Raw genomic sequence first — 72,089 nt, 5'->3', positions numbered from 1 at the left:
TGGGAACAAATATCAAAAGATATATCTGGGAGACGCTAAATGTATTCCCAGTTTTAGAATGGTTCATATGTATGTTTACGTTCTGCAAATACTTTTAAGTGTAAAATGAAGAGTGTAAAGTTTGTGCTGGGTGCCGGTCTATCTGTATCTAAACATTGAAATATATCTGTTTGAAAAACATAACAGAAAATCTATATTTTGCAGACAGGGGGACATAAGGGACTGTAAAGATCAACTGTAATTGCACGGAAGACCCAGAATGGCAGCTTTTCTATGAAAATCTATGATGATACAAACGAACCTCGCACTGAAGCTCACTGATTATTGACAAGCAGGTAAAATGCTATGACGTTAACACTCATTGTAATCAATATTTACCTTAAAAAGCCATCAGTAATGGAATGACGTTTGAAGAATATGATGCTGGTGTTGTTAAGGTTGGTAGAAGCTTGGCTCTGGTCTAAACTGAGATACTATGGAAGACAATAATGTCTTAAAATGCTACTACTTACTTATACTTGTGCAAAAACAGCAACAAGAAAAATCAACAACCAAAAATGGCAACTTTACAGGGGACGGACAAAAATCTCTTTTTAAGTCTCTTTACTGATTACTTATTCTGTAAATCTTCTTTGTGACAAATCCAGTTGTAAAAATTGCTATACAAATAAATTTTATTTGATTTTATTTTAAGTCAGATTGGAATATTTCTATGGGCCCATTCATCATCAAATTTGGATTTTGTCTATGCATTCATATGCGTTGGTATATATTTGGTATAGATGTACATTTAAATTGTATTATAAACACTGCTACTCTGGAACAGTAATGTTTATCCTTTTAAAATCATATTTGTACACATAATATCACCTGCAAAACTTAACCAACTACTAACCCAACCAATTATTTTGTAGTAAGTAAATAAAAAGTAAAGTGAAAGGTAAACATCTAGGCAAAATATTCATATGGATCTGAAGTAGATGTTTATGTCAGTGAAATGAAAAGCAGTATATTACAGTCAGTGTATTTAACCACTGCTGTCCATTTTCATCACAATGTAAATAAAGATACTTTTCTAAGTGGAGTGAAAAAAGAAACCTCGCTCGGATTTATTCCCATGAGAAAGTGTGTGTGTTTGTGTGTGTGTGTGTGTGTTATAATTACATGTAGCCCAGTGGCATGGTCCTGTGTCAGGCCGGCAGAGCCACAGTGGTGAGCTCTTGCCCTAAAGTGCTCCTCATTTAGAACGATCGACAAAATCAATAAGGTGAAATATGTTCCTGCTCTCTCTCTCTGTGTCCCTCTCTCCCCAGAGCTCTCTCTGCAGCTGGGCTCGATCAGTCTGCAGTGTGGCTGTACACACACACACACACACACACACACACATACACATACACACACATACATATACACGTGTTGGTTTTGATTACATGTCAGAACATAGGTTCATACATATGTCCCATCTATACAGATTTTTCTTTACATTAGATGGATAAAAGACTTCTCCTTTTTTTTATTGGTCCATTCATCATGACACAATTTTGAACAATGTAAAGAACAACTGCCAGATTCCAATTATGGCAAAAAATTGTAAAAAAAAAAATGTTGTATTGTAATTGTAATGAAAGCTCTAGTGAAAGTTCTACCAGGACTGTAATGCAGTGTCACCTTTTTTTACCGCCACCCTCCACCTGTGTTAAAAGACCTCTAATAACACACTTTTGTTGCTGCTTTCAGAAGTAACGTCACGTCTCTCCCTCTCTTCTTCCCACCGCCACCAGTTTGGTCTCAACGGCTGCCCGGGGGTTGGCTCCATCCCCTGCCTGTAAGTTCTGCAGGATCTGTGAGAGCCTCGATGTCGCATGACCTGGGCTAAAGACAATTAACAGTTCAACTTGCTTACATTGATCCTATCCCATTATCCCATAAGATTAAATTTACGATTTACTGCCCTCATGTCCCTCAGTGTTTTGGTAAAAAATTATATTATGTTCCTTAAATATGATGTTAAAAAAAATGTATGTCCGAATACGAATTCACATGAACGTGCATTTTCGCAATATGCCCACAACAACAGAAACTCAAGACTAAAGCAGCAGGTAAACACAAGCTCACAGATCTGCTGACTGAATCTTCCTCTACAGCAGCATTACAGCGCAAGCGGCCCGCTCCCCTGACCTGAGCTAAAGCGATGCTCCTTCATTTCTCTAATGCTGAGTCACTCAGGGACTTTCTGCAGCGTCCCGGTTTACATTTTCCTTCCCTTTTTCACATATTACACATCTGCTCAAACGTTACAGTTTGGAGGGAGAAAAGTGGCAGCGTGAAGTCAAGCGGGTCAAATCGTTATGCTTAATGACGAGGGGCCCTAAGGAGCTGAATTGATTATGAGGAGAAGAAGGTCCAGACCAAAACTGCTGACTGACTAACCGCAGTGCTGCAGGGAGTGAGAGAGAGAGAGAGAGAGAGAGAGAGAGAGAGAGAGAGCTGCCATTACTTTGGCTGACACAGTTTCCACACACTTCTGCTTCACAGGCCTCTTAAAATAAAAGCTGTGCTCAAGGACCCAACCTTGAGGCCTTTTTTTGGTGACAGCAGGGACATGGAGTTAATTCTCAGCAACCTGACAGCACTCTGTCCTCTCCTCCACAGAGACTGTAAATTTCACAAAATGAATATCACAAAATGCCTCTGAAATACATCCCTGCTTCCATAGAACTCAATCTAAATAGGGTGGCGGTTCGGCAGACTATATAAATGGCAAGGTGGTTCAAGAATTATACAGAAACCTATATCATATAGTATATATGCTATAATATAGTAGTAGAAACATTTTTGTGCTGTTTAGAATCATTACAAATGTAAAGATTTTATGCAGACATATCTAGAAAAGATTTTCCACCAATCTGAAGAACCAGCAAAAGAACCATTTAAGCATTCAAATAGTTATGAGTTATGGTTCTATATTTACATTTTCTATATGTGTATAACTTGCTAAATGTTGTGGTGGTTGTAGAACTTCTAGAACTGTACAAAGAAAGTTTACACTGGATGCCCAGATGGTGTTCAAAACAACTTGCTTTTAGGGAAACCACCAAACTGTGCTGGACACCAGCCCCCCAGAACCAGCTTTGAAGAACCTTGCTTTGTATCTGTACCCCTTTGTTGAGCCATTATGTACCCCTTATTCTACCCTTCTACATGCTTATCCATATCACAGTGTGTGTATATCTCTCATACATCTATTGAAAGTCTTCCACACTTTCTTAGTTCCTTTAGTGTCCTACATTCTTAACATGTTCAGTCAGAACATGATGAGGTTCTTGCCTGTGTAATCCGGCGAATAATAAAAATAGGGTAGCAACTGTAGAAGTAATATGTATTAGTGGCTGTCCCAGGAGATCGCCAATTCTGACTCTGATTCGGACATTTTTAGCAGGTTTCTGTCAGTGGAATGAAACAGAACACAATTCGAGTGCTCTTATAAGCTGTAGTGAAATACTGAACAAACCTGAGGGATCTCTTCTAGACTGTGTACTAAGGAATGCCTACTTTACTACACTGACCCAAATCAGCACAGCTGTGAGATAGTGTGCACCCCTTTTAGAGAAAACACTCTTCCCTTTACGATAATGTTCACCTTGAGTGAGTAGGATGGCTCTCTTCTGCCGACCTCTCTCTCTCTCTCCCTCGCTTTCTCTCTCTCCCTCTCTGGCTTGCCCACACTCCAGCACCCATCCATACACATGACCTAAAAACAATAAATGACTCTTAGCCCTCGCTCTAAAGTATAAAGTATTTAAAAATAGAGCCCTGGGGGCTGCTTTGTCCGTGGCTGGAGGCGTTATTATAGCCGGCCTGTCACGAGGCATCCCCTCAGGTCATTATTGGCGGGCAGAAGCGGCAGGCCCTTGGCAGCCTAACAGAGGCGAGAGCGCTCCATTATCTGGGACGGGGAGCGAGGGAGCGGGAGAAGGGGAGGAGAGGCCTGGACGCTGATCTGAGGAATGCGAGATGGGGCCAATGGCAGCCAGAGCTGCGGGGAAAAGGGGTTTTTGGGGTGGGGGAGGCGGTTTTTGGGCCTGTTTTTGGCCAAAGCCTGGACACCCACCCGTTTGGAAGCAGCTTTTTCACTGTTTCGGACGCTGCTGGTTTTGGAGCGCTGGCAAAAGAGAGCTTAACCCGATCAAGGACATAATTGCATGTTTTTTTTTCATCTGTTTTTTCCCTCTTCTTTCCCTATTTGATGCATATATTCTCTTTAGTTAAATGAAGGCCCGCATGCAATCGTACCGTTGAAGTGGAACTGGGCAGAGCTACAGTCCGTGCAGATGAGCAAACATAGCAAGGTGCAAAGAGAGAAAGAGAAAGAGAGAGAGAAAAGGGAGGCCCTTTGTTTTGCAGAGCTAGCGACTAGCGGCTAAAAGCACAAAGCCTGGCTATTTCATCTTTGATATTTCACATATCCTCTCTCTTGTCTGGGACTTTACACCGTGCCAAGCTCACACACCAAGACCCTCTTTCTTTCAAACCTGGTGTGATTTGATGTGAAACTCAAAAGTGACATGTCACCAGGAGTGAGATAGGTGTCTAAATGTGTGTCCTGAGTGTTGACAGAAGGTGGAGTGGGGGGCACTCAGAGAGCCGATACAGCAGCCTAATAAGTGAGCTGAGGAGATCGGGATGAAAGCTCTTTCTGTCTGAGTCCTGGATAACATTTAATTATCTCTCCACCTCTTCACACCACTGACCAAATAAACACCTTGTCAGGTGCGGCCAAACCCAAATACTCTCCAAATACTCCAATATACACTCTGAAATATGTTTCCTGTCCCTTACCTGGCTAGCTTTCATTGCACTGCCTCTTTTCTGGTTGACATTTCTTCATAATTCAGTGTGGCCATAAGATATTAATGTGAGTTTGAAATCAAGAGAGAAAACAAATGCAATGAAGTGAAGTAATGAATGGCATTTAAAAAATACAACCCTTATCTTTTATAATTATATTTCAGTAACTAAGTAAAAGGCAAAGGTCTTTGTGTAGAGTGTTGCCAATAGAGATACCAATTTTTGGTGCCAAAATTTCAACTCTTTTGACTTTTACACAATAAAAGTAAAACCACAAGCAAATATACATCCATTTGGTGTTCCATAACTGTGCAGTTATAAGTATCTAAAATATTCTCCCTTTGCAGATATTTAAAAAATGAGTTTTTTGTACAACCTTTGGTGGTGTTTTTAAACTACATAATTGTTCTTCACACTTTCACATAAAATTATTCATTACAAAAGTGTTTTAGGAAACCAAAAGTGTTAATGTAATGTACTGCTTAAAGAGCCCATATCCTATTTGAATTTATTTTAATTTAATAAATTAACAAATTATTTTAAATGTATTGTATTGAAATGTATTGTGTTTTGTATTTTTGTGTTGTATATTGTTGGTTATGGTCCACTTACACAATGCAGGTTTATGTTTTAAAAACTATCAATAAAAAATATATAAAACTCCTAACACTACATTGGCCCATCTATGTAATATGAGTAAACTTGTTAGTCTCTCTGGATAAGAGCATCAGCTAAATGCCATAAATGTAAATGCAAATGTGTAGGGCAGGTGTGCCCCAGTACTGACCTTGAAAATCACTGGTCTACACTGTCAGAAAACGTTCCTCGAGGTACGAAAAACACAAATGTACCCTCACAGTTACAGCATGGTCCATAACCTCTTTCCACAAGTGGCTGCCATTTCTGCAGTTGTATCTGTTGATTGTATCAATCAAGGGTGAACATTCATAATTTTGTATTTTATTCTGTGGTAATATCTCTTTTTCAACAAGAATGTGAATGTGAAAGAACATAAATAAGAATAGATTCCATATTCATTCATACTATATATTTTATTGTGTCTCTTGTAAGTTCTTACCAATCCAAACTGTGCTCTGGAGGTGGGAAAAAACACAGTGCATCCAACAAGAAGAAAAATCTTGTCTTTTGTCTTTTTTCATCTATAAACACTGTAGCAAACAGAAAACAGTGATTTAACACATTGTTCAGTTTTACTACATGTAGCATGACTTCTCTAGCAAGCAGTAAAAAATAGATTATTACTATAATAGATAATTGTATAAACTACAAAAGATAAACTATATTGACTTTCCCAGGACAAAGGCACTATCTCTTCTTAATCTATCCGTGAAAAATTAATGATGGTACTATTCTAGTTACAAGAAAAAAAATACCACTGCCTTTTGTGTAAAAGGCCTTTCCTTTCATTCTGTTGACAGGGGTCCTTTAAGCTGATCAGTTAAGAATTTTAATGGAGGGAAAACAGAGAGATCTGATTAGAGGTATAAGGAGCTCCCTTTACTGCAACCTTTAGTCTGTTACTGCACACATATAGGAACAAGCCATGTTGTTCTATGTTAATAAACATCCTACTGTCTGTTATATATATATATATATATATATATATGTTATATATATGTTATATATTTTTTTACAGCGTTGCTTCCAACTGTAATCTGTACGCACTCTGATACTACAGAGTGTTACATTGAAAGGAACTGTTGAAATGGCTTTTAGCACATCTCTTTTTCCCATTTGGTCCTTCCAGGTGTTTTCAGGCTCTTACATCACTGAGGACGTCTCATCAAGCACTTGGTGGCAATTGAAAGACACAGATGTCGTAGATTGTTAGCATCTCTCACGCAGGAGATGCAAAGCTGTGTAACAGATAGCACGGATCAATGCACATGCTGTCCTTTGTGGAGAGAAGCGCTTGTCCCCTCGCCGTAGTCTTTTGTGCCGCAGTTTGATGATTGTTTTAAAGAGTCGCAATTGCATTCCTTTCATGCATCAGTCCCTGTTAATTTAGTTGAACATTTTGAAACGTCTCATTCACGTAGCTTTGACCAGTCACAGCATGGAGGAGGCTGCAGGAATGGCAGGCATCCAGCATGATTAAAGCACCAGCAAAAGACATGAGGTGTTTCTCTTTGTCTTCTCTTTTTTTCCCATTCTCCATGTCAGTGTGGTACAATTTTAAACCGATAGATGGAAACGGCACACTTGACACGTTTGTGAGCTCGGAGCGTGCTGAGAGAGAAAAAACAGGACTTTCTCTGGCCATGTCGAGCGTGTGTAGACTTGTCAATCAAACAAGACAGCTGTTTACAGGCTGACTGAGGGAGATGAAAAAGAGAGAGCCTCAGAACTCCTGCCCAAAGTGACACAGTGAGAGAGAGAGAGAGAGAGAGAGAGACCATACCCCAACCTTACTGACTCCACCACTACTCTCCATACACCACCCTACTGATCTACAACACAATGCTCCAATCCCCAGCCCTACTGAGCTCCACCACTTTTCTATATAATCCAAAGCCTACTGATTCCACCACTATTACTATACCACTACTACTGACCTCCCACTACTACTGACCCCACCCTACTGACCTCCACCACTACTCTTTAATCGCCAACTTTACTGATCTTAGTCACTACTCATATCAACCCTACTGACTCCACCACTGCTCTAATCCCTAACCATACTGAATCCACCACTACTCTCTATACCCCACCCTACTGAATCCACCACTGCTCTCCACACCCACTGACATCCAGCACTGCTCTCTAATCATCAACCCTACTGATCTCTACAACTACTATCTAATCCCCAACCCCACTTATCTCTACAACTACTTTCCATACATCAACCTTACTGATCTCCACCCCTTCTCTCTAATCGCTACCCTTACTGGCCTCCAACACAACTCTCCAATCCCCAGCTCTACTGACGCCACCACTTTTCAATATCACAAGCCTCCTGATTCCACCACTACTGTAAATACCCCACCCTACTGACATCCACCACTACTCTAATCCCCAACCCTACCGACATCCACCACTACTCTAATCCCCAACCCTACTGACATCCACCACTACTCTAATCCCCAACCCCACTGACATCCACCACTACTCTAATCCCCAACCCTACTGACATCCACCACTACTCTAATCCCCAACCCTACCGACATCCACCACTACTCTAATCCCCAACCCTACTGACATCCACCACTACTCTAATCCCCAACCCTACCGACATCCACCACTACTCTAATCCCCAACCCAACCAACATCCACCACTACTCTAATCCCCAAACACACTGACATCCACCACTACTCTCCACACCCCACCCTACTGACACCCATCAATACTCTCAATATCCCACCCTACTGACATCCACCACTACTCTCCATACCCCACCCTACTGACATCCAGCACTGCTCTCTAATCATCAACCCTACTGATCTCTACAACTACTATCTAATCCCCAACCCCACTTATCTCTACAACTACTTTCCATACATCAACCTTACTGATCTCCACCCCTTCTCTCTAATCGCTAACCTTACTGGCCTCCAACACAACTCTCCAATCCCCAGCTCTACTGACTCCACCACTTTTCAATATCACAAGCCTCCTGATTCCACCACTACTGTAAATACCCCACCCTACTGACATCCACCACTACTCTAATCCCCAACCCTACTGACATGCACCACTACTCTAATCCCCAACCCCACTGACATCCACCACTACTCTAATCCCCAACCCCACTGACATCCACCACTACTCTAATCCCCAACCCTACTGACATCCACCACTACTCTAATCCCCAACCCTGCCGACATCCACCACTACTCTGATTCCCAACCCTACTGACATCCACCACTACTCTAAACCCCAACCCTACTGACATCCACTACTACTCTAATCCCCAACCCTACCGACATCCACCACTACTCTAAACCCCAACCTTACCGACATCCACCACTACTCTAATCCCCAACCCTACTGACATCCACCACTACTCTCCATGTGTATTATTATTTATACTACTATTATTATTGTTGTTGTTGTTGTTGTTGTCATTAATATTGGTTTAATACTTTGCAAAGTCAATGTCAAAGTCAACCAACAAAGCTATCTTAAACTGAACTGAGAGAGAGAGAGTGGGAGCGAGAGAGGGAGTGAGAGAAAGAGAGAGAGAGAGAGAGAGAGAGAGAGCATTATTACATTAAATCAACTCACTTTCTCCTTTGATTTTCTAATGCTTGTATTGGCCTCATGTTCAAAAACACCAGCAACTATCTCACACACAAAAGCACACATAAATACACAAAACACACACACCTGTTTGGCTTTGATATCAAATAGTAGGTCTGCTTTTATCCAACACAAACACACACACACACACACACACACACAGACACACACATATCAGTGCAAATATATGGCAAGTCATTTCTGATGAACAGTCCTTTACTTTAACCCTGCTTGTTTCATCCTGCTTGGCTTATTTCTGTAATAACTTATTTCTCACTTTTTTCAAATAAGCACAAATGACTGAAAATGCAGATTATGAAGTTTTAATCTGACAGTTATTGTTCTGTGCAAAGTCTTGCTTTGGGGAAAAACAAGCCTGCTGGGAAACAATGAACAATAAATGTATGTATAAATGTAGTTAACTATGTAATTATATAACTATAATGCAACAGCACTTTCAATTGTACTATTCATGCTTATGTAGCATCATTTCTGAAGGACACCTTTTAGATTTTTAGGGTCCTTCGGTTTTATCTGCCATGCTATGTTTACTTGTCACACCCTCACTATGTTGGTGCTGAATATGTGTAGAAAAATCTGTGTTGGGAAAATGGAGAATCCTCACCTACTGCATGTTCAGATATTGCCCGTTACCTGTGGCGCTGCGAGCGAGAGCTCATACAGCGAGCACCAAATAAGATAAGCGTAATGCTTATATATTTATCACCAATAATCACACTTCTCTTCGTGTGCCAATACTTCCAGGCAGAAATAATGAGATGCCTTGCCGAGGCAGGTTTTGAATAGAAAGCCTCCACATGAATGCTAGCATCCAGGGACTTTCGTGCTGGAGGTGAGGAAAACACCATTAGACACGTGTAAAGCACCATTAACAATTTACCAGATTAAAATGGCTTTTCAATTGATTTGTAAACAGTTATAAGTCTCAGTTTCGGGTGCCCACTGCTTCTGGCTCTGCAACTGCAAATTATAATGTCTAACATACTCGATGCACCCAAAGTGGATGCATGATGGAGGGCCTGAGTATACTGGAGCACTGGGCCTGTTTTGTACTGAAGGCGTAATGTAGCATATAAACAGGCTTGGTCATGTAACCTTTCAAATCTGATACCTCCTCTAATAACTAACATGGCATTATTGACCCAAAATCTCATAGATATGTCAAGCAGTTTATTTGCCAGTCCTACTCACCCAATTTTAAAACAGGTGCAAGTCCGAAGTAACACTCAGAAAGGTCACAGAAAGGTCGAATTAGACTGATAGAAAACATATAATATCATCTGTCAAACATAGTGAAGGCACTATTTTGGCATGGGCATGTAGGGCTGCCAATGGAACTGTGGTTACTGGTGTTTATTGATGACGTGACTGCTGAAAGAAGTAGCAGGAGGAATTTTGAAATACACAGAACTTTACTTTCTGCTCATATTTAGTCAAATGATACAAAGCTGAAGGACGGCGCATAGCAGTACAGATAGATACTTACTCAAACCACACCAGGAAATTCTATTCACCTACTGAAGACAAAACATAAGACCAACAAACAAGCAGAAATTGAAGGTGGCTGCAGTATAGGCCCAGCAAAGCATCCTAAGAGTAGGATCAGCATTTGGTGATGTCCATGTATTTCAGACTGCAAAAGATTAGCATTTAAGCATTAAAAATAATCATATTTCTTACAAAGAGTTCATCCAATTACTTTTGAGCCTGTGAAAATTCCTAAATGGTGCAATGTGTGTTAAAATGTACACTTTAAACACACCAGTTATTGCTTCATTTCAGATCCATAGAGGTTGTGTACAAAAAAAGTCACTGTCCAACTATTTATGAAAGACAAGGCAGTAAAAAAAATATTTTCTACATGGTTTATAGTCACTGGATCTCACTCACTGATTAGCTTCGGTTTACTTACAGTAGCTGGTTAACAGCAAGGGGTGCAGTGTAGTTGTGGACTTTGGGAACTCTTTATTATGAGCAGATGTCAGCGCTTCTTTTCAGGACAGAGCTTTGTGTCAGTTATGCTTGTATGCTGCTCTGAATATGGTACTGAAACTGATTATTAGCTATTCGTCACATTTTCATCAGTGCTGATATCAGTGCTGAGTTTAAAGTTTTGATTTGATTGCAACAAATTATAATGACATTGATGTATGAGTTTATAACACAGTGCGTCAACACACTGTAACGTTATCTTTGCTGAAGAAGAAAAAACCTTATTATTATTCATTTAGATGGAAGTCAGTGTAAAATTATTTATATATATATATATATATATATATATATATATATATATATATATATATATATTCTATTGGTCCATTCATCATGAATTTTTAAAAAAATGTGAAAAACAGCTGGCAGATTCTACATATGGCAACAAGCAAACAGCAAAAATGGAGAAATAAGATTTTGCACAGACATTAAATACAAATCCAGTGGTCACAACACCTTGTATACAATGCAGTTCGTTAGGATCCCAAAGCCTTTATGTGAAACATTCTTATAGGCATACAGAGGCATGACCTGCATAAAAAATCACATCATTGAAATGGAACTTCATTTAGGTCACGTTGGTTCATAGCGTATTTCAGTTAATTAAAGGCCATAAGTGTCATTGTTGTATGTAGTGAATTATTTCAACTTGAACACATGATTGGAACACAGGATATGATAATTTGCTACCAGGAGATTTGAGGCAATATGAAAGCTAATCCTTAATATGAAACAAGTAATACATTCAACATCTCATTTCATAACATCTATTCCCATAACCAAACGTTTCAGGACACACACGGTTATTAAAAGGGTTATTCTAATGCAGTTTACGTTTCAGTGAGAGTGCCTTTCCCGCATTTACAACTAGCATGAATGTCAGGGAGATGGTTCCACGGCCTCATGACACAGAAAGGGTTTTTTTTTCTAATCTGAAGGTTTTTATGGGGAGATGTATATCACTTGCCAGTTGATGATTAAAGATATGATTACCGCTGCATGGCCCCGGAGCGTGGCACATTTATTAGCGTACCAACAGATGGGGGCATACATTTTTCCTCGCAAATCCATCCGAAATGGCTCCTTGGGCAGCCGTATAAAAATGATGCACTACTCCATGCAGCGTGTTATAGGTGCGTGGAAGCAGAAAGGACAGGTACACACAATACAGGAGGAATAACAATACATATTTACTGCCTTTACCATGGGGAGTGATCTATACTGCACTCTAGTGTAGCACACCTGAGCAGCACCAGTAGCAGCATCATCTAAGGACAATAAAGAAAGACAGAAAGAAAGAAAGAAAAATGTATGACAAAATGAATGAAACAGATGAAAAGAAAAAGAACAAGTTTACAAGGTAAGACAGAGAAGTAGAATGAAAGAAGGACTGAATTAAAGAATGAATGCATAAAACAGGTGGGATAAACAAAGTAAAAAAGAGAAAGAATTAAAGAAAGAATTTGAAGTAAAGAATGAAAGAGAATGAATGTACTAAGGATGGGAGAAAGTATGGAAGAAAAATAAAGAAAAAAAAGAAAATGAATAAATGATTAAAATTGATAAATAAAATAGGCAAAAGCAAAGAACAAAGAAAAAAGTAAGAAATAAAAGAATGAAAGAATGAAAGAAAAAATGAATTAATATCCTAATGAAATAAAAGAAAGAAAGAAAGAAAGTAATAGTGAAAATAAGAAAGAAAGAAAGAAAGAAAGAAAGTAAAAGAAATAAAGTAAAAGTGAAAGTAAGAAAGAAAGAAATACTAAAAATATGAAAGAAAGTAAGTAAGAAAGAAAGAAAGAATGAAAGTAAAAGAAATAAAGTAAAAGTGAAAGTAAGAAAGAAATACTAAAAATATGAAAGAAAGTAAGTAAATAAGAAAAAGAAAAAAGAAGGAAAGAAAGAAAGAAAGAAAGAAAGTGAAAGAAATAAAGTAAAAGTAAAAGTAAGTAAGAAGGAAAGAAAGAAAGAAAGTAAGAAATAAAGTAAAAGTGAAAGTAAGAAAGAAAGAAATACTAAAAATACTAAAGAAAGTAAGTAAGAAAGAAAGAAGGAAAGAAAGAAAAACTAAAAATAAGAAAGAAAGAAAGAAAGAAAGAAAGAAAAAGAAAAGAAGTATGAATGGAAAAAGAAAGATAAAAAAGAAAGAAAAGAAAAGAAAAGAGAGTTGAAAGAGATGAAAGAAAGAAGGTATGAAAGAAAGAAACAGTGATCAGAAGAGTGACGTTACACAGCTGTAATGGTTTTCTGTCATTCACAACAGTTTACACTGTCAACAGTGGACCATACTAATGATACAAGAGGTCACACCAGTAAGAAACTGGGAGTCATCCATGTGCAAGGAGGGAGAGAGAGAGAGAGAGAGAGAGAGAGAAAGAGAGAGAGAGAGAGAGAGAGAGAGAGAGAGAGAGAGAGAGAGAAACTTGTCACTCATTACATACATTCTTCAGTCAGACAAACAAGTGCAAACCAATATTCATTATCATATTGATTGAAATAGTTCATTACATATGTCATTTTAAGGTTTAGTGCCAGTACGCTGAGAAAGGGAGTGTGGGAGAGGGAGAGAGAGAGGAAGAGAGAGAGAGAGAGGGTAGGAATTATCCAACAAAAGGAGCTCGCTGCACCGTGGGGACGTTTCCCTGTTCCAGTTCATTGATTAAGTTGATGAAGTTTAAATGAAGCAGACGCAGGATAAAAGTGAGGGCATTGACCAGCGGGCGTCGCAGGGAGAAAAAAAACACGGCTGATACACGCGGAAAAGCAAGATTTGCTAAATGCTCTAATCTTCAATCAAATCTAACATCAATACAGACAAAGTTTGGTAATGAGAGATTCAATGAAGCATGCAGGAGAGAGAATTAATCCCCTCTCGCCTAAACTGGGTTCAACTTTGAAGCCTGCTCCTCGGGACAGACAGTTATCTAAATGCTAAATAAGAAACGGATTGTACTTTTCACAGCATGCTAATCATTTGTTCATTTCATCTCCATCTATTTGTTCTCCGATGGCTTTGGCTTGTTGATCCTGTGATTAGAGCCGCCTCGGCGAGGCAGTGGATTCAATGAGGCTCATGCACGAGCGGCAACCTCGAAATTGAAGTCACTGGCTCTCAATGTGGTCCTGCAGGGCGAGGCTGTGGGCCCACTTTACTTTGGAACACTGTGGAACGCGATCTGCAGTCAGTTTACACCAGTACACAGTTTACACACCCACAGTGTGGTAAAGCTGAACTAGTGTTCTGCAGTGCTCAGAGCAGGCTTTAAAAGGACTGAGTGTCTCTGATGAAATTTGGTGGGTAGGGTGTTTGGTGGGTAAGTACACTCACTCTCTATGGTCTTTAATCATCTACAAGCTCTGTTCACCATGACTGGAAGTTTTAACTAACTCAACCTGGAGGCCTTGAGTTGAGTCCAGTACAAACGGCAATAATAAAGGACACTAACAAGCCTATATTATCATGCCAGTAAACAACACTGGAGAATCTATGCTGATCTGGCATTTCAGTGCTAGGGCATCACATACACAGTCTTATTATTCAAGGTTTGGGCACTCTTTGTAAAGTTAAGTGGTTTTTTTTTAGAAACATATACTTATGATTTTATAAGTTTATGTTTCTTTGCTTAATTCAACATTCCAAAAACCCAAACCACCAATTGCTAAGTCGCAATATACAAAAGAAATGTCACATATCATATATGAGAAAATACGTTTTTCATTCTTGCATTTATAGCTTGAAACGTTGGTGCTATGCTTAAGCATCACCTAGACTATATTGACACCTTTACACACACACACACACACATATATATATAAATATGTTTTTTTAGAAACATATTACAGCTTGCTAAAAGTAGGAGATCTTATTTTCACTTTTATCAACACAATGTGTCAAACTTTTATGACATAAATATGTTGGAAACAACTTACATGCTTCTGACAATGCACTGGATTATGTTTTTTTAATATATAGCTTCTGACACATATCAAAAATATATTCTGTCCATAAAAATGAGCTATTATAGCATGTAGCTTTAATAGTTTTTCAACAAAGGATGAGGCCTCATGAGCATCAGGCCCACAGCCTTTTTTTACAGTCCCGACAGTTCAGTTTTACTGACTGTCGGAGGTAACAGTAGATTTATTGTACACATACAAATATTTGTATAAAGTGTTAGAAATATGTGTTATAATTGGTACTAAATTATCACATACAGTCACATATATTCACCAGATACACCATATGTCCACATGTTTGTGGACACCCCGTCTGACGAATGCATTCAGCTGCTTTTAGTTGCATCCATGACACAGCTGCTGACACAGCTTGTCTGGTCCTTGTAGAGAGAATGCTGCCAATAGAATAGGACTCTCTGGAACAGATTAACATGAACCCATTGGCACCTTGCCTAATGCCAGGCATGGACTAGAGGGGTATAAAGCTCCCCAGCATTGAGCTGTGGAGCAGTGGAACTGTGTGCTCTGGAATGATGGTGGTGCTCCATCCAATACTTTTGGATTTTGGGATAAGTTGGGGATGAGGTGGGGTGCTGAGATCCAACATTCAGTGAGAACGTCTCACTAACACTCTCACTGAATGCAATGGACAGTTACTCCAACAGTATCTATCTATCTATCTATCTATCTATCAATATATATATATATATATATATATATATATATATATATATATATATATATATATATATATATATATATATATATATGTATTCTACACTCTAACTAGAATATATTCTGATATATTTCAAATACGTAACATACAATATATCCTGCAATATATTTTTAACCTATTTACAAACATTCAACCTTAGATAAAACACATTTCTTGTCATGTATCACTGTTTACATTAATTGTGTAAGACAATTTCACTTTGGTAACAACTAACATGCTTCTGACAATGCACTGGAATATATTTTGGATATCTTTCTTCTGACATATATCAAAAATATATTCTGTCCATAAAAAATGAGTTATTCTAGCATACAGCTAGAAGTAGTTTTTCAACAAAGGATAAGGCCTCATGAGCATCAGGCCCACAGCCTTTTTTTTATCATTAAAAATCATTAAAAGAAAAGCACTGCTGTATTTTAGGCTTATTGTACAGTGAAAGAAAAGGAAGGCTGTTCCTCCCTGTATTCTGTGTGTGTATCTGTCAGTATTCTGTGTGTGTATCTGTCAGTAAGTACAGATGAGAACAGGTGACTGATCTCTGTGGACTAAAGTAAGCGATTAAAACGAGACAGTGTGACTCGTCACCTCCTTTTCTCCTGTCAAATTAGTGCAGTTTAACACGTTCGGCACTGATTGATCAGGAAATTGTGTTGTAACACTCACACACATGCAGCTGCAGCAAGTGTAAAATGCCCACAACACGGCAAACACAGCCCACATACCTCTGTATAGTCCCCATATATCACCCCCACAGCACTGTTTTCAGTTTCCACGCTCACATAAATATGCATATGCTATTACAATTACCACCTCATTTCATTTACCACAACACACAAGCACTGCAGAAATATGTCCATGGTTCACCTTTTTTTCACTCTTGTTTTTTTCCACTCTCTTTTTTTTACCCCTTAAAAAGCCTATGGCCTGCCGGTGGACCAAGCGTGGTCCCACAAACTTTTACATTAGCAAAGAATAGCCCCACCAGTTTGTTTACAGATGTTGCTGTAGTTATACAGCATAGTGTGTGATAAGCCTTCCTGCGTTTAGGGGTTAAATTATTGCTAATATTACTTTTTGACAGAAAGTGAATCTGGTGATTATTTTATTCCACTGTGACAAAAATTCATGATGAATGAAGCAACAGGCTTCCATTGAAGGTTACGAGGGTTTTTGTTCCTCCTTCTGTAAAAGTTGCTATTTTGGAGATTTATTGTTTTTGGTCGAATTTTTGTAGCATTTTGATACACAGTTCTGTTGATACCAGCAGTTCTACACTGCCCTGACTTCATGGCTGTTACAGCACCATTTCTTTGCATACTGAAAGTTCACCTCAGGTTCAGATGGAAACATTCATTTTCTACTGGTATTATTTTGAATGGATCCACAGGATAAATGAGAAATGCTGTCAAAAACAAATGTGTGTAAGATAAGATTTCTATGGCTCTTTATGAGGCTCTGTATGTGTGTGTATGTGTGTGTGTGTGTAAAGGCATTCTGTCAACCCTCCCCATCTAATGTGTATGTGCATATGTGTAAGTGTGTGTGTGCTGGTTGTTGTTCTTGTTCCTCTTTGCTGCGCCTCCTCTCCTCTTTCATCTGTCACTTATTTCCCTTCTCAGCTTTCTTTGCGTTTCCTTGTCGCCTGACACGCTTTCCTTTCTCTTCTCCCTTTTTTCCCCCCAACTCCGGTCTACGGCTTACAGTTTGGGTCGCAATTATATATATATCAACAAAGCAAACAGAGCAGAAATGTGTGCTGGGAAGTTATTACGTGTTTTAAAATTGTGGCAAAATAAACATTTGACACGAGTGTGTGTGTGTGTGTGTGTGTGTGGCTGTGTGCAGGTTTGCTTACATACATACACATACAGATATAAATGCTATATTTGGAGAACAATTGATCGCAGTCAGGAGACAGCTCTGGCTAAAATTAGGCTGGGCTTATTTCCAGGATGTAACACTGATTATCCACACACCAGCTTATCAGTCAAATGGTGCACTTAAACAGTAGGATCTAGTCGTATCTGCAGAGCTCCACATATTTATGGCCTGTTGGTCCTCTTTAGAATGACGGGTTTAGAAAGAAGAGGAAGCTGGATGGGAAAAGCATCTCACTTATTTGTCAGCACCTTTTTTTAATACGAACAGCTGAAAGAAAATCCAGATTCTGAAATCTGAGCCAATTCTTTATTTATTTATTTTTTAAATATATTTTTCATGTTTAGCAAAATGGAAATTTGGCAGGTTTAGGACCTTTTACCAAAATAATAATTATATAATAATAATAATAATAATAATAATAATAATAATAATAATAATAATAATAATAATGTTAATAGAATTGCCTGTGATTCAGTACGTGAATCGGATCAAACGTCAAGATTCGTCTGGCTTCAGTCAACACTTACTGAGGTCAGTTATGCACATGGTCTCAGAGACTCGTTTAGAGTTTGAATTAAACGCGGCTCTTTATATATATTTATATTTTTATATATTTATATTTATATATATATATATAAGAAAGGTCTGAAGAACTTTGAACGGCAGCTATTAAAGCCTCTAAATCGCAGCGCTGGTTCAACAAAAGCACTTTAAGCGGGGCTCCGAGTCACTGTGTGAAGTGCGCCGCCCTCCAGCGGCCCCTGCTGGTACTGCAGGGCAGCGTGCAGCGCGTTGAGTGAAGCCGGAGTCCTGCGCTTTCTGCCTCTCTGTGATTCTTCATCCACGTTTTTTTTTCTCCGCCGCGTTTGAAACGATTAATTAACACTCGCAAACAGAGCGGGAAAGACCAGATTGGCGCCGCATTTTATTATAGCTGAGAGACTGTTTTTTTAGTCTCGCTTAAATTCTGCTGTTGATTTTTTATTTCTGCAGGAATGTGGGAGAAGAAGCGGAACACGTTTCTTCAACTTGAGACGAGATGTTGCTAAAAACGCTGAGGCAACTTTTAAAGGAGATAATGAGATGGAGAACAGCTACCAATGCTGCTGCTTTTTTTTCTGAGAGAGAGAGAGAGAGAGAGAGAGAGAGAGAGAGAGAGACTGAGAGAGACATAGGTGTTACAACAATTGTATTACAATATACTTTGAAATTTTATAAAATACATATACAGTAGCTATATATATATGTAATTTATTAAATATTATAAAATTCATATATATATAATAAATAATATATAGTCTTTATATATATATATAGTAATATTATATGTGTATATGAATGTATCTATCTATCTATCTATCTATATAGAAATGTATACATCTATACACACAATGTAGACATCAATATATTACTGTATACACTGCATTTATTCTGTACATTTCGTTTAATCGGATAAATCAATATTTGATCTTGATCTTTTACATTGAATTATTTAATTCATTGTGTATTATTTTATACAAATATTATAAAGTGTAATATTAAATATTTATCATATATATCATATACAAATGATTCCATTGGCTTTATGATTTCTTGAGTATATAGATGACAAATGTTATCACAGGCAATAAAGTACCAAATCAGTACCAGTTTACTAGCAGCAATAAGAGCACTGGATTACCTATAGTCCTAGAGTCACTGTGAGCATGGCAGATAACAAACACGCATTTCCCACAACACTCGCACAGAAAGCCCACAGTGCATGTCAACGCATGGCAGCACATTAGCCAAATCCTTGTCTTTCTCTGCCTCTTTCTCTCTCTCTCTTTTTCATACAAGGATATTTCACGCGTGATGCATTAATGCCCCCCTTCACGCAATGCTGTCTGCTTCCGTCACTTTGGGGCTCCTATTCTGCATTTCTTCCCCAATCCAAATCAAATCTCTTTCATTTTTTTTTCTTGGCCTGTCAAGCTTCCAATTTGGTGAAGGGGGGAAAAAAGGAGGTCACGGTGCGCCTGGAGGGATGAGGGGCAGCTGCTTGGCGACCAGCTCGAACGCCACACCTTCAGCTTCCTTTCCAAAGGCATGCATCCTCCGGAGCCATTGGCGGCCATAATGGTGTGGAGAGGGGTCGGCGTACAAAGAGCACTGCTTTACTACTGCAGTAGTATTGATCAGTGTGCGAGTCAGTAATTGAGCAACGCTGGTGCGTGGGCTTCGGTTTGCAGGCTTTGTAAAGGCATTCTACTGTTTGTTTTAGTTACTGTGGCAGACAGTCCTGAGGCCTGAGACACCGGCCCACTCTGGCTGGTTGACCTCTCATGATTTGACCCTATTAGAGATGGCATAAGTGTGGTACAACCAGGTGGACTCAACTCCACTCCTTCTATTAAAGATGCCCTGAATTTGGGGTGTTTATCTCATTTGCTTAAGAGACACTGGTGGAAACGGAGCCTGAAGCTGCCGGCCTTCACTTCCACATCAATTTCCGATTAATGACAGCCTCTGAAACACCACCACCACCACCACAGTGACAGTGACAGTGTTATTATTATTAGTTTGTTACTTATGGCATTTAAAGCCTGAGATACTGGGACACTCTGCTTGTTTGACATCTCACGGTTTGACTGTATTATACAATAGGCTGGTGGGATTGGAGCCTAAAGCTGCTGGCCTTCATTTCCACATCAATTTCACTGCCTCATCATTTTAAACAAACACCACAAATCTGCTTAATGATAACAAATGTGACCAAATCCACTGTGACAGGAGCGCTTTGCTGTCCCGAATTACACACCAGATAATAACACAGCACCACTTGTTCGCCAGAGTGTGGCAGATACAACTCTTAACATCCCCGGCACTAATTATATCTCAATTTAAAACGGGCAAACTAGTGTATAATTCAGTAATTGAGTGATTCCAGTCTTCCCTGCCCTTGTGCCTTTAGGGCAGTGCGTGATTAGGACCTGTCAGCTGCTGGAGTGAACCTGAAGCAGCCAAGCGTGCAGGCCTACATGACCTGCTATTGTTAAGCCTTGTCAACATATTCACTTTAATTCCCCGCAGTCATTTAGGAATTGCTGCTTTCGAAAAAAAGAAAAAAAGGAAGAAGGATGGTGGGGGTGGTGGAGAGTGGGGAGGGTGGAGAGGTGCACTAATTGAAAAACAATTGGCATTTTATATTCTTGGGAAAAAAAGCGTATTAATTAATAGCCCTCATCCACATGGCGCACGATGCCCCAAGCCTCCCCACACACCCTCCCTTCCTTTTCCCTTTGTAAAAATGTCTATTAAACATAATTTGAAGCGAACGAACGAGTTAATTTCTCATTAACCTTTAAGCTACGAATTATGGAACAGTATGCTGGCAGTTCCACAGCCTTTTCAGCATATCTCTGTACTTGGACTTGAGTGATACGAGGTCAGATAAGCAGTGAAAATGATGCTGTTATCGTACATTTGAGATGGGGTTGATCAGGGCTCCTCTGCTAAACCGGACGCTGCACAGCACTGACCACCGAGGCTGAGACTTCAGTTGTTTGACTCCTCCCAGTCAAGCAGCACTGATGTAATTGCACGTGACGTGGGCAGAAGCATATTTTTTTGGACGACCAAAACGGTGTATCCCAAACAGGTCTTATCCTTGTCAAAATGTATTGATTTCTGGCCTTTTGTGGAGCAGATGATGTCTCTCTTTGCCGGGCGGATGTGGTCAGCGGGAGCAGCTCGGTGTAAGCGGGTTCAAACCGTGGTCTGCCCTTACACACACATACACGCACACACACACACCTTCTCTAATGAGACTCAACACATCACACCACTCCACACTTAGCTCTGATGGATCAACAAGAGGTTTATAGACTTGTTCCAATACAAACATATATATATGAATATTATAACATATAATAATATAATATATATATTCATATTCTATATTAATACACACACAAAAATTATATATATATAGGTTGTGCCTTTTAACAAATGCATACACCCGCACACCCTCCTGTAGTACTCATGCATGCATGTTGGACCGTCCTGGCCTTTTTACTGGGGTGTTGTGGGGGGGCAGGAGATGGGCAGTGAGGAAGAAGGGAGAAGGAGAGAGGAGAGAGAGAGAGAGAAAGAAGAGAGCGAGTGAGACCATACGAAGGTGATGAATTTCTCTCAGCCACAATCAGTGCACCTGGGTTTCCTTTGGTGTATCCAGAGGTAAATAATTGATGTGGGGATAAAAGCGTTAGTGGAGGGAGTAAGACAGGCAGACAGGCGCAAGGGGGGTGAAAGCCTGACCATAGCCCACCACACCCCCACCCCTCACCCTCCACCCTACCAACAAAACCCCAGATCCAGTGCCCACACCACTACTCCTAGCCCTCCGCCCCATCCCTCGTCCCTCCTGAGCCTGGCCCCTTGCTGTTTGGTGGCCCCTTGCGCCACCCCGTCGGACCGGCTCTTGAAGTGCAAATCTGTGTTCTGACTTGTTCCTGGTTGCTGTCAGCATGCTTTCCTCTTGTCAGTGGCGATTGACTTGGGGCTCGTCTCACCCGTGTGCTGCGAGTGTGTAGCAGGATCATTGACAGGCCAGTGACACTGCCCAACCGGATAATGGAAACCTATTGATTTTTTTTTTTCACTCTCTATCTCTCTCTTCCTGTCTGTCTGTTGTTGTTTTTTTTTTTAGTGTGGGCCCTTGCACTTTTCAGAGTGACCGTCTGCAGAGCAAAGGGGGCACTGTCCACGGTCCTGATCTCATGGTCACTCCTCCTGCCATATGAGATGTATTGGCGGGGGGGGGGGGGGGGGTTAGGTGGGCATGAGTTGAAGCTTCTGAAGAATAAAAAGAACACAGGAGTAAAAAAGAGAGGAAAGGAGAGAAGGACCAAAAAAAGCAGCCATCAATCAATCAGCAGTTTCTCTTGGTGTTGGTGTCAGGTCCACCTGAGACACTGCGGTTAAGAGACAATGCTAAGTTGAGATTAAACCCCTCTCTCCCTCTCGTTTTCCCCCGAAGCCCCGGCCCTGTCTTTGTCACTACCTCTACGATAAAATATTAAGGATGTGCTTATGCGCCGGAGGGCATTTTTAATTAGCACCTAAGGTTATACTATTAATATGAAACAACTTACCAAAGTCTCTCCTTCTCTTATGCTTTCTGGAGGTTCGATTTAACAAATAAAATACAGCGATTAAAGGCGAACACACAGCTTACCTCCTCTCTCGTTTTACAATGCCAACTCATTATCCCCTCTCCGCTCCCATTAAACACGCTCTCGCCACCACGCTTCCCCTTCTTTCCGCGTCGGGAAGGGATGACACATCTATACAGTTTTAATAGAGGAATCTCCTGAGAGCGGGCCTCTTTGATTCGCTGCCTAATGATAAGCATGCGCTGGTCTGTCAGCGGCCTAGCCCCTGTGGCAGATGGCTGGTGTGGATCTTACACTTAGATACACATTTCTTTATGTCCCTGCCGCCCCCTCAATCCACCCCCCATTCATAATGCTGCCAATAGAATAATAGTGGGGGGGGAGGTGTGTGGGGGGGGGGCGCAATCCTGGTCATGGTTAGCTCAATCTCATTATAATCCTTCGTTTTTTATTCATTCTGCCCCTCGGGATGCTGTCTGCCCACCGCACGGCTTCCATCCTTGCTGGAGAGGGAGGCCCTTTTGATTCAGCCAGGAGCACCTAATGAAGTCACAGAGAGATACAATTACTTCCCAAAGCAGGGGCATTAATGTACTCCAAATTCCCTCTGGAGGAACGTGATGACAATTGGTTTGTACAGCTTTGATCGCCTGTCTAAGCCCTGCCCAGGATAAACTGCAGGGTCGCCCCCACCAACACTCGCCTACACTCCCCCCCTGCCCCCCCCCCCCCCCTGCCCCCCCCCCCTCTAGCAGGCGCGAGATTGACCCTGAACACACATGAACCAGCCACAGCCTCCATTATCAGAGCTGCTGTCCCACAACAGACAGAGCCAGCCAGCAAGATGGAGAGGATTACTGATTACATAACACGGAGATGGCTTTTTCACTGGAAGTAAACCTCATCCACAAAGAGACCGCTTTAGAAAAAAAAACACATGGAAGGAAAAGCGGGGCACGACCTGACACAGGGTACAATGTAACAGACTTATTCCCAGAGTTAAACCAGCTGACGTAGCATGTGCTGTTAGATCAGTGTTATCAGTCAATGTTCACAGCAATGGGACAGATTTTTCGTATCTAAAAGAATGCTGTTTGAATACTTGAAATCACACCTGTGGGAGTTTAATCTCAATCTTGGTTGGCTGTAATGTAGCAGTGAGAGTTAGCCAGGTTAAGGTACATGCTTCATATGTTGGGGTTGATTGTAACAGTGTTACAACTAAGCCTCTCAAGAGAAACACTGAGAAACACGGTCCATATCACCTCATTTTCAAATTTCTGAAAAATCATCTAAAATCAAATTTAAATTTATTTAAATTTGACTCTGTTGATAATTTACTTTAGTTATAAAGAACTTTGCACCGGCTCTGAGTGGGTGAGTGGTCTAATGTGCTGCCACTGTGGCCTGGGGGGGGGTCGCAAGTTTGAATTCAAAATGCCGCTTTGCCATCGGCGCCCTGAGTCCGAGAGAGCACAACTGCTCTCTTTCCTCTTATCACTTAAAGTGATGATGGCCAGGTCAGGGGTCTTAGGTGGTGCGGCGGAGGGTGTCCGCATTGGTTTGAAAAGTTTGAAAAAAGGAAGGTGGCTGAATGAACATGTATAAGAGGAAAAGTCTATACCGGTGGGATAAAAAATGGAAATATTTGACAGGCAAAATTAAACAAAAAGAACCCTCTAATTAAATGAATACAATTAATTAGTGTTGAACACAGACCCCTTTCACTACACAAAAAGTAAAGGTGTGTCAAATGGTTCGTTGAGCAATGCCACTTTTGTTTGCATAAGAAACTATGTGCATAAAAGAGACGTCTAAGTGTGCAGAACCTTTAAATTGGTAAAGAATCTTTACATTTAGTGACGATTCTTTAGGGATGGTCTGTAAACTTATTTTGATGCAAATATTGTATGTGTTTGGGTTGGAAACTTCATTTGTCTCAAACAGCATAGAATTAAACTAAATGAAAGAACCTAAATGAATTGTGCTGGTACTGTTTGGTATTATAAATATGTTTCAAAGTAGTTATTAAGTGCTTTACAGCAGGTTCTGAATAATAATAAGTCTCACATTTAGTAACTTAATGACAAGTTCAGGGTTCAAGGCGATAACTTTACATGAATCAATTTCATTCAGGGAAAAGCGGAAGCACACTTATTTGGATGATGTTTTAGCAAATATCCCAACTCCTTCTGATACAATTAACCCTTGGAATGAACATTAAAATATTCATCATATTCAAGGTTATTTGGGGACACAACTTCTACATTTTAATTTGTGAAGGCTGTCCTTGGTACTAATTTTGGTTAAATACTTAATAAGAAAATAAATAAATGCATAATAAAATTATTAAGCAACAAGCAAAATGTGTTTTCTTTAACTGTAAAAATAACAAAACTTACTTGCTTTAAATGCAATGCTATTCTTTACATATGTTAATAAACTGAAAGCCATTATCCTAATGTAACACATTTTATCCCTGTGGAAATGCTGTGAACATCCATGCATCACTCTTTCAGTGTGCACTAACATAGAACAAATACAAATCTACACATTTGTGATGACTTAATTTATTCATTTTGAATAGTATATTACCTTAAAAAGCCTAATGCTTGGCAAAGTGCTGTTGCACCTACCTTACAAACTACTCGCATACTATACAAGTTAACCCCTTAACACTTAAAGTACATAACCGTCATATTCGCTTTAAAGTAGTTATCAAGTGCTTTACAGCAGGTTCTGAATAATAAGTCTTACCATTAGTAACTGAATGACAAGTTCAGGGTTCAAGGTGATAACGTTACATAAATCAATTCCATTCAGAGAAAAGCAGAAGCACACTTCTTTGGATGCCTGCAGAATCGCTCAGAGGTCCGGGACGCACATGTAAAACTGCACATATGAAAATGTTCGTAAATAGATTTATTTACCACAGAAAGATGGGATACATGATAACTGGTTCTCTCTCAGTACATCCTAAAGTAAGGGATGGCTAGTAGAACGCCTCATGGAGTTGTCGAGATGATCAAACGTAGACCTTCTGAGTGGCACATCTAACATTTGAGCACCATAAATGATGATTCCACTGAACCCACCCGTTAAATTAGATTTCAGCATTCGCTATGCCGTAAGCAGTGTCTGCAGGAGTTACAGCAGTGTGCAAGAGTATCACAGAACAGTGTGCTTCAAACATATACCTAAACAGTTAAAATGAGCTTAATTCAGGAGCTTGAGTATTGCATTATTCTGATATATACTCCATTCAGGATTTATCAGTCAGCAGAGGTTTGGGGGGGGGGGGGTTGCAGTTCATTTGTTCGAGAGTGTCTTTTAAAAACGCTAAAATCATCTTCTTATCATGTCCGAGGTTGCATAAGAACATCTAGGAGAAATCCTAATCAGTAAGTGTAGATGTAGCTTAAAAATAGCTTGTACCGCTTTTCCTCTGAGTAAATATTCATGTCGGTACACTTTTATATTTTCTATTCTTTTGCTGATGTGTCATTGACCTTACAGACCTTACATGTAATGTAAATGGCATGCCATGTCCAAGAAAGGCAAGATATAAAAATAAGGGAAGGAAAGAGAAGAAAATAAATGGTCCGTGTGCAATATAAGAAACCTTTTTTTTTTTTTTTGTATTTCGCTCTCTCTCTCTCGCTCTCTCTCCTTTTCTCTGTATATCGTTTTTTAACATGTTTTTTTCTTAAACTCTTACAGATAACTTTATATATAATATGTTTTGTTTACATATCTCTGCTTATGTACATGTGCAGGACAGGTACTAACGGTAAAGTGAACAGAGCAGGCGTGTAAACGTGGAGTTAGGAGAGCCCCTGAGAGAGCCGGGAAAAGGGCAGAGTGTCCAGAGACGGGTCACACAGCTCCTCGCACACAGCCGTTACCTCCACCATACCTGCCCCTGTGCCCGGGACGCTGGTGTGCATGAGGTGTCTCTGCAGGTGCTTAACCCAGTCCTCTTGCACAGACTGAGGGCCCTGGAAGACTAGATCACAGAACCTGAGAAAGAGAGAGAGAGAGAGAAAGAGAGAGAGAGAGAGACATAAAGACATAAGCATTTAGTAGGGGCAGACAAAGAGGGCTCTGATGTGATGATAAAACGATTATTGATGAATCTGATGCATCTTTTTTTCTATACAGGATGTCTGTGTTCTCACTGTGTGACTGTGCCTGGTACTTGGTATTTGTAATGATCCATAATGAATTTACATCCAATATCTTAACTTCTTAATATCTTAATAAATAAAAACAAATAAAAATGATGCGGCAACTCAACTGGAAGGTCTTGCTTTGAGGCTGCTGTAGAAAAACAGTAATAAAGCTAATAAAGAAAAAATCCTTGTAAGTGGTCTGCCGTTCCTCTGCTACTCTGCACCCGTGTGGCTCTCATTCACTGCTCTTGTTTGAAGCACATGAGACACTAGTTGTCACTAATCAGTGATAAAATGCACAGTTATGGGGACATAAGATTCTGTGGTAATGGATGCATCACGCATCACATTAGAGCTATCCTCCCTTTTTTATTTGAAGAACCTGGCTTCTTCTGACTGGAGTTCTCCACCCCTGCATTAACAACTCAAAAAACATTTTTTAAAAATTGTGAATTGATTGAGAATTGCCCAAATCTGCATTGCTTCGAAATGCATCGAAAAACATGCATTTTTCCCAACCTAGTATTTAAAATTAGACTAATTTACTAAGTGAGACATCACTAGAAATGAATCTGTGTTTAGGCAGAAGCTCACACTGAAATGAACACACCAGCAATCTTACACAGGAAGACATATTTAGTTTAACAACCTGCTCACAACATTGCTTTTTTAAAAATATCCGCTAGTACAAATTAATAGTAGTGTAACCCCTAAAAATGGTTTTAAGTACAAGGTTTGGCCATTCTTCTCCATATAATGCTTTATGAATGTTTTTTTAGTAGGATTAGAAAGCCTCTGTAGCTAATCCAGCATAAAACACAATCTTTATGGCAAATCCTACAGCACAGCTACTCTGACTTTATAACATACAAAACATCTAAATCATTAATGTGGCCTCTGCAAAGGTTTGGGTCTCTTTCAGAGTCAGGATCTTTAACAACCCACATATCGCAGCTTGCAAGGTGAAGGCCTCTAGTTCTAAGAAATGTCTTTGGACTGTCTTGCTGCACAACTTGTTTAAGGTCTAGCCATAAATGTTTAATGTTTAGGTAAGTGGACTGGAAGGGCAATTCCGAAGGCTTAATTCTGTGTCATTTCAGGTAGTCCGTGATGGACTGCAAGGTATGTTTTTGGATCGTTATCGTGCTGTAGAAGCCATTCTTTTCTCAGCTTCAGCCAGGAGCTGGTTTAGTATTTGCATTCAGAATAGGGCTGGGCGATGTGGTACTACACTATACTATATCACAATATATCACTATATCACATATATATATTATATTTAAAGCCTTTTTTCACGATACATGATGTAATCACAGACTACATACATCAGTAGAGATAACTACTATATACTTTCTCTTACTGAAAGGAGTGATTTTTACTGGTCAGTTTCCTTTCAGTCCTTTCAGTCCTGGTGGCAACATAACCTTAAAACAGGATAGATCCAACCCCATGCTTCACAGTTGGCAAAGAGTTATTTTCATGATATGCAGCCCCCTTTCCTCCTTCCTAATAAACCTTTGCTTTAATTGTGGCCTATCTTAACTTTTTTAGTCCACAGCACTTGTTTACAAAAACACCTTGTTTAAAACTCACCTGGCTTGTCTAGATGTTTTGTAGCACACAATAAACGTTGGGTTATGTGAAGAGGTCACATTTAAGGTTTTCTTCTTATGACTCAATGAGGACTATGTTTGTGCAAGCAATGCTGCACAGTGGAATAGTGCACAACCCCCTAGACTCAGCTAAACCTTCCAGCATGTTTTTAAAAGTCATATGGGGGATTTGATTTCTTAGAGCATGCAAGCAGTTCTCTCCGAGAGCTGTCTTGGACTTTCAGTCTCATCTTGACCTCCACAGTTCCTTTGAACTGGCATTTCTTAATAACATTCCACACTTTAGAAAACCGCAAGCTGAAAATGCTTGACTATCTGCTTCTAGATTTCCCCTGCCTTGTGGGCATCGATTACTTTCCTTCTCAAATCTTTAGACAGTTTTTTAAAAGGACCCATGGTTGCTGAGTGTTAGCACAAGGTTTGAGGAGTTGGTGAATTCATACAGCTTGGAAATGTAATAGAGCTGACAGTTCCTGATTACTTCTGAAGAAAGAATGTGTAAACATTTCATGAGAAATAAAATCTTAATAGGTAAACACACACTAAATGTAGGAAGACTTTTTCCTCGTCCTATAAAAGACAAAATGTTTCTAGGATATATAAATATATCCAAAATATTGATTGGAAGGAGGAGTGTGTGAGTAATCAGAGCAGAGCTGAGTGCTTGTGAGTAAGTGTTTGAGTGGTGTAAAGTACCTGCAGGTCAGTCTGTAGATCACTTCAGAGGCTGTGTGTTGAGAGGGAAACTCCTTCCTTTTTGGCCCGGGCCTTGATCGAGGTCGCTTCTGATTACAGTCGTAAGCTGCAAAACACACAGTAATGAAAAATGTGACATGTAGGTAGGTAGATAGATAGAAACTATATATATACACCTACACTACACATAAATACACACTACATTTCACAAAGTTAGTTGTTTCCATGATGCTACCACAACATAATAGACACCACAGCACGTCTTGCTAGTGTCATCTGAGCCCAGGGCAGGGCATTTACAAAATGTATTAGATGCTTACATATGGAGACCACTTTTAAATATATTACAAATACACTATATGGACAAAAGTTTTGGGACACACCTCAAATCGTTGTATTCGTGTGTTTGATTCAGTCCTAATTCCACAGGTGTATAAAACTGAGGACCTAGCCATGCAGTCTGCCTTTAGTAACATAAGTGAAAGAATGGTTTCTTGGTTCTAAAGAGCTCACTGGATGCCAGTTTGGCACTGTAAGATGCCACAGTTGCAACAAATCAGCTAGTGAGATTTCCTCCCTCCTAGATATTCCACCATTAACTGTGGGTGGTATTATTAAAAAGTGGAAGCATTTAGGAACCACAGCAACCCAGCTACTAAGTGGCCCAACCACATAAAGTTACAGAGCAGAGTGGGGTAGCCAAACCTCCCCTGACAATAACAGCAGCACGATAATCAAAAAATGCAAGCCTTACATCACCAAGCACAAAGCCAAGCGTTGAATGAAGTGGTGTACAGCAATGTGTTCTGTGGAGTAACAAATCATAGTTCTCTATCTGGCAGTATGATGAACGAGTCCAACTTTGTGGAACTTTGGGGAAGTTTGGTGTGGAAGACCTTGACTGGCCCGTGAGGAGCTCTAACCTCAATCCCACTCAACACCTTTGGGATGAACTAGAACAGAGACCCTCCTGTCCAACATCAGTGTCTGACCTCACAAATGCTCTACTAAATAAATGGGTAAAACCTCCCCCAGACACACTCCAAAATCTTGTAGTGAGCCTTCCTAGAAGAGTGGAATCTTTTACAGCTGCGAGAGGGGATCAACTAAATATTAATGCTTATGGATTTAGAATGGGGGGGGGGCATAAAAGCTCCTGTAGCTGTAACATGAAGGTGTCCCAATACTTTTATCCATATAGCGTATATCACATTTATTAAGGGCATAAACAGGTCTGCTTAAATAAAAGTGAACATTCAGTTATGACAGAATGTAAAGTAGTCGTTAATGAGATTTCTTTGTAGTGTGTAAGTGAGCATTAGAAACTGTATATTGTACATATATGCTGCTAAGAAATTATGAAAACACAGTCGGACACCTACACGTTCCCTCTAGCAGAGCAATCCTCTTCCTGCGTGCATAAGCCCGAAGATGATTGGACAGACTGACAGCACTGTGGAAAGTTGCGTTGCAGTGGATGCAAATCTTCTTATTTATTTCAAATTTCTCTGCAAAAAAAAACAAGATAGAGAAGAATATCCATGTTGATGAAAAGCAATTAACAAACAGATTAGCTCAATTAATTGCAGGACATAAAAACACACAGCCCTATCCGAATATCTGCGTACTACATTTGCATGAACATATGTTATATTTTACACTATATTTAGAATAGTTCAAGGGGATAACGTGGTGTGTGTATATGTGTGTATGTGCGTGTATGTCAGGGCAACATTCTGAACACACCACCAGATTGAAGGAAATAAAGCTGTGATTCCCTCAGAGTCTTCGCCCTCTCACTCCATCTGTTGTCAAATCTTTTAGCTCACTTTTTTTTTATATTGTTGAGAACAATGTTTATCAAAATACACTCCGCATGCTTTGTTTTTATTTTGACAGCGGGAGAATGAAAATGTTCAGGAATAATTTCGCCCCCGCTGAGATATGACAGGCTGAATCAGGTGGTACACAAAAGTTATGCGAAAGCTGATAATGTGCCGAGCTGTATTCTAGTTTGAGTTACGATGCTATATATCTGCACCAACTGTGCAATCCGGCATCTTGCTGCAATTCAAGCAAAAGGGTTCTAGACAGAACCCAAAAGCAATGCTTTGGGTCATAGCAAATATATTTTGTTTTTATTTATATTTAAAGGTTGTATATAGAACTATAGATCTGCAAGAGGTTTTCCCTGTATTTGAAGAACCATTTAAACAGACAGAGAGGCACATTCTAAGTTAAATATATTCTATATAGAACCCAAAGGGGTTCTTTGAGACTTAACAATAGTACAGTCTACAAGAGGTTTTCCTTCTATATGAAGAACCACTGTAGCAAACAGAGAAGCACATTCTCAGCAAAACTTCTATAACTTCTATATTATACCCAAAATGAGCTATTTGACCTAATGACCTAGCATGATTTCTTAAGAATTGTTTGTAGAATGATACATCTGCTTGTATGTTGGTGTGGTGTAACAGATAACATCTGCCAGTTAGTTATTACACCATGTAGGAGACTGGGGTTTAAGCTATTTGACCTAATGACCTAATATGAGACTGGGGTTCGATTCCCAGTCTGGGTGCGCAACACCAATACGAGCCCTTGGGCAAGACTCCTAAGACTGCATTGGCCCACCTCAGTAATACGAGTAACTTTGGATAAGAGCACCAGCTAAATGCCATTAATGTAAATGTATTTGAAGAACCATGGAACAGTAGTGCGGAAAACTGGTTCTTTAAATGTTTGATGCCATAATGAACCATTTTGTAAAATGGTTTATAAAGAGACATCCAGAGATGAACCATTTAACCAAGTAAAGAAATACTTAAGCATTCAAATCATATATAGAATAGTTTCTTGCATTTTCATGGTTGTATATAGAACCACATCCTTTACTAAATAACATTTTCGGGGTGCATTTTTAAGCACTCAAGTGGTTCTTTGAGTTGTAATGGTTCTATATACAACCAATGTCCCTTTTTATTTTGAAGAGTTTATGCAAACAGTCCGCTACATGAAAAGATTGTACATAGAACAACAGCTTTTATTAAAAAAACCCTTGTGTATTTAACAACCCCCTGCCCTGTTCTTCCACTCCCTGGCCACTTTATTAGAAACCTCTACCTTGTGCTTCCACTTCCTGGTCACTTGATTGGAAACCCCTGCCTTGTGCTTCCACTCTCTGGCCACTTTATTGGAAACCCCTGCCCTGTGCTTCCACTCCCTGGCCACTTTATTAGAAATCTAAACCATGACCAGCTTTAGAACTGATGCTTTATTGTGTTTCAACTGGTCTAATCTTAAACTGTTAACCTGTTTCAGGTACACTGCTGCTAGTGTCAGACACCTCTAGTCAAGTCAAGTCAAGTCAGATTTATTTGTATAGCGCTTTTTACAACTGTTGTCGTCACAAAGCAGCTTTACATAATTAGTAAATAATAAAAGACAGAGACAAAGAAGAAATAATGTAAGACATGATGGATCAAAGACCTCCAGTGAACAAGCCAACGGCGACAGTGGCAAGGAAAAACTCCCTCAGAGCTGGAGGATGAAACCTTGGGAGGAACCAAGACTCACAAGGGAGACCCGACCCATCCTCCTCTGGTCAGAGCTATTTAAACATTAATGATAAAAAATTACCAAACCAGATACAACAGATAGTTAATAGTGGTGATATTAATAGTGGCAGACAATCTACTATATTTACTCTAGTAAATATATAAGAACGCCTGAACCCCTTTTTTAAAAACTGTATGCAAACAAACTTTTTTCAGGGTGCATTTAGTGCAGTGTTTCCTTGGGTTCACCACAGTTCTATATAAAACCACTGCTTTTACTAAAGAACTTGAAACCACCCCTTTTTGTTTTAAGAAAGCATGCAGACATTCTTTTAGATGGATGGATGGATGATTGAATTGACAGAAGGTAAAAGTAACTGAAGCTATTGGCCATGTTGAGTGAAAACCGCAACAGCTTCTAGTCGCTTCACACCAAATCGAGAACAACATCTGCTACTTAGGCTTGTTTTTCCGCGACAAGACACCAAAGGTTATTTAAATTACCTGCGAATTGTTTTACTGACAATTACACGCAACAAACCAACAGATGTCTCAGTTAATTACCTAAATATCTTAAAGCGCAAATATACATTTTTTTTCTTTCCTTCTTTCCTCCTCGTCACTGTCACAGTCTTTCTTGATTAAAAAGCGAAAGAGTCAACTTTCACCAAAAAAATGTCCATCTGAAAAAAAAAAAACTGCAGCAAGGAGCTTTAATAAGGCTGTTTAAGTATTCAAATTTCTACAATTCTAGCAGACCGTTTGAACTTCCTGCCAAGGCTGTCAGGGCCCCACCTCCGAGCTCTGCACTCAGGCAGAACAGCGCGTGATAAACCTGATAAAAATGAACAAGCGCCAAAAAAAAAAAAGAAAAAGAAAAACGGACGAAATTAAGATGGACGCCCCGAACAGAAGGATGCGATTTGAAATCTTCGCTACTGTTTTCTGCGCTAATGCGGATGAAACTCTTTATTTGGACAGACATGAAACAAAGGTGTGTAAACACAGCTGATGCGTTTCCAGCGTCACTTCAAAGGGCGCCACAGCTTTTACATTTGAATTTCAAAGCCACTTCGGATGACACACATTCTTCTTCATTTGCGTTACAATAATTCAACGGGTAGCAAGCTTTTTATTTTTCTGTTTTTTTTTCATCCCCTTTATCACTGCACTTTCTGCCTCTCACTCTCCCTTTCTCTCTCTCTCTCTCTTTCCTTCGATGGCTTCCGGAGGCGTCTCTAGACTTCAAGGTTGCAGAGAGAGAGAGCATCAGTGCTTTACGAAGAGCGAGGTGTCTGCCATACATATTTAATAGCGGAGTATATGATTGAAATTGGGTGGTTGAACATGAGCGACTGTAAATAATGAAAGCGGCGGAGGTGGAAAAAACACACAAAACAGCAATGAAACAAGGTTTTTGTACCGGCGCTACATATTTATCGTCAACACAGAGCGCTCCCCTGTACATGCTGGCTGTAAATCTCTCCGATTAGTGCCACTGCAGTTAATCTAACTGTCATTACATGCCGTTGCATTGCACCCCCCCAAACCTCCCAACTCCCCCTTCCTGAGCGTAATGCAATACCTACACAGTTACGGCTACGTATAATAGAATAAATAACGTTCCGTGATAATCTGTGACCCAGATTTTGAGACATATCATACAATTTAGCCATCATCTGTCTGTCAAATCGCAGCTATAGCCTTTGATTCCACATCAATAGAAACAAGACAGATCATACACGCGGCTGTCTGCGAAACAGAGGAACCCTCTTGTTACAGTGGAGCTGCATTCTCATTAAAAACTGCTAGATGCGAGCCGGTGTGATTGCCGTAAACTTCAAGCCTGTTAACGTTACACAGAAGAAAGGGTCTGCGGCCGACGAGGACAGTTCTCATGCATCTCCGATGACTAAGAAAACCCTCATTTTGAGCAAAGGAAACATACAAAGCAATGCTGTTTAACAGTCATTGATTTCATGTGGACATATTATTTGATCAAGCTAGAAAGAACCTACCATGTAGTACTTAGTGTAGAAAATTAGGACACCCCATTAAAACCTTTGTCTTTTTGGACATGTTCAAACATATGGACAGTTGATTTTCATTTGAACAACACTGAAAGATGGAGGTAATATAACTAAACACACACAACTGAAGAAATGTCTTTTTAAAATAATTTATAAAATGTAATTAATAGATCTTTTAAAGAAATTGGGGATCCGAGTGGCTTAGCAGTCTATTGGCTGGCACTATGGCCGAGGGGTGGCGAGTTCGAATCCTGAGTCATCAGTGCCTGTAGTCCGAGAAGCAGAATTAGCCGTGACCTCTCCAGGTGGGCAGCTGCCCCGCAATGTTCGAGAGGAGGAAGGGCTAGCTTCGCATGTATTAAAAGAGACATGTGTAAAGTCGTTACCCTTCTTGTGTCGGGAGCATCGCTAGTGCTAGTGCAAGGGGGCTCTATGAATGGGTGGGTTAACTAAACTGGGAGAAAAAGGGACCAATTCGACAAAAAAAGGCAAAAAAAAGAAAATTAGAATCAGGAGCGCCATGATAGAACACGGTTAGTGAGGATTCTGGAGGAGCCTGTCTTATTAAAACTTCAGACACCTCAGGTTTGCTCTTGTTTGTTATAGTGAGTGGTATCACAATATCACCAGATCCAGGGAGCTCTTTGAGGCTGTAGATGCAGATGAGTCTAGGAAGGACATCTAACCAGGTTCAGCCCAAGAGCAGACTGCAAGACGTCTCCACAAAGATGTCCCCAATAATCTTAAAATGTCATCACGGGATCTACAGATAGCTCCTGCCACAGTACAGCATCTACCATCAGAAAGAGACTGCATGCGTTTGATTTTCAGACATTTTCGAGGTGTGCAAGGAAGAAGCCTTTGCTGTCAAAAAAGAAATAAATTAATAAAAAATGACTAAAGTTTGCCTGAGAACACCCAGACAAAGACCAGGACTTTTGGAACCATGTGCTTTGGACAAATGAATCTTGAGTCTTGCCCGGATGTCCTAACTTTTGTTCAGGTGTATGTGTTTAGTTATATATTACCTCCATCTCTCAATAACGTAGATCAAATGTCTGTATATTTAAATATGACAAAAAAAACTCTAAGGATTTCATGGAGTGTCCTAATTTTTTCACCTGACTGTAAGTAGTTTTTTATTAATAATGGGAGCCACAAAAGTTAAAGAAAGAGTTCTCTCTTAAATTTTTCGTATAATTACAAGATGATCTGGTTTCTGCCGACCCATGAAGCTCATACATTGCCACATGTGGTTCTATACTCTAAAAAAGGAGGAAACCCTGTCACACTACTTGCTAAACTTGTGTAAGTTAGACAAGTAGGGCTCTAATTATTCACTACTTTACATTTTATCTGAGAGACTGCAACAAACGCGGCAAAGACAGCCACGCATGCTTTGCGTTGTGTCGTTGTTTCTGACTGAGTGTCACTTTCTTCAATGGGTTCAGAAAGCCTGCTTCAGATTTGAAGTGCCATACTGTACTGAATCATAAAACTGGATGTCTACCTTATAGATATTCAATTAAACTCAGTGCACCATGGATTTTAAAACAAATCCCAATTATGCCTCAGGCACTGCTACAGACTGCTACTGCCGTGGAAAAGATGGCGAAGGATTCTAAAGTACCGAAGCTAAAACTAATACAGTTAATAATATATATGAAGTAATGCACACTCGCTCTCTTAATTCATAATTAAGAAAGTACTAACTTTTTCACTGCAAAAGTTGAACTGCAACGTCTGACCTTATTTCCAAGTAACTTGTAACTACGTTCTATTTAAACGGCAGTTGCGCAGGTGGTACTGAATAATCTGAGGTGATTACATATAGCACACAAACTGAATAAGAGGCTAAAATACATATTTATGCTATTTGGCAAACACTATTTTTTAATAGTGTTCATAGCAAACATTAGTTGATAGCAAACATTATTTTTGATCATGTTACAGAGGCAGATGAATGTCTAAATGAACATTAGGAGTCTTGCACAAGTCTTTCTGGCAACATGTCCGAATATATATATATATATATATATATATACACATATGCTTGTGGGGTCCTCAGTAGCTCGGTGGCCATAAGCAACTGCTTATATTGCTTATAGTAAGAAATGGCCCTGCTTAACGGTGCAGTGTGATGTTCTTGCCTAGACAGGAAACCCAAAGGTGTTGCCCACTATGCTAAACCACTACCTGCCAGAGAGCTAGAGACTGGGGTTCAGTTTTATAGTTTGGTTGACTAATGAATAAGGAAAAACAAGCTGTGCTCATGGCTTTTCTAAATGTGTAATAATAATAATAATAATAATAATAATATTAATAATAATAATAATAACTGTTTTCTTGATCATTTCTATTGCTCCATTGATCAAAATGTGATAAAACCAAAATCTAGGAGGAAGGCCTGTCTCTAAAACTTCTGCTCCTTCCAATCTAACATATACTATAGCTATACATGCAGATCTTTTTCCTGAGTGTCCTGGGACAAACGTTGAGCACTCCACCACCAATTCCCATCTGTTCTCTTCAGTCTTTTCTAGAGGTTTTTCTTGAATCTAGTTTTCAGTCCTGGACTTTGTAACCCTTGGTAGGTATGACACTACGTGGCCAATCAATTACTTTAACCATTCCCTAAGTTTGCAGCAAAAACGAAATCCAGGTCTGGAAACTGAATTTAAAGCCCAGATTACAAGATCACAACAGTTTATCCCAATTATTCAATACAATATCATCATATCGCCCAACTCTAGGGGAAAGTTTGTGTTTTCCTCACCTCGGCTGCAGCTGGAGCTCAGATCCTGCCCAGGCAGGTCTGCGGGAGCAGCGCTCTTGAATGACGGAACTATACAACGAGTCCTGGCTGCCTGCGAGTCACCTTTACCCTCCTGTAACTCCACGTCCAGTCTCTTTCTCTTAAGAAGTTCTACTAAAGTGCTTGATGAGGTTTCACTGATTTCATTAATCTCCTCACTCCTCTTCCTCTTCTCGCCATCTTCAGCGTGCAGCCCGTTGGAAGGCCACTGGCGCTGCTGGACCTTCACGGGGATGCCGGTGGGGGTCAGAAAGAGGCCCTCACTGTCTGCAAACTTCTGAGAAATGAAAGGTCTGGAGAGGTGTGGTTTGGCCTGAAGAGAGCGGAGAATCTTCCGGTGTTCATTCTCGTCCTGCAGCAGCTCGGTCAGGATGGAAAGGGGGGATTTGCTGACCCCTGTGATTGGCTTCCCAATCCGCTTCAAGTGACCGCGCACGTGATTGGACAGGCCAGTCTTGGTGTCAAACCAGCCCAGACACAGAGGGCAAGTGTGTTCTGTTTGAGACTCTGGCTTGTCTGTTGTGACAGAAAGAAAAAACAATATGAAGGTAAAACATATTTAAAGATTTAACCAAATTTATCTAAAAAAAATAGTACTCCAACTGAAAATGCAGTCGACCAGCTCGTACAAGGTGAGGTGTCTGATGGCCTTCAGTTTTGACATACTGTTATTAATAAAAACAGACAAAACTACAGAGAGGATTCAGGCTGCTTCCACTCAAGATGGTCGATTTAAGTTATGCAATGCACACCTGCTCACTGACAACAGTGTGTCATAATTGATGTTACTTGTCGACCCATCGTGATTCGAGGTAGGGATATCATAAGAACTGATACTCTGATACCAAGAATATACCAGAATATTCCAGATTTAAAAACTATTTTGCTGTTTCTGACATTTTTGAACGACAGAGAGAGACAAGCGCTGAACTGCTCAGCTCGAGGCTTCCTCATGTAATGAACGAAGACACAAGACCAAGGGGGGTGGGTGCGGTGATGGTCACGGTCATAGCTGGTCTACCATATATGGAAAGGAGGGGCTGCTCTGCCTTTTAGATTTTTTCAGATTATTTTCAAAATAAAAGTCGAGAAAAAAACTAGTATACACAATACATTTTACTAACAAATAAATAATAAAAGATATTGAGATTCTTAATATTATTTGGACTACTTTCAAGAATAATAAAGGACATATTATAAATATTCTTTTTTCAGTTCTCCATTTACAGCTCAAAATGACTCTAGATGATCATTTTCCAACAGGATTCATGAGATGTCAACTGTGATTATACTCTTTTCAAGCAAATACAACAGAACAATGCAGCAGTAAATTTGACCAAGTTTGATATACATGGTCAAGTTCATGCAAATATCTAAATTCTGTTAATATGTACATCTCAAATTAAGACAAATTTGAGTGGACTAGGATCTCCTGAACCTAATCTGGCATGTTTGAGTGTGACCAGCTCCTAATAGTCATATTTATGTGAATAAAGCTACATCCAACTATGAAAATGTCCTGCAAAGTTGCCTAGTGTGCTAAGAGTCAAATAACAGTGAAATTTGTTTATTTAATTGGATTTATGTCTTGTTCTGGTATCGAAATTGGTATCAAGAATCCGAGAATGTTAGTCATTTTGGTACCAACTACTAATTTTCTGTGTTATGATTTAAGCACACTTGCCTTAAGCTAACTGGTGTGGTTCAAACTTCCACTACTTGTTATCCCCACTAAAAGCTCCATAGACACGTAAGCGAAACTAACTAACCAATTTTGGACTTCAAACATGTCTCAGTTGACTGACTACAGTTGTAGTAAACAGATCCTTGTGTAAATAAGATCTCGTCCCAGAACTAATCACTTTAAGTGCAGGGTTTAGCTTTCCTCACAACCACAAATCACCTTTACGGATTCTTTTGTTCAGTGATGGTGCTCTTCTGCGGATGCGCGGCTGCCGGTCCTGGGAGGCCACCTGTTCAGCTGACAGCATGTGACGAGCATCATAACTCAGCCCCAACCTGTGCAGATGTCCTCTCACGTGATTGGACAAACCCACCCCTGACTCAAACACGGCAGGACAGTATGGACAGGACTTCCGGTCTATCTCAAACACGGGGGATGCGCGGTAGCTTGTGTAGGAGTCGCTCAGGTTTTGGTCAGTGAACTCTGGATTGTCCTCACTCACTGTGCTCTCGATACTCTCCTCTTTCACAATGAGAGTGTAAATTTCATCGTCATCTTCCAAGTAGCCATCGTGATCTGACTGATCCACAGACTCGGAGCAGTCTTCTTTAAGCGGAAACCCCTGCTGGATGAAGTGATCGGCAGCGTAGGGGCTGTGGTCATCTTCACTGCCATCCAGAAGGTTTGCCGTGGAGTCATTGTGATAATTAGCGTTGTTAGGGGTGTTGTTGTCATCATCATCATCATCATCATCATCATCATCATAATTATCATCATCATCATCATCATCGTCATCATCGTCATAGTCACATTCCTCCATGGGCTCAGCCTCCAGCCATTCTGGAGACTCTGGTTCATGTTTCATGAAAGGACTCTTAGGGGTGTTGTGATAGGGAATGGACATTTTTCTTTTGGAGGGAGATTTCTGCCTCAGCATCTGCCCCACAAAACTGCCTCTTTCTGAAGGATCTTTGGGAGTGCTAACAGTGCCTTCGTTTAGATGTACTGTTTTGCTGGAGATCCCAGTCTTGGTCGCGAGATGCATGTCAAAACTGGAGAGATATTTTGTCTTTTGTTCGGAGACAGCGCTTTCATATCCTTGATTGTCCTCTTCGACATACGGGAGACCTGTTGTCACATCTATTCTCTCTGTAGGCACAGATAATTTACTTGGCTTGTCACATCTCAGGGAAGATGGTGACAGGTTGTTTGCTAAGCTGCCAAAACTCCACTTGATCAGTGAGGAGCTCAATCCTTTACAGGATTTTTGTGTGCCTTTATCTCTCACATAAAGGTCAGCATTGCCATTGGACCACATGGAAAGCCCTGCTTCAGTTGACCCGTTCTGCTTGTCTTTGAGGAACTTTGGCTTCTGGGAAAGTGGAGCTGAGACATCAGCCTCAGCTTGGCCTGGTGACCTGTCTTGGTCTAACACGGGCCTTGAATGGTCGTCAGCTGTCGCGGTGTAAGCTTGAAGGTCATAATCATAAAGCGGCTCTTTGTGGACAAGTTCCAAGTGCTTCCGCAACACACTCATATTCTTTGTCCTAAATGTGCAAATATTACAAAGAAATGCGTCAAAGCTTTTTAAAAAACTGCCTTGGCTTGCGCTGAGGTGAGCTGTCCGTTGGTGTGCTTCCATATCCAGCTCAGTCATGGCTGTGTAATCACATTCTTCGCAACTGTGATAACCCTTGTCCTTTTCATGAACCTTGACATGCTGGACAAAAGTTCTGGGGCAGCTGGTTCCGAAGGCGCACTGGGGACACTGCAGCCGGGCGTCTAGGCCCTCTTCCCTCGATTTGTTCAGACCTTTAATCTCCTGCATGAGCCTCTCCCTCCGTGCCTGGTGGATCTGCATGTGCTTGTGCAGGGTGGAACGCTCGCGGAATGAACGCCCACACTCTTTGCATATAAAGGGACGGAGGACGCTCTCCTGCCCTACCTGATTATGCCTGTCTAAATGATACATCATATGCCTATGCAAATGCCTCTTCTCCTTGAAATGAACGTTGCACTTTGTGCACTGGAAGAACGAAGACTCTGACTTTTTGCCTGTTTCCAACCTACTCTTTAAACGCGCAGGTTTGCCACCCACGTAGGCGCCTGCTTCTCCGATGCCGTGGCCTTCATCGCACATGCCTTCCTCACCGCCTGAAACGAACTTCTCCTCGACAGCTGCTTTGTCGCAGGAATTCCCCAGGCGCGAGTCCATGTACTCTTTCAAACTTTCTGGCTCTCTCCTCCAGGCATGTTCTTTGCTAACGGACAAATCAAAATCCAAGTCCCCATCAGTGAGGGAAGCAGAGCTGAAGCTGTCGTTAACTTCTTCCTCGGCCGGGATCCTTTCTACACGGACCATTTTCCGCTTCCTTCTGCTCGGGCTGGCCAACGGAGAGCCGTCCATCTCCATCTTTCTCTTCGCCACTCCCCCCATTACCTTGCCTTTAAACAGGAATCGCATGAACTTCTTCTGAAGGCCCCTGTTCAGGTCTTCATAGTCGTCAGACGAGCTTTCGGACGACTCTGACTCCACGTCCCACAAGAACCCTGTTTTCACGCTCTTTCTTGTCCACAGACGGCTGATTGGGCCGTTCTCCGCGTCGTCCCCCACCAGCACGTCCATGGGAGCCTCTCGCTCACTGCTGTCCGACTCGGATGAGGTCCTTGTGGACGGCGCTTTCAGGACGTGCCCTTCTGGTTTTTGCCAAGTGTCTGATTGAAGCTCGCTGGGAGGCTGTAACACCTCGGGGTTCGTGTCTGTCCCAGGCCAAGGGGACGCGTCTTTGTTGGGGACGTGCGGCTCCTCTGAGGTACAGTGTGAAGCAGGTCCATTAACAAGTGCTCCTGAAGGCAATGAATCGTCTGTGCAGGGGGCAGCCGGGACACCGCCACAGACAAATGGGCTCGGCTGTGCTCCATTTAAAAGGCTTTGGTGAGTGTCCAAAGACTGGCACTGCTGTGGTCCCACACTGCTGATGTTGTTGTTGTTGTTGGTGGTGGTGGTGGTGGGAGAAGACGTGCGACTGCCTGACAGCTCCTGAATGCAATCTTCTGCGGGTTCCACCTCTTTCTCATCCTCTGCACTCTCTTTCACTGCTGCCATGACAGACACACCATCTACAAAACACAATCAGCGTCAGACAGGTCCATTATTAAATCAGGTAAATGACGATTAGGTAAATAAATGAAGAAAGGCATGAAGAAGGGACAAAACTCATTTTGTTAAATTCGAAAGAAAGTAAAGTAAAACCTAACAATTATAACCTTTCAGACATGCAAAAACAGGCCGCTAATTTCCCACCCAAAACGAGAAGGCCATTATTTTTTTTTTTTTTTTTTCTTAAGCCGCATTATGGGTTTCCACACCCACTGCCACCACATCTATTCACAGCACACCCTGCTGTTAGCCCTGGAAACACTGGTGAGGAAGCTTAATTATGTGAGCGCACCTCTGGGATCAGACCTTCCTGTTTCTCCCACTAAAGTTCTCAGCCGCCTCCTAAAATTGACCAATTTCCATGGGAACAAAGTACACCTCCAATGAGATCATATTATTCTGTCTTAGCACACTCTGATGGTGCCAAAGCACATCCCAGCACGAGACTGTTGTTGCTTCAATCTTGACAAATTGGCACACATGCACCAGTGCAACCACACACGCACGCACACACCCGCACACACACACATTCACGCACACCACACAAACACACTTCCCAAAACGCTGGACAGATTGATAGACAGAGAAGAAAATGACATTTTCGAGTGCTGAATGTGGCTCGTCTCGCAGACTTGCACCTCAAAATGAATGACATCAAACTCTCTAATTATTTTGGATGGCTCGCAGCGGTCCTGGATTAGAAGACGCTGCCAAATTTAAGGTGCGTCACACTTCGCCTCACCCCAAAAAGAAAGCACTATACCCTTTCAAGGGTTCCAGGGTTTGCTGTCGACCTGCTAGGCTAAATGTATGCTCGGAGGATTTGACATTCAGCACTGGATGCTCTCAACAGGAAGCTGCGTTGCTAACGAAGTGGTAAATTCAGTGTTAATGAGTGGCTTCACTGTTACCACCTCCAAGGTAAACCTTCCCAGCTCCATATTCTCTCCATCTGTTCGGGTGTGAGGGGCTTTAGGAGGGGGGAACAGACGCTCCACATTTAAAGCAAACTTCACTGCAAGCCCCCGAACAGCAGGGTGGCAAAGCCATCAGAATATGATTTCTGCGTAAAATTTACAGGCCTCATTAGCTGCCAGCTTACACGCCGATCTGTTCCATACATAACAAACAGGGTTCAACTGCAATGCGTCTTTTAAAAATTCATTCGCTTCTATTTACTTCATTTAGTCAATGTTAAAAGGCTGACTTTGCCTTGCTGGAAGCTATTTACAAGGATTACGAGCTTAAATAAATGTGCGCCTCTATGCCGGGATCGATCCGAGGCGATTAGCTCCTTTTCTCGCTCTCAATCTCGCACGTACTCCCCCTCTCTCTCTTACCTCCCCTCTCTCTCTTTTTTTTCAATAATGAAGTTCAATAATGAATGCACAAACAACAATGAATCAGTAGAAGTCCCATTGTGATCTGTCTAAATTAACTGCACAAGTAAAAGAGCACTTAACACTTCCACGACACACACATATGTCACTGTGCTTTCTCTCCCCCTCTCCCTGCTCCCTCCATCAGCACTTGCTCTAACACTCAAGTTACACCTCATCTTGAGGTTACTGCTGAAAAAATCAGAGGTGATAATTGCATATTATCATTACACATTATTCTGCAATCCCAGAAGATAAACTTTTCTTGGATATATTTATTAATCAGAAGGGAATATGAACTAGCTGTGCTCCACTTTGTGTTTTAAACTTTTAATTTCCCTTTCTTTCTAGTTATTCCTTCCAATAAAAACATGCAGTCGAGACGGAAATACATATGGAGCGGGCTCTATAAATACGGATTGCGTTCATAGAATAAAAGAGGACCGTTATTAATCTCTACCTTAAACAGAACAGCTTAAAGTGGGGTGATGGGACAGACCCACATTATTTCTTTTGTTACCAGATCAGTACAGTTCTGGAGAGGTGTAGCGTAGGGCAAAGAAAAGTCAGAAAGGTCTGAGGTATCGCAACAAAGACAGGTGCAGAACAAAGCTGGCCTCTAGAGGTACTAATAATTTAAAACTGTCGCTGTGGATGAGCGGCTTCTGAAGCAATGAAACTGTAGGGCTGTTTCTTTTCCTTTTTGCCTCAGCAGAAACAACCAAAAAAGTGAAATGCAGCCACGGCCCTGAAGGAAGGAAGCACTGACTTACTGACTGACTAGTAAACCGTATGCATGCCTTTCTGTCTGCCTAGAGCCATGTGAAAAAATTAGGGCCCCTATAAAACCTGCATGGAGATCTGCTCTTCATTTAACCAATATAGGGAACAAAGCTACAAAGTTGATGGCTGGAACAAAGCCTGCCATCAGCAGCCAGAGCCAGAGTGAGCACAACTGGCCTTGCTCTCTAAGAGATGGTCTCTTGCTCTCTCTCTTTACATTACTTCAGTGTGATGCTGACCAGCACGTGGTGGTAGATGCAGTACGTTGACAACAACTGTGGCAAGAGCTACCTGCAGATCCAGTGATGACATTTCAGGACTTTTTACACAGCTCTTATAGTTCTACTCTTGGGCTGAACCCGTGAGGACGGCCTGACCTGGCCATGTTGCCAGTTGTTTTAAATCTTCTCTACTTTTGAGGACAGTGAAACAGCTGACTTCTAATTATTCAGAGATCCTGAAAAATCTTTAAACCCATCCACAGATCCATCTGCATCTACAGCCTTCTTGCTGAAGGCCTCAGAGAGCTTTGTGGATCCTGCCATAGTGAAACCACTCACTTCAGCTTCAAATCAAGAGCAAACCAAACTAAATGCCTGAGGCTTAAATTAGACAGGCTCCTCCAACATCCCCTCTAACCATGTTCTAATCACCTGCAGCTGATGTGCTGCTCCTGATTCAAATTCTAAGCATTTTAAGTAGCAATAAATGTGGACGCGGGTACGGATTTCAGATCAACTGCCCGTATGTTTAAAGACGTTAAAAAAGACAAAGACAAAAGGTTTTAATGGAGTGTCCTCATTTTCTCACATGGCTGTATCTGTCTGTCTATCTATCTATCTGTCTATTCGACTGTTGTGTATTGAAATTATTACAACCTTATAATTTTAACACGATTCAAATTTATTACAACACACTTATTAGCAAATGAAAATACTCAAATACAGAACTTGATGTCCTCGATTCGACTCTCACTGACATGTAAAAATAGTGTATTTATAGAGTACTTTTTCGATGAAACGTAGGCAGGCAGTGGCGTTGGGTTCAGCTCAGACTTGTATAAAACCAGAGTGATGATGGGGAGAGAAAAATCTCTCTGGAATGATGAGCAATGCCAAAGAGCACATTTTTCAAATATCTCAAATATTTGTCATTTTGTGACGTCTCACACTGAAACAGGTCCTACACAGCGAGGTGAGTAAGCTTCTTTGCGATCTTCCAAATAAAATAAACCCAAGCAAAGAAGGAACTCAAAGTGTCAGCATTACATGCAGCACTGAGCGGTGTCAAGCTCAGACTTCAAGTCATAGTTTGGGCAAAGAATCTATGCAAATTTACACACAATCAGCCAAGAGATGTTTGCTGTTCAAAGTTCTCTTCCCTTGGTTTTGCTTTGGATCTATGAGGTTAATAAGTACTTCACAGTAGGTTTCTACACATTATGACATTCTGTTATGTGTAAAAATGTAGCAAAATTCCTTGTACAGCTCAAAACTGTAGTAGCAAATATGAGTTCTGGTTATACTTTTGTCATTTACCCTTGAGGAAAACTGAGGAAAGCTGTGTAAATTGAAAAAAAAAAAAAGAAAAAAAGATTTTTGGACATACCACCAGAAAAGTTGGGCTCAGTACAAAACAGTCCCCCTAGCCGGCTGATAAGAAATCAGTACCCAATTACCTCATGAAACCCATGCACATGAATCGCCAGTCTGCTCCAAATGGACGCGGTGGTGCGCGTCATCTCTGCGGTATACACTTTTCTGCTTTAGGAAGCACTAAGCAGAAGTTCTGCAGCAGTTCGACTAGTTGCGGAATTAATCAAGGGAGGTTATTAAACAATAACCTGCGAAAGATGCTGTCTCTCAGCGTTCCGAGTGAAATCTGAAAGTGCACGGGCAGGAAAAGTTCCCTTTTTTGAATGGCGGCCCGAACGAGGGCTCCGAAATAACTCCTGCTTTATTACACTAGCTGCTCGCGAGCTCGGGTGCTGCTGGCTTAGAACAACTCCTGCAAAAAGAAACCTCCCTCAAACAAACCAGTGCTTATCTAAGAAGCCGAGACTGACAACTCAAATGTCCTGGATAGCACAAATGGTGAGATGCTGCCTTTTCCCCGGACGGGCACTGAAAGGCGCGCTGATGCAAAGTTGCAGCAATGTGAGCTCATCCGGATTAAAAATGGACCACAGGAATTCGGCCCTGAACTCAAGACACGAAAGAAGAGCGTGTCCTGTCCTGATACTGCAGTCTTTGTGTAACCCCCTCAAATTAAAGGAGGTTCAACACCTATTCGCCTCTCTTGCGTGCGCCTTCTCTCCAAGGCCTATGCTCATCAACCTGCTCCCAAAATAGAGGGCGAAACGCGAGAGCACAAGTTAAGGGTCGTGGGGATGGTGGGTTTTGACACTGAGGGGGGAAAAAAAGGGGTGGGGAGCAAAAAAAAAAAACTGGGGGTCTGATAAAAGGGGACAGGGCGCGAGTGACAGTCAGGTTAAGACAGAAGTCATGTTCAATAGCAGGTACGGAACATCAAACAGCGAGTTCACAGGAAAGCCTGTGCAACCTTGTCTTGAAGGAGGATTTTCTGTTGTGGGGAGTAGATTAGAGCTGCCGCGGCGATGCTGACACGGCCTCATTTGCTGCCCCGTAGTGTTAGGAGCGGGGATTAAACCATATCAACTTTGAAGCCTTAAACAATACCTTTCAAAATTAAAGGGATTAAGGAAGGATGTCTGATGGGGATTTCCCGAGGCTTTGTTAGTTTAAAACTTCCATCTCTTTCCCTTAAAGAGGAGAAGTGTGCGAGAGTGGGAGAGAGAGGCAAAGAGCGAGAGAGAGAGAGAGAGAGATAGCTCGAAAGGGTGGTGGTGGTGGTGGAGTTTGGGGGGGGGGGGGGGGGGGGGCTCAGCAGGTCTGAGGTTTCCTGGGCATGTGACTGTTTTAATGAGAGTAACTCTCACGCTGAGCTGAAGAGGGGCAGAAGCAAACACACGACCCCGAAATCAGCAGCCTGTCTCGCGCCAGACGCCGCCTGTAAGTCAAATGACACAAAATAAAGTTAACCACCCCCCCCCAAAAAAAAACTCCTCAACACAGCTGTTGCATCATCCTGTTAGTTTTAAAAAGTAGTGGCACGTCTGTTAAATCTGGGAAAAATTCACACCGATTGTTGTTTCGCCGTCATGTTAATATGCATGAGGCGTGCAATGAAAAATACATCTCCTCGGCTGATGCGCTGAAAAGTAGCGGGTGCATGCTCCACGGCACCCATGTCTTATTTAGTCGTAGGGCTGGATGTTTCCCTTTATTAAACGCGATGCTTACCAGCGTGCTGCTTCAGATACTCCGGGACTGTGCGGGCTGCACGCTGTCTGTGTGATCGAGGGCACGCTCTCCACCATCTGTCTCCGCTTGAGTTATGTGAGAAGAAGAAGAAAAAAAAAGAAGAAGAAAACGAGGAAGAAAAAAAAAAAAGAAAAAAAAAACTAACTTTGTCGCTGCTGCTTTGCTGTAGAGGCACGTGACCGATCAGATGAAAGCGAGTCAATGTCAACGCTCGCCTCCAAATTGAGGATGGGGATCAGGTCTAGCGGCGTGTTCACATTTAGAGAAATGTCAAGAGCCGCAGGTATCAGGACGAAGCGCCTCTTATTAGCTTTCATTAAAATGTAGTGTGAAGTGCCGGCGAAGACATGAGCTACATAAAACAGCATAAGAGAGCTAAATTAAAGTGGAGAGGACCACTAATTAACTACATTAACTGCAAGCATGACTTCCTCAACTTTGCTGAGCTGGGTGGGGGGTGGGGGGGTATAGGGGGCTATTGTACAAAGCAGGATTTCTCAGTAAACTGGATAACCCGCGCCAAAAACGGAGCCACAAACTGTCCAGTAGACTGTTAGAAATGAAGGTGCCAAAAAAAAGGGGTTCTTCAGAAAGCTTCCAAGATAGCAAGCAAACAAGCTCTGGCCCACACTGGCTGCTTTCAGACTCTGGCTCACAAGCTGCCAAGGAGTGACGCCGACGACTTGGTCCGAATATGCGTGCCGGAAACACTGTCGCAGCTGAGTGCAGAGCAGTTGGGCCGGTTCCTGCCCAAAATAGAAGAGAACACTTTACAGCAGGTAGGTTTACAGTTCAAATGGCCTGACAAACCTTAAACAATCTGCTACAGGGGATCGGTTGCGGCCCACAGTACACCTGCCATTGCCATAATTGGCCTGCAAGTGCCTTAGCCAGGCCTTATTTGGCCCAGAATCTGGGTTTGTGAGCGTAAAGGAATCTGCACATGCTCTAAAGCCTCTAGGGATGTAATGATTCTCAAAATCCGATACAACATAGTGAAGTCTCAAGCTGCTAGACTTTTTCATAGCAGTTAGAATCAGGACTTGCTATTTAACCTGTATCAGAAAATGGTTTAACAGATATGGCAGCTGTTGATATCTTTATCTAGATGTATGGTTGTTAATGTAACTGTTAATGTAATTCATCACTCACATCCATGTATACTGGCAACTATGAGCCTGTATATTCAAAGATTTGTATTGTTAACTTGACTTCATGTGCGCAAAATATAAATGACAAAATGAAAATACTTTGTATGTTAATATGTTAATGCTCCAATTTTAGGGCTATTAGAGAATTCAACGTGATAAAATTGCAATATTTTATATACTCACGATCTATCGTGTCCCGATCTAATCCCTCTACCCACAAGCTAATATTTCATTCCCAAGTAAAAAGCTAGCCACAAGCTCTTTACAATACAATACGATTTAATAACGTTCAACTCAATGCAATAATCTGTTTATTAAGTTGTTCATCCAAACCTTAATGACCCCTTAATGAAGTGCTTCCTCAAGTTCCCATATACAGTATTCAATTCCTAAAATCATTATTGAGTCACTACTGTAACATAAGCCATTTGCAAGGGATGCGTTGTTAGAAATGTGACTAAGAGAGAGAGCAAAGGCGAGCAAAGAAAAGCACAGCCTGATCTTTTAAGTAGCATTTTTTTATGTTGATGTAACCTAGGTCCAGAAACAGTGAGAACATGCTTCTCTGGCAAAATAGCATGTTGGCACAACATCCACTAATGAGAAAAGCTTCATGTATGAAAAGATGGGTCCTCAACAGCATCCACTGCATCAGCATTCAACGTATCAGAAACTGGAGCTGGGCAAGATGACGGTATTTTATCTTACCATGATAAACACAATATACTTTTCTAAGCATATCGAGGATGTCATCAGTGCTTAAAGAACACTGGTCAACTTTTAATTACAGTAATTTTACTGGTTTAACTAGATGAAGTGCAGCACATTTTGAATAAACATCACTGTGTTCAGTACGGGACAGTTTTTCAATAGTAGTTTTTAAGAATGTGTCACTATTAATGATTTTGTCGGTGATCATGGATATTGTGATAAATATCATATCGTCTTTAAATATCATGATACAATATTATGATCATATCGCCCAGCCCTAGTAAAGATTTTGACTTGTCATGAACATGCTTCATTTTTAACAGTGTTGGGCTGCCCTAGACTTCGCCCTCCCTCTATTGAACAGGTTGGGCATTTGGCTCAAGCTATCTAGCTAACTGAGAAATCTCACTGAGATACCAAAGGCGGACATACACACACAAATAGCTCCTGACACAACAAAATAACCTCCCCAAAATAAGCTCCCTTTCCCACCACTTCACCCTGCTAGAATGCAACGGGATGCCTAGGTTTGATCACTGACAGTAGTTTCTTTGAAAGACAGTAAATTAAAGATGCTTGCACACCCTCAATACAGAACTCCTACATTAAGTTTAGGTTCCGTCTCTCCAAAGAACTCATTTTGATGAGTGTAGCTGGAATAGATGGGAAACAAACACGATACACATACTGCACTGCTCTAAATCAGTTCTGTCAGCTCGTAGTCTATTAAATCCTTCAAAGCCAGTCACACTGACCTCCAGCCTAACAAATTCTGACTGCCTTACAATACACAGTGTTGATCAAAAAAAAAGAGGAGAAAAAAAAAGCACCACTAGGTCCCAACAGCACAGGGCCTTCTGCAGCTAACTGCGGACCACCTCCACCAAGCAGACTCCCCGAGGATATTAAAAAACCATCACTTTCTTATTATTCACTGCTGTTTGTCAATGGCATCCATTAAAGCTGAATGAGGAGGTGGACCCTGCATCGCAACCGCTCATTAACACCAGAGTGGCCCTCAATCACAGGAGCCCTACAACATATCAAAAGAGGGGCCGCGGCGGAGGAGGAGAGGTGGTGGTTGTGGTAGTGGTAGTAGTGGTGGGGGGTGGTGGGGGATTTCCCCAATAACCCTGAGAGAGGCCTCATGGAGAGATGTAAATAGCCTCCCAAGAGAATCCCGGCAGGCTGTGAAGGAGATGCTAGCTGGGAGGCGACAGGAAGCTAATGAGTATAATGGTAAATGTATACGAAAGAAAGAGAGAGAGAGACAGAAAGGGGCGGGGGGCACTTTCTACATCCCCAATTAATATGATGTTATCAGTGCTGGTGCTGGTTGGAGGGGTGTGTGCGTGGGGAGAAAGGGAAGGGAGGGTTGTGCTGTTACCCCCTCCACTTCCCTGCTTGTACCTTCTGGGCCTGGGTGCCATTCAACACCAAGCAAGGTCATTAGTCCTGCAGGGAGGGATACGACAAGTTAAAGATGCAATACGCCCAAGATCAAAACGCAACTGACCAAATCAAAGAGGATCAAAATGTCTCTTCTGATACACAACAGATAAAGCAGTCTCTGTAGGGCTTTTGTTGTTTGGAGGTTTTGTGCATTTTATTTTCTTTGTAGCTCCGTAAACCATATGAGAATTACAATCAGACAAAAGCTGAAAAAAAGCTACAACTAAAAAAGCACCTTATTTAAATTTAAAAAGTATGACAAACTACTCTACTATATATTAGTAAAACTGAACTGAATAAAAATGTAATACTTCAGAATGTAATGTAATGCTTAAAAAACTGTACAGCTTAAATAATGAACCTGAAACTATCACAGCACTTCAGAGTAGAGCTGGGAAATATCACAATATTTTATCGTATTGTGATAAATTTTGTTATCGTGATTTACAATATACTTTTCTAAGCATATCGAGGATATTGTTATTGCTTAATAAACACTGTTTAGCTGCAGGTTTCATTATAGACAGTGTAATAAGACTGGTTTAATTCAATTAATTGGAGCAGATGTTAAATAGGAATCACTGTATTCAGTACGGGAGAATATCTAAATAGCAGTTTTTAAGAGTCTGTACACTACTGATGTGTTTAGTCTTAGATGACTACATGTATCGTGATAAATATCATAGTATTTTACCACACTGCCCAGCCCTAGTTCAGAGCTAGAAATATCAACAGTTAAAAACATCCAGGGGAGGCTAATGTTATTGTGGCTCGTAAAATAAAACAAAAATAAAGATTAATTGATGATTAATTTAGGGGTTGATTAATGTTAACTGCTGAGTTATAAAACTATTTGATGTAATCATTTATATTTATTTAAATAAAAAGTTTAGACCTACATCAAAACACATTTCAACAGCAATAAAATGATACAAGCTATGTTTATTAAATAATGGCAGTATTTTCCTGATGTCTGTGTTCACTTCCACTCTTGACCAACAGATGGCCCCTTTTTCACCACTTCACTTAATACAAGTCACACCCAGAGACGCATCGCTGCTAAAAGCTACAAATGTATAAAAGTGCAGCCCTGTTTCAAAAAAGACATAAAAGAGTGTTATTCATCTGATTAAATATTCAATATTCTATTTGAAGAGTTATAAAAATGATCTCTACAAAGACAAGCGTCAGTCAGAAAACGAATGTGCAGTGGCTAATAACACTGCACATGCCACCATCCCTAGGCCACAACCATTCATATGATCTTTCCTTTTTTAATGGTGCATGTTTTAAGCACCTCACTTCCAACTGGACCACAATTCCTTCATTAGGCCAGAACACAAGGCAATGCTAACATAATCAGACAAAATCCATTCAAAGCTTGGGATTCCACCAAAACCTCTGGTCATCTGGCAGTTAAACTAAGGAGCAAACTTTTACCTTTGCCCCTTTTCAGTCGATGGAAAAAATGTGGATGTAATTTTGGTTAATTGGTGCTCGATGGGAGGAAAACGAGCCTTGTCGATTGAACATTCTGGAAGCCTTGGTCATATTGATCTGGGAATCTCTTACAAACGCCTCTTTCCCAGCGGAGTTCGGCTATCTTTTAGGTTTTGTTGAGAAAATAGGCACTTTACAGGAATCTTCAGAGGCTTCTATTATTGTCTATTGTGTTAAACAGAACAATAACACACCAGACGCTCTACAGGCCGGGGTAAGATAGGAGGTATGGGAGTTCCTGTAGATGAAGGACACTTTGACCACTACTTATGGCCACTTCTTCACACTTCAGCATAGACACATTCTTCATGTTGAAAGTCTACTTCCTAGACTGTGCTTACCTACGCCGGCAGGTCTCTTGAAAAGCTCCTTAAGAATTAATATCTGCAAGGTTCTATTAATGTCGACGATGTGTGCTACAAGAAAAAAAACATCTTCATTGGGTAAATTAGGATGTTTTTCTAACACCTGTGCGTGTAAAAATAAAAAAATAATAAAAAAGGAAAGACAAGACAACTATTTCAGATGATCATTGTTTATTATGAACCTCCATCTGAGGGCATGTGAAGAATTAGTGATCCAATTCTGCCCCCTAGTGATGACTCTCACAGTGGCATCTCTTGCACCCCTGAGAGGCGGCGAAGCTTGGTTGATTTTGTATGTATATCTAGAGGTTTGGAGAGGAGGTGTGAGCTTTTGTGTTTTGCGTAATTCCCTTAATGAAGTGCTTAATTAAGGGAAGCCTCTCGTTCGCTTATTCAGGTGTGGATAAGTGAGAGCTACTGGGACACCTCAGCGAGCCTTATTCACGCCTGCTTCATCAGGTGAGGGAACATGTTACCCCACTAATCGTCAACATCACAAAAGGCTTCCTGGATGTTAACGTTAAGAGCTCGCCATGTCGAGCGAGGGAAGGGGAAGGCGCTGTAGTAAAGCGAGGCGTACAGTGGTAGGCCTACACATTCAGCTCGGGGCAAGTGTAGATGCTGCAAGTCAGACACATTTCTATCAAAAAATCATGGCAGATATCCCAGAACGAGCTTCAGAGAAACAGGCCTTTTTTTGGCACTGAGAGCAAACACAAGACACATATTTCTAGATATCTTCTCAATTTCTCCAACGCCGGGGAGGCGGCTCACGGATCATCGTCCAATTACACAAAATGATTCTGTCAGTTTTTTGCACACACAGGATCCCACCAAGAATCCCACCCCGCTCCCACCTCCTTTTTTGGCATTTTGTTGTGCGTGCTAGAAGTAGATGAAGGTTGCCATGACAAGGTTGCCAGGTTTCCAGGCTGACGTGCCGAGCTGAAGTTTCTGACACACGTAACTGACAGCCCTGATTTCATTTGACTGCTGATCACACCCAGCTATAGTATCACAGCAGTTCACACATTCAGTCTCGGCTCAAAGTGTTGCGACACGCCACCAAATGTCTGCGACATCACACACTGGCGCGCGCCCGCGCCCGCCTGACACCGTGTACACCCAGGGTGAGCTGCTTCTCTGTGTAACAATACTACAAAACACTATCACATACAACCGGTAGGCAGCAACTCAACATCTATCTGCACTTTCCTACCTGTTTAACTTTAAATCTCAGCAATCTCTCCGCGAGCCGAACTCCATCAAACACACCTTTGACTTAAAACAAAAACTGTAAAAGCAAGAAGTGACTGGGTGGCAACATGGGTCTTACCGATCTTACCGCAAACATTGGCACCATCCAGACGTGGGAATACAGGCCTACAAAAGAGAAGAAAGAAAAGAAAAGGTTCAGTCTGCTTTCTTTAAACACATAACACAAGACTATTTGTGGAGAAAAGTAATGCACTGGATTTTTCTGATATTTCCACACGAATCAAAGGTATTATGTCAACAAAAAGAAGTAAAAGGCGAAATATAGACCCCTGTAGGACTGGAGCCATATAGTGAATTGTATTGCATCATTCAGCACAAGCCTCTTAGTTCAGTGTGTGTGTGGCTACGGGACAACACATTCAAACAGCCCAGAGCAAATACAGGGGTCCTCCATAGCTTATCCTCATATAAGTTAGTTTAAGTTACGGTTGGCATTAGGTTTAGGCTTTGGAATAAAGTTAAGGATATGATAGAATAAGGTTCAAGATTTCATCTGAAATTACAGTTAGGATTAGCTTTAAGATTTGAGTTGAAGTTAGGATGAGGTTAAATTAAGGTTCGGATAAGGTTCGAGATTTCAGTTGAAGTTAAAGTTAAGATTAGGTTTAGGATTTGAATTGGAATTACAGTTAGGATTAGCTTTAGGATTTGAGCTGAAGTTATGATGAGGTTTAGCATTTCATTTGAATTCAGTATGAGGATTAGCTTTAGGATTTGAGCTGAAGTTATGATGAGGTTTAGCATTTCATTTGAATTCAGCATGAGGATTAGCTTTAGGATTTGAGCTGAAGTTATGATGAGGTTTAGCATTTCATTTGAATTCAGCATGAGGATTAGCTTTAAGGATATGATAGGATAAGGTTGAAGATTTCGTCTGAAATTACAGTTAGGATTAGCTTTAGGATTTGAGTTGAAGTTATGATGAGGTTTAGCATTTCATTTGAATTCAACATTAGGATTAGGTTTAGGATTTGAGTTGAAGTTAGGATGAGGTTTAGAATTTCATTTGAATTCAGCATTGGGATTAGGTTCAGGACTTGAGTTGAAGTTACAGTTAGGATTATGTTTAGGGTTTGAGTTACAGTTTGAACGAGGTGTGGAATTTTATTTTAACATTAGGATTAGGTTTAGGATTTGAATTACAGTTAGGATTAGGGTTAAAGTTAAGGTTAGAATTAGGTTTAGGATTTCAGATGAAGTTAAAGTTAAGATTAGAATTAGGTTTAGGATTTCAGATGAAGTTAAAGTTAAGATTAGGTTTAGAATTTGAGTTGAAGTTACAGTTAGGATTAGCTTTAAGATTTGAGTTGAAGTTAGAATGAGGTTAAATTAAGGTTCGGATAAGGTTCGAGATTTCAGTTGAAGTTAAAGTTAAGATTAGGTTTAGGATTTGAATTGGAATTACAGTTAGGATTAGCTTTAGGATTTGAGCTGAAGTTATGATGAGGTTTAGCATTTCATTTGAATTCAGCATGAGGATTAGCATTAGGATTTGAGCTGAAGTTATGAGGTTTAGCATTTCATTTGAATTCAGCATGAGGATTAGCTTTAAGGATATGATAGGATAAGGTTGAAGATTTCGTCTGAAATTACAGTTAGGATTAGCTTTAGGATTTGAGTTGAAGTTTGGATGAGGTTTAGCATTTCATTTGAATTCAACATTAGGATTAGGTTACAATTTGAGTTGAAATTACAGTTAGGATTAGCGTTGAAGTTAGGATGAGGGTTAGCCTTTCATTTGAATTCAACATTTGAGTGGCAGTTAGTTAGGATTAAGTTTAGCATTTTATTTGAATTTAACATTAGTATTAGGTTTAGGATTTGAATTGAAGTTAAGGTTAGAATAAGTATTTGATTAGAATTTTAGATTAAGTATATGTTTAGAGTTTGGGATGAAGTTACAGTTAGAATTAGGGTCAAGATAAGGTTAGGATTAGATTTAGGATTTGAGTTGAAGTTAAGTTATTACAGGTTTAGTTAGATTGGAGTTTAAGTTAGGGTTGGCATTAGGTTTAGGCGTAAGGTTAAAGTTAACATTAAGATTTGAACAAAATTTAAGTTTAAGTTACAGTTAGGATTAGCTTTAGGATTTGAGTTGAAGTTATGATGAGGTTTAGCATTTCATTTGAATTCAGCATTGGGATTAGGTTCAGGACTTGAGTTAAAGTTTGAACGAGGTGTGGAATTTTATTTTAACATTAGGATTAGGTTTAGGATTTGAATTACATTTAGGATTAGGGTTAAAGTTAAGGTTAGAATTAGGTTTAGGATTTCAGATGAAGTTAAAGTTAAGATTAGGTTTAGAATTTGAGTTGAAGTTACAGTTAGGATTAGCTTTAAGATTTGAGTTGAAGTTACAGTTAAAGTTAAGATTAGGTTTAGAATTTGAGTTGAAGTTACAGTTAGGATTAGCTTTAAGATTTGAGTTGAAGTTACAGTTAAAGTTAAGATTAGGATTAGGTTAAGGATTTTGGTTGGTGTTACAGTTAGAATTATCTTAAGGATTTAAATTGAAATTACAGTTAGGATGATATTTTGATAAAATAAAGATAAGGTTAGGATTAGGTTTAGGATTTGGGTTGAAATTACAGTTTGTAGAACATTATTATAAAACACTGTACTCCTATAGTGTTAAATAGTGTCTAATAAACTGAAATAAAAACATTTGCAGTAATGAAAGTAGTATCAAACTGAGAAACTGCTGTATTGTATAATAAATTAAACGTTTACAAGAGAATAGTTAAATGTTTTCAAACTTGTGTTACTTGTTCATGTAGAAATGATGTACACATAAGGATAAAGTAAATTCATGAAATCACTTAACAACCAAATCTGAGATAACAAAAGAAGTACAGTTCACAGTACAAAGAAACATGACCCTATAAAGTGCAAATATCTTATATTTTTGTTTGAGTTCTGTTTATATATCACATAATTCATACTGTTACCATGTTACTGACTTTCTACGTACCTGCAACATAGCATCATTTTGACACATGTAAATAACTCAAGATGAAAGGTGAATAGCCACAATGAAGCCTCCCCACAGCAGGGTTAGTTGTAACATGGTATTACAATTAAATTTCAAAATGAAAACAATGAAAGACCTTATACCCCACATAAATGTCCCCTTCCAGAAAGGTCCATAGAATTGTACAGAATTAACTGTGTTTGCATCGATTTACCAGATGTAACAGAGTCTGTTACAACTAGGCCCTCAAACAGCTGACCTAGACCATGGGGTCAGATTAAACATTTGTAGTCACGTTGATTTGGGCTAAACTGCTCATAAACCGAAGCATTGTGAGACTTGGTATCAAAGTCAAAGTCTGGCATTGAGACAGCTCAAGTCAAGACTGGCCCAATCCTGCCCTTGAACACACCTAAATATAGTTTTGCCAATCTATTGCATCATTTTAAAAATCCTCCCAATATGATATTCTTGCAAAGAAAAGTGGTTCTCCAACAATCTAACTCTGCTTACCTGAGAATTAGGACAGTTAATACTACCTGGAAAATTACATCAGTCCTTTTAAAACATCCGTCCCTATTCTCTCAGGACAAAGCCATATTAACTGCCCTGCATCTCTTTCTCCAAAGTGATTGACACAAGGCAACCGGTCGCTCTCTGTCTGATAGCCTGTTAGGTCCAGTAGCTGAGATAAGAGGCTGTAGAGAAGGTTAAAGGTTAAATCATTCTGTAAGGATGGCTAAGAGTTAGTGCTAGCTTGTTTTGCAGAGAACAAAAACGCTTCTCTCCTCCAGTGCCTCTAACAGACTTATGGAGGTCTCTGTGTTCTGGCTAGATCAACAGCTTACTGAAATATCTCTCCGCCCCGGCTGCAGTTCTGCTGGGTTGCTAATTCAGGGCAGTGTACTCCCATTAAGCCAGTCCCCAGCGTCCTCATTTATAGTACTGTGAGATGGGAGGCTGGCGGAAAACAGAAAGGGCCGGGATCAGTGTTTTATCATCCTGCCTGTTCCAGCGAGGCGCTTCAGCACAAATATTTGACCTTGCAGAGTGAAGCATAATCAATTTGTGGAAAATTGGCCTACAGTGATTCATTTATTCAGTCACGCTATGAAATCTGTCTGCAAGGGACTGGCTTGTTTGTCTCCATATGTGTGTGTGTGAGTGTGTATCTCAAAAAGGCCCAGAATAACAATCTTAAATCAAACTATCATCAATTAGGGGTTGATTTTAAATTCGTCTCAATGTCAAAAATCAATTTTCGAAATGTTAATGGATAACGTAATGTTGACAGAGCGCACATAGTAGAACTCGGAAGTGCAGCACCCTGACAGTCGTGCACATACCAGATATACAAGACGGATGAGTGACGCAATACAGATGCAAATCCTTGGCAATAAAGGTTTCGACAGAGTTTGTAATCTGCTTAGCCCTTTCAGAGTTGGGAGGAAGCTTTGACATCGCTTGCTCTGGTCAACAAGCGAGTTGACCAGCTCTCAGGCTACACTGCTCAACATGACCACACTAAAAGTGGTTTTCACTTCTTTTAACACTTTTATGATCATCCTTAAAGAAAGATGACAAACCTCGAAGGGACACGGCCACTATAGCCCACCTTTCTTTGATGTAGCTTACCGACATCTAGTTTTCATGTAGTAATAATAGTGCTATTAAACAACCTCGTAATTCAGAGGAATGACCTCATAATTCAGAGGATCCAGTGAGATCCAGGAGAAAATTGTAAACAGAACTTAGAACATGATGGAGCTGACTGTTTAAAAACTCATTCATTTCTGCCATTAAAAATTCAACTAGACCCATAGTGACACGTCTTCAGTGGTCTGAAGGGCTGAGTATTGGCAAGAACCTGGCGATATGGACGAGTCTGGGTTTGGCGGTTGGAGGTTGGTACTTGTCAGACTGCATTGTGCCAAGTGTAAAGTTTGGTGGAGGGGGGATTATGGTGTGGGGTTGTTTTTCAGGAGTTGGGAACTTAACTGGCCTGACCTCAACCCGATAGAACACCTTTGGGATGAATAAGAGCGGAGACTGCGAGCCAGGCCTTCTCGTCCAACATCAGTGTCTGACCTCACAAATGTGCTTCTGGAAGAATGGTAATAAATTGCCATAAACTCCTAAACCTTGTGGAAAGCCTTCCCGGAAAAGCTGAAGCTCTAATAGCTGCAAAGGGTGTCCGGACATCATATTAAACCCATATTAAGACTGGGTTGTCACTCAAGTTCATATGCGTGTAAAGGCAGGAGAGCAAATACTTTTGGCAATATTGTGTATATCACAAAACTACAATTTATCAATATTAACGGACACCTCCACTGCACATGTAGTAACACTTTAAACAAAACATTCATACTGTCCCAACGTAACACTCTTGCCACAAGCTAGCCACTGCCCACATGTTAGTCACCAAACAACAATACATTGCCCCCGTCTATTCCTAGTATCTTACTGCTGAGTATTGGCCAATGCTGCTAATTAATATCGAAGTAAAATCACTTTGTTAAATGATTATCGTAATTGTAAAATTGTAAAATCTTTCTGGACTGATTATTTTATATAGTGGCCTAACCATCTGTTAAAATGACAATTTTATTGTGTGTTTAATATCTTATAAAACAGCCTGACGGACCTCCCTAATCATTCAGCCCTGGCTATTTTAAAACACTGCAGTGAAATCACTTCTTGTGATGTGTCATGCCGAGCGATATGACCTCAAATCAATATGTAAATAACTTTAAAGAAATGTCCTCAAGTGATTATATAAGCTGCTCGAGTTGCTCAATTGGCTCGGTGTTTGAGTTTTCCTCAGTGTTGCCCCCATGTCAAAGACTGGACAGGGTGGTACTAACAGAATAAAATAATAATAATAATAATAATAATAAACAACAAATGGGAAACAATAATTAGAGGTTCTGAATGGTGGTCAATGTGTCAATTATGTTTCGGATTTTGTATGGACAACTGACTAGTAATAGATTATAATATATATATGCGGGCCGTGAATAATGTTCACTAATGGTGCCCAAAGGACGCCAGCCGTGCTCTGCTAGAACACAGTGGTAAAAACAAAGGATCGGAAGTGCATCAGACTTAAAATAGCTGATGCTTAATCCAAATCAATTCAAATATGGCGGGATCCACTGGATCTGATCAGAACATCCCTATTTAATGCTTTGTATTATTACTTCAAAACAAATCCAGTTTGATGTACTATATTCGTTTTGTACTGTTTACTTCCAAGTCCTTACAACCCATATGCGATAAACACTGGACAGGTTATTTTCGATTCAACGTGGTCGTGATGTCTTGGGTCTAAGGCTTTTATGCAACCACGATCAATTTATTTGGATTTCAGTAAATTCAGTCAAACACCTATATTACTGGCGAAGTCTTGCACAACAAACCTGAATGCACAGATGGTAAACATGCCAGCGGCGAAATGATTCACATAACCAATCATGATCATATCTGCCATTGGTCTTTTTCTGCCATATCTTTTTTACAAATGTCAAACAGATGAGTCAAAAAGCTCTGAAGTATCTCGGGTCAGAGCGCTGTATCAAAGCTCAATCTTCTAAATGAAGTTGTAAAACTCTCTGTTCTCGGCTGTATCCCAATACATACATTAAGCCTCCTTTCCTGTCTGCTTTGTTTGATCAGTAGCTCATGGCACCACAAATTAGTGGCCTACTCGGAGTCATCATTTGCATGTTTTGTAAGGAGCACACAATAGCTCGATTCTAAGGTATAAAGAGGCATAAAGATAAAAAATGGCCATATAAAATAAACAGGGGCTGCTTTTTGATGCATAATACCACACTTACAATACAAAACAAAATATTACATGCCCCTTCAATTATATACCCACAGGGCCCATTCACTTTGTGGCTTTAATTATCTTGTATTAACCTGCCTAGCCATGTTTATGTGTTAATCAGACCGGAAATAAAGTTTGTTTGAATCTTCCAGATACCAGCTCTCCTGATGGACTGAACTCTCCCGAGGCCTACAGCAGCGCAAGCTTGAAAATCTGTCTCCGAAATTTGGGCAAAATGAGCTCACCATCCAGGAACTTGTCTCCCGCTGCCTGGATTGGAATCAGGCTAATGGCGACTGACAGGCTGTCTGTACTCAATTTTACAAGCTCCGAGTGTGCGAGAATGGAGCCTGAAAAACAGGTAAGGACTGGAGCACCTGTCAGCAGCGAGGGGAAAACGAGCCGAGGAAAGTTCAAGTCTTTGATGCAAAACTATTGCCTCTGATAAAAAAAATATTACATTGTGGCCCAGAGGGCATGGCTGGTAAAAGCAATGCTTATCAGTCAAGAAATGCTCTCTAATGCCAGCATTCAGGTTCAAATCCCAGCTGTGCCACATGCAATCATAACAAACATGTCATGAGTACCTTTCTGGCCTGGTGCTATGCAACGTGCCATCCAGCCTAGCAGAGCAGTCGCCAACCCTACACCTGGAGATCTCCTGAAGGTTTTGTTCCCACCATGTTTAAACATGTCTTATCCAGACAAACATCTTGTTCCGGGAAAGAATCTAATTTACGCAGCTTTCAGCTTGCCACAAATGTAGGTGATCGGCCGAGACGTTTGTTGTCTTATTAAGTTTAATTCTTTAGCGTTTGGCTAGAGCTTTGAAGTTAATGTATTTACATCCACCAATTAGCATTGTGAAAACGACCAGATACAATTAGCATAATTTATCACTCATCCCAGATGCAGCTGATCAGACGTTTGCTTCTTTAGTTCAGAACGGGAGATGCTAGGCTAACACTGCTAACAAACGCTGGATTTAGCCTAGGGACGAACCGATCTGATACTAGGATCAGATATGGGTCCTGATACTAACATCATCAATGGATCATTGGGGCAGATCCATTCACTGAACCTGACTCTCGCACCGCCGGTATTCTAGGCTTCATAACTCAGGATCAGAGTAACCTACAGAGATCATACACAGATCACAGCAAACATCAAACCTGCCGTCGACCTGCAATGATGTCACTGCCACATCTGGAGAACTGAGAAGGAAGGATCTGCTAGTTCTTCTTTGGATTCACAGACTTCAAATTTCAGTAAATCCTGATGCAATAAGTCTGTCCCACATGGTGAAGTACATGGTTTATTCAATAACGGTCTCAGCTCGGTATCAGGTATCGACCGAGGCACAAAGTTTATGTATCCGTGTGGGTATCGGAACAGAAATATCGAATCAGTGCATCCCTATGTTAAACTGTGAACAAGCACATACCTAAAAATCTCTCTCAACCCACTTAAGACGCATCCAGATTAGATCCACTGATTTGTCCATGCAAATGGATGCGTTTTAAAACATTGTTCCACTTTGTACTTTAGTCTATGAACATAGAAAATAAATACAATAAATAGAATTCCCAGCACAGCTGAATAGAGTTCTACTTTTAGCCTAAATGAATAAAAGTCCGGTGTCTATTAGCGATGTTAGCCCAGCATCTTCGGTTATAAATTAAAGAAGCAACATCAGATCAACTGCATATTAAGTAAGTCATAAAGCAATGGTTATTTCGTCAGGTTTTCGTCGTCTCGCTCTCCCCTGAGGCGTTCCCAGGACTCTGCTCCCCTGCCCATAGAAGGAGCTGGGATGCTGGAAGTTGACTTTGCTTGCATGTGGTTTCTGATACAGTAAGACACACTGCTACCTGTAAAAATTAAAAAGTACAGACAATTCAGAGTTCATGATGACTCTAGTGCTCTAGTGCTTTAGCTATGCAACAAACCTAAATTCCTTTGTATAGTCAGATGATTAGGGCATGCCATACAAGTCTACTTTGTAGAATAAGCTTTCTTCACTTATTAGCAACATTAAACTCACAGAGTAAACTGAGAGAAGGGGAGTGAAAAGGAAAATGTGTCAATTTTATCTTTTTGCAAAAATACTTCTTGGCCTAGAGCTAAACGGCGCTAGGCCAAGGATTCCTCAGCACAGGGTTGGTGATCACTGGTATGGTGGAATTTAAAATGCTGTGCAAAAAATGCAATACCAATAATGTAAATAAATATTAAACAATGAATTCCATCATTTTTACACTAGGATGTCAAGTTTATCGATCTGAGCTGATCTTACTTCTGTATCGATCTGTGTTACTATATAATAATACAGCCTCGTGCTGCTAAATAATACTGCTAAAACAGTTTCCATAACCAGACATTTCTAAACTCATTCATTTGGTTTGGTAGCAGCTTTGTTTTAAATAAACTTTATAGAGTGTTATCTATATAATTTAATATAATATAATATAATATATATAATATAATATCTTATAATCCAATCTGACTGACCTCCCTGACCATTCAGCCCCCAGTTCCTTTAAAACACTGCAGTCTAATCACTTTGTGCATGTGTGTGTGTGTGTGTTTGTGTGTAAGTATAGTGGCACACAGTCTGAACTGATCATTGTTTGTCAACTGCTGATGTGTAATAGCTAGTTTATAGTGTGGTGAATTTATTCATTCATGTATTTAAACAGGGTCGTCACACTGAGATTAAAAAAACTCTTTTACAAGTGAGCTCTGGCCAAGACTGAATAAGCTAAACTCAGCGTCAGACGTTTTCTAAGAAACATCTAAAGCCTTGGATAACACTTATAGCACCTCCCTACTGAGTTCTGGCAAATGAAAAAAATGTCCGTCCCACATTAAAGGACATTACAGGATCTTCCCAAAACATGCCTCACATTACCTCAAAGATTCAGATTCGCATCACCATTTGCGCTGACCCAAAACATAAGAAACGTGAAAAGCACTTTTGAGTGTGCTTGTGGGTGGAAGGACGGAATCAGCATGGTCGGTACAGCCTGCAGAGGGAGTCCCTGGCGAGGCCTAGTACGCACCACGCAGGATGCCCAACCTTTTTTCAGCCCTTTTACTGCTTTTGTTTTTTTGAAACTGTAAAAGATAAAAGCAATAAAGTAATATTGCTTTAAATATGAAAGAAATGTGTCATCTTCATGACTTTTGGAAATAAGATCATCTTTTACTCGCTTAGCTATTCACAGTAACATATTTTGTCTGGGGTGCCCAAATTTTTACTTGCCACAGTATTTTCCAAGTACATTGTCCTGTACTTATAAAGTAGTATAGGACAGTATGGCCAATTAAGCTACATTGCAAATAAAAACTACACCCCCCTCCCCCCCAAAATTCAGTACACTTTCACTTTCCTTTTACATTAGTAATGACTATTCTCTGTTCAGTTAACATTACCAAGTGTGCAGATTCATCTCTGCACTTTTTAGAAGCACATTTTATGGAGTCTGCCTGTTTTGATGCTAATGAGAGGACGCAATGCTTGCAGTGTGGACTTTGTATTTCTGTAGTTTAGCACTGCATTGCACTGATGATGGCTTCTCCATTCTGTAGGGGGTTGGTGACCCCAATAGCAGCTGTTTAAGTAGTTTGCTTCACTATTTCTTTTTCTATCCTCAGTTGCTCTTGTTTTGCTCAGCTGTGCTATGTGAACATGTTGTGCCATTGTCTGAATTATTTTTGTTTGAGACCTAAATTGCTCTTCTTTCATTTGCAGCTTTCAAGACTTTGGATTAGAAAGAAGTCAAAAAACACACGCATCACATGTCAGCATCCATTTGATGTCAGTGTAGGGCTGAGCACTATGGCCAAAATGTAAAATTTATATATATATATATATATATATATATATATATATATAAAGGCTTTGAGTTCTAAATGGTTTGCTTGCCTCACAAAATTAAAAAGTAAATGAAGGAATAAGTCTGAAACAGCTGCAGACTGTAAACGTCTAACTTAACAGGGTTAGCAGTAGCTTATTTACTACAAATACACAAATTTACCAAAATAAATACATATTAGGGCTGGGCGATATGGTACAAAAAATACTATTACCTTATATTTAAAGACATTTTTTCACAATACACAATAACACATTGTAATTGTAATCATGAACTAAATACATCAGTAGCGACAGATTCTTAAAAACTACTCTTCAGATACTCTCCTGTACTGAGTACCGTGATTTATACTCAACATCTGCTGCTCTTCATCTTATTAAACCAGTCTAATTACACTGTTGGTAATGAAAGCTGCAGTTGATTTTCAGTGTTTCAGTTTTTTTAAGCACTGACGATATTCTCGATATGCATAGAAAAGCATATTGTGTATCACAATAACACAATTGATCACGATATGATAAAACATTGTTACATTGCCTAGCTCTAGTACATATCATATCATTAGGGAGGGAGGAAAGACGAGAGAGACAGAGAGAGAGAGTTGTTAGAATAGCTCTGTTTATGGTCGGTGTGGCTGTACACAGCTCTCCTCAATGTCTCTTAGAGCCCCTGGTTCACGACCTCTCTTTTAATCTCACAATTGCGAGTTATCCGAAAGTAGCGGTGGGTTTGTGTGTGCTCTCTGGTGCTAGCCTACTCTCACGAGCAACGCACTAGTGCTAAGCCTTTGGGCTGACTGTGCTGTGTTTAAATTACGCAGCACAGACTGTCTGTCTGCTCATTTTGCTGTAATCCGTGATAATACGGTGTGTAAGAAACATGGACCGTAGGACGGATTTGAAACGGGAAGTACCTGTACTGTCATACCGCCCAGCACAGTTTTTCATTTTAATCTCCATCTGCTACATCTGTAACATCCCGTCAGCTCCGCTGAATATAGCCAACATGAGTGCAAACATAAATTAACCTCCTTATTATAAAACATCAGTTGCACTGGTCTCTGTGTGTGCTCCACAAGAATATTGGAAACACACCCATAAAGTGACCAAGAACTAAAAGGTCACCTGACACATTTTTGTACAGTATCTGTTATTATATCTGTTATCATATTATCTGTCGTTTGGTTGACAACCTCAGTGTAAGAAAGTGATGATCGCCTGCAGAGAAATTGTGATAATCTAGGTCAAATCAATCTAGGTAAACTCAGCTATGAAGTACACTATATGTCCAAATGTTTGTGGACACCCATTCTAATGAGTGCATTTCTTTAAGTTGGATGCTTTGCTGACACAGATGTGCAAACACACACACACACGTTGGACTCTTTGGAGCAGATAGACATGAACCTATTGTCACCCTGCCTAATGCCAAACATTGGCTAAGGGGTACAGAGCCCCCCTGCATTAAGCTATAGAGCAGCGGAACTGTGTTTCTCTGGAATGATGGTTGGTGCTTCATCCAATACTTTTGGGAAGAGCTAGGGAGTTGGAAATAAGGTGGGGTGGTGATCATCTAACTGCCTAATGCCAAACATTGGCTAAGGGGTACAGAGCCCCCCTGCATTAAGCTATAGAGCAGCGGAACTGTGTTTCTCTGGAATGATGGTTGGTGCTTCATCCAATACTTTTGGGAAGAGCTAGGGAGTTGGAAATAAGGTGGGGTGGTGATCATCTAACATTCCTGACCTCACTAAAACTCTTGTCGCGAAACCAAATTCTCCCAGTAACGCTCCAGAATCTAGTAGAAAGCCTTACTTGGACAGTAGAGACAGATTCTCCAACAGAAGCAGGATACACCCTTTTTTTAATTCCCCATGATTTCAGAAGAAAGAATGAATAAGCAGGTGTCCCAATACTTTTGTCCATAATGTATGGTGTATGCTTGTGAGCATTACAGAGTCTCAGTCTATAGTAATATAATATTATATAGTAATATAAACTTATAATTACTAGCAGGGCTAGTTTGTAATAATACTAGAGGTGTAACGATACACGTACTTGTACCGACATCAAAACTGGTATGGACATCAAAGTTTGGGGCATACACTCTTACTCGTAACGGACACACAATACACTGTTATTCATTACAGTTATTGGACAAGTAGAGAACTGCTGTAAGGAAATTTTTGGTTATCTATACTTTACTGTAGTAATTATTACTCCATATATTTTCACACAATTATCTGTACTTTCTACTCCTTGCATTTTAAAACTAGCCTCGTTACTCCTGTTTCATTTCGGTTTGTTTTCATTACGTCTTTTCATTGTTCATAAAATAATAATAATTAAATATAAATAATATTAAATATTATTTAAATATTAAATAAAATAAAAAACCCTATTCAGATAAATCGCTTCATCTGGAAAGTATGAATTTGATTGTGGTTGGATGAGAAGTATAAACATATACTATTCCGACACCCTATTGTTTTGTAAGCGATCCATCGTTCCTGCACGTGTCACGTCACACTCCAGCAAGGGCACAGCAGACGTATGTAGCCTAGTATGAAGATGCCCGTGGCAGAGACTCAAGAGAACTCGAGTGAAATGTCCAGACTAAGCACCACATTTACATTCCAGTAAAGCTTATTGATAACATGCCTCTGAAGATTGACTTTTTGCAGCATTACAATACTTATAGGCAACGACTCATCATATTTTCCCTCCACGAAACACATGTTAATGCTCAGTAGTGCACATAGATGCTCCTTTAATATATGTGATATTACTAAAATGGATTCATTTTCAATGGGCAGATATGCAGCTGAAACAGGCAGCCCAACATTTTTCAACATTTTAACAGAACATTATCGTCATTATGTTTTTAAAAAAAAAGTTTTTTGGGGAGGTGGGGTAGTGCACTATAGGCCCCTGTGGTGCGGCCTTAACTTTTGACATTTGTTTTCCTTACAATACTTTTACTTTTATACTTGAAGTAGTTTTGAAACCAGTACTTTTACACTTTTACTAGAGTAAAACGCTTAAGTTCATGCTTCAACTTCTATATAAATATTTTAAACCCTAGTATCTACACTCCTACCTGAGTAATGACTGCGAATACTTTTGACACATTTGCTGAAAAGCAAAAGGAAAAGAAAAATAAATCACACTGTTTAGTGCCTAAAGTACCTAAAGGACCGTCCTTATTATAGAACACCAGTAGCACTGGTCCCAGTACTTTTACCCGTACTCCACTACAATATTGGAAACACTCCCATTAAGTGACCAGGACCTAAAATATCACTTGACATATTTATGTCCGTTACCTGTTATTATATCTGTTCTCATATCATCTGTCGTTTTGATGACAACCTAAGCTAGTGATGACCGTCTGCAGAATAACTGTGCCACTCTACGATATCGCTATGACGTACTCAGCTGTGAAGTACGCTACATGTCCAAATGTTTGTGGACACCCATTCTAAAGAACGCATTCAGCTACTTTAAGATGCGCCCTGTGGTTAACACTTATCACAATATATATCGCAGAAAACATCATTTTTCCCATTCTTTACCCCAATATCGTGCAGCCCTGATGGAAAATATTTACTTTTACAACTTTTACGTGCTACACACTACACACTTACAGTTTTTCCACAGTTCCACAGTTTTGCATAATAAGGGCCCTGTAACGTGGCACTGCCAGTGAGGAAAGGTGAGAGAGAAAGATGACAATTAACAGAAAAAAGAGGTGTAAAGGTTCAGTCAGTCACGTGCACCGAATTTGGCAGATAGTTTTCATGTTTCCACAGGATCTGAAGACAATTTTTTTGCACGTGTTGTGAGGTTACACTTACAACAACTGGCAGCAACATGGAAGCTCGAAAAACGAAACCTCACTCTCCAGCAGCCAAGACGCTGAGCTTGAGAAATCATCGGCCTAATTAGTGGCTTGAGCCACAAGGCTTTAGCTTACAACGACTGAGGCTGACAGAAACCCAACCAGAAGGAAACACCTGATCTGCGTGTTCTGCTTATTTCTTATTTGCACCGTGGGCCGAAGGGCACCTTGCAGGGCCGCACCATCTGGGCTTTGACCCCCTACGGGGCCTGGAGGAAGAAGTGGCTGCTGCAGCAGTCAGATTACTGCAGGCCTGCTGCTGATCCTCTAAATGTGGCTTTTCCTGACAGCTCCCACACGGGACTACGAGAACGAGCTCGTTTTATTTTTACTCTCTTGCCTTTTTTTAGAGGATGGTGATGGTGGTGGTGGTGGAGGAGGGTGTTCCAGGCTGGCTGTAAAAGTACCGTGTCACTTGTTAAAAACGCTCAACAAGGAGAGCGTGCAATTGATAAAAAAAAAAAACAGAGGTGATCGAGTTGCACGAGCTCGTGTTTGCAGTTACAAGCGCTCGCGCGGAGATAACATGAGGCGAGACGGAGAAATGATGATTGTTCGAGAGAGTTGGTGCACGTCTGCACGTCTGCACGCGCTTGAAGTGTCAAAGCTGAGCTCGAGCCGGGTGCAGGGGGAGACAGGCAGGCAGGAAAGGCAGGCGAGGCAGGGCTGGGGCTTCCGCCGCCGCCGCCGCCGCTGCTGCTGCTGCTACTGCTGCTGCTGCTGCTGCTGACACGGGGAAACGGGGGGCTTGCCTTAGCTGCTGATTGACAACGCTTTGGCTAGATCCTGACACGAGCCTTGTAAAGGAGTAGATAAAGCGTCAACTTCCAGGGGGGAGGAAGAGAGAGAGAGAGAGAGAGAGAGAGAGAGCTTGGAAGTGCGCTGACTTGCTGAGCAGAGGCAAAGCCCAACTTTTCCCCCCTCGCCGCGGCTAGCATCGCATTCAACTAGCTAGCTAATTTACAGCTGAAACGGTGAAACGGCTTCGTGACTTATTCATGTTTCCCGCGACGAGCGGAGGATTATTCACACTCCTCTTTCACCTATGAACACCCGCCACTTCCTCGTCCTACACCTCCTTTTCTTTCTTTCTCTCTATCTCTCTCTCTCTCTCTCTCTCTCTCTCTCTCTCTGCATAACCTAACCTGCTCCGTTAGCCTTCATCCCAAGGACTCACAGCAACAACAAAAAAAAAAAGGGCATCGGCGTGTTGTCAACACCCCGCGCTTAGCCCAGCACACCCAAACAAGCCGGGCTCGTCCGTAACCAAGCACAAACCTACCTTAGAGACGCTCGGGCCGAGTAAAAAATGCGACAACTTTGCTCATGACACTTCCATTACTGCTCCATTTGGTCTCCACATCCATTACACTGTCGCCATTTTGCCTACAATTCTGCAGGTTGGACTATAACTCGGAGAGGGGTGTCCGCTCGGAGGGCTTCAGCACCGCCACACCTTTTCACGACGACGTCGAGCGCTTTCAGCCTCACGAACTGACGCGAAGAGCCGGCCGTGGTCTTGTTTATGCCCCTTATCGGGCTAGCTCGAGCGGTCTTCCCGTAGTCAACATAGGTGGGCTTCAGTCTCCGAGCTGGGACCCCTACTCGGGCTTTGGATTATTCCAAAAAACAAGAGGTTATAAAATAGCAGGGTGAAGTTGCTGTGGTCAAGACTGGGCAAAAATGTTTCAGCCAGTGGGCAGAAGGTTGGACTGGACTGGACTGGACGGGACGCAGTGGTCTGCCATTGAGAAAGTGTTTTAAGTGGTTCAGAAGAGTTTAGGAAGCTGATCAGGGCTTTTGCACGTGCTCTTCCTCATTTGTGAGGTCTTGTTTGTGTTCACAGAGGTCAGACTGGATTCATCCCAAAACTTAAAGTTTATAAATAGCTTATCAAATTGAATACTAAGCAAAATATATATTTTAGAGGTATTATACATGTACACCGATCAGCCATAACATCAGTAATACTGAGAAGGTATCCCTTGTCTAGTCTTGTAGGTTGTGAGGTGAGGCCTCCACAGATCGCATCAATGAGCCTAAAGTGCCCATGACCCTGTGGCCTGATGTTTTGCAGATGACCCAGTTCTGACCCAGTCGTCTAGCCATCCAATTTTGCTTACCTGTTTTTCCTGCTGTGAACACATCGCCTTTAAGAACTGACTGTTTACTTGCTGCCCAATATCCTCCAGCCCTTGACAGATGCCACTGCAGATGAAGATCAGTGGTATCAATACACAACCATGGCTCACGGAAAACACACTACGGACAACAATGAAAATATTTCTTTTTAACTCACACATACACTCACATACAGATAAATATGTACATATGTATATGTATGTATGTATATATATATATACACACACACAGACACGCACTATTTCATCTCTGTATATATATTTGTATTTTGTATTTTTTTTTGCTTATATTTCTATATTTTCATATTTTTATATTTTATTCTTTAACTTAAATGTAACTTATTCTATTTTTATTTTCTTCATTTTTATTTTATTTTTCTTTTGCACTTTTGCACTTTACTTCATTAAGTTAAGGTTTAGTTAAGTTTAAATGTAGATTTTTATTGTATAGCTTGATGTGGGCAGACTGTCAAAAAAAGCATTTCACTGCAAGTTATACTGTGTATGACTATGTATGTGACAAATAAAATTTGATTTGATTTGATTTGATTTGATTTTGATTTGATATTTACTCCAGTACTAATGTTATGGCTGATCGGGGTATGTGTATTTTTTACATGCGTAAATGTATACACATGTACGCTGATCAGCCAGAACATTAAAACCACCTGCCTAATATTGTGCAGGCCCCAAAATGGCTCTGACCCATCATGGGATGGGGTCCGGTGTGATATCTTTGGTGATATCTACCTTGGAGCCCCCTGAAATCCCTGGCAGCACTCCTGCATCTAGCATGGACTCCACAAGACCTCTACAGTT

The 72,089-nt window shown here is 40.6% G+C and overlaps 1 protein-coding gene across 4 annotated transcripts; it reads right to left on the bottom strand.

Annotated features, from left to right (window-relative positions):
* Window positions 1-22,097: 22,097 nt before the first annotated feature.
* On the bottom strand, window positions 22,098-70,612 carry znf644b (zinc finger protein 644b). Of its 4 annotated transcripts, XM_072684047.1 has the most exons (8): window positions 70,412-70,612; window positions 54,604-54,650; window positions 39,642-42,542; window positions 37,700-38,254; window positions 30,716-30,841; window positions 29,334-29,439; window positions 26,642-26,872; window positions 22,098-23,392 (listed from the first exon to the last, which is right to left on the bottom strand). In XM_072684047.1, exons 3-7 carry the CDS (start codon window positions 42,526-42,528, stop codon window positions 26,677-26,679), a joined length of 3,870 nt encoding a protein of 1,289 aa, XP_072540148.1. In that variant the 5' UTR covers window positions 42,529-42,542; window positions 54,604-54,650; window positions 70,412-70,612; the 3' UTR covers window positions 22,098-23,392; window positions 26,642-26,676. The 4 variants fall into 4 exon arrangements, with proteins under 4 accessions (XP_072540148.1, XP_072540147.1, XP_072540149.1 ...); XM_072684046.1 differs by lacking the exon at window positions 22,098-23,392 and having other exon boundaries at window positions 25,758-26,872; XM_072684048.1 differs by lacking the exon at window positions 22,098-23,392 and having other exon boundaries at window positions 25,758-26,872; window positions 54,613-54,650.
* Between the last annotated feature and the right edge of the window lie 1,477 nt (window positions 70,613-72,089).

The sequence above is a fragment of the Salminus brasiliensis genome, chromosome 7 (assembly GCF_030463535.1).
Source record: "Salminus brasiliensis chromosome 7, fSalBra1.hap2, whole genome shotgun sequence".
NCBI classification, from domain to species: domain Eukaryota; kingdom Metazoa; phylum Chordata; class Actinopteri; order Characiformes; family Bryconidae; genus Salminus; species Salminus brasiliensis.
Note: the sequence above shows the minus strand (reverse complement) of the source record. Positions and strands in the feature narration are given on the sequence as shown.

Bases quoted from the DNA above. Each gene is read 5' to 3' on its own strand.
- znf644b (XM_072684047.1), bottom strand. From the start codon at position 42,528: ATGGCAGCAGTGAAAGAGAGTGCAGAGGATGAGAAAGAGGTGGAACCC. The intron at 38,255-39,641 runs GTGATTTGTGGT...CTGTCACAACAG, and splicing joins GAACAAAAGAATCCGTAAAG to ACAAGCCAGAGTCTCAAACA. The intron at 30,842-37,699 runs GTGAGGAAAACA...TTTTTTTTGCAG, and splicing joins GAGCTCCAGCTGCAGCCGAG to AGAAATTTGAAATAAATAAG.